At 40.5% G+C, this 72,089-nt stretch overlaps 1 protein-coding gene across 1 annotated transcript; it reads left to right on the top strand.

Annotated features, from left to right (window-relative positions):
- Nucleotides 1-16,163: 16,163 nt before the first annotated feature.
- Nucleotides 16,164-69,058, top strand: LOC124711944. Its single transcript, XM_047242211.1, has 4 exons — nucleotides 16,164-16,563; nucleotides 16,671-16,895; nucleotides 68,405-68,507; nucleotides 68,605-69,058. Exons 1-4 carry the CDS (start codon nucleotides 16,408-16,410, stop codon nucleotides 68,874-68,876), a joined length of 756 nt encoding a protein of 251 aa, XP_047098167.1. The 5' UTR covers nucleotides 16,164-16,407; the 3' UTR covers nucleotides 68,877-69,058.
- Nucleotides 69,059-72,089: the final 3,031 nt, after the last annotated feature.

Below are 72,089 nucleotides of genomic sequence, written 5' to 3'. Positions count from 1 at the left end.
TCGTTTTCCTACAGTTCTCCGAAATCCAAACTGATCTTCCGCGAGGTCGGCTTGTAACAGTTTTTACATAATTCTTTAAACGATTCGTGTTAGTATGTCGTAGACATGGCTTATTAAACTGATAGTTCGGTAATTTTCACATCTGTCAACACCTGATTTCTTTGGGATTGGAATTATTATATTTTCTTGAAATCTGAGGGTACTTCGCCCATATCATACATCTTGCTCACCAGATGGTACAGTTTTGTTAGGACTGGCTCTCCCAAGGCTGTCAGTAGTTCTAATGGAATGTTGTCTACTCCCAGGACCTTGTTTCGACCTAGGTCTTTCAGTGCTCTGTCAAACTCTTCACGCAGTATCATATCTCCCATTTCATCTTCATCTATATCCTCTTCCATTTCCATAATATTGTCCTCAAGAACATCGCCCTTGTATAGACACTCTATATACCCCTTCCACCTTTCTGCTTTCCCTTGTTTGCTTAGAACTGGGTTTCCATCTGAGCCCTTGATATTCATACAAGTGGTTCTCTTTTCTCCGAAGGTCTCTTTAATTTTCCTGTGGGCAGTATCTATCTTATCCCTCATGAGAAGCCTCTACATCCTTACATAACTTTAACCAACGAAATTACGCGGTAACACCCGTCGCTGGTGACAAATTTCTTACATTCATCAGTCAGACACTATTCAAAAAGCTATTCATGAAGTAAATATAACTGCCGAGAGCTACAACTTGATAATCTGTATCTAAAAAATAAGCCATAGCTGCTAAAGGTCATATCCAGTACCAAGAAAAACTGCAATAAATGACCAGAAAGTAGAGAGAATTAATTCGGCTGCTTAGGAAATGCCAGCGTCACAAAGGAAACAGGCTTAGCGATAAACTGAAAGATTCAATTACGTTGATGGGACAGTAAAATAGATGAAAAATCTCTCATAAAGCTCTACAAAACAACGGCAACAACATCTATAAGTTATGGCAGTGAGTCTTTGACAATAACAGGTGGATGTGAACGATGGATTAAACAAAATGTTTCGAACGCTAGGCAACTTTATGATTTAACTACCTGTATGGCGTTTCGTTGTGTTGATCACAAAATATTACTCTAGAAATAGGACCATCATGGAATTCGGTGAATAGCTCACAGCTGGTTCACCTCTTACTTTAACAACAGACAGCAAAAGATCATTAGACGCAGTGTTCAGAATGGGAATGACGTGGAGTGTGAGATGGGCACAGTCAAAGAGGCAAAAGGGGGGGGGGGTGTACTCCAGGAATCAGTGCTGGAGCTACAAGTTTTCCTTAATTGTATAAATGATATACCCTCTAGTATTACAAGTGATTCTAAAATATTTTTGTTTGTTGATGACACCAACTTGGTGGTAAAGGTTGTTGTGTGCAACATTGGCACTGTTTCAAATACTGCAGTTCATGATACAAGTTCATGGCTTGTAGAAAATAAACTAACGCCAACAGTTTTTACAGTTTCTATCACACAGTTCAACAAAACCCGACATTATAATTTCAGAGAATGGGCATATGATTGGTGAAACTGAACAGTTCAAATTTAGAGGTGTTCTGATAAATAGTAAACTGTCGTGGATAGTTCAAAGACTTAATGCTGCCATTTTTACTATTTGAACGGTATCTCAAGTGATTGATAGTCCGCCACGAGAAATAGTCTACTTTGCTCATTTCCATTAGCTTATGACGTATGGTATTATATTTTGGTGTAACTCTCCCAATTCTCAAAGCGTGTTTTCGGGTCAGATATGGGCAGTTCAGGCAATAAGTGGTGTAAGTTCGCGAACCTCTAGTCGACCCCTGTTCATTAGTGTGGATATTGTGACACTGGCCTCTCGATATACGTCGTTTTTTGTTAACAGTATCAGCTTATTCCCAAGAATTACCACCTTTGACTCAGTTAATACTAGGCAGAAATCCAACCTGCATTTGGATCGCAATTCCTCGACTCTTGTGCAAAAAGGTGTGCAGTGTAATGCTGCACCCATTTTCAGTAAGCTACCACAAGAATTTGATATTAGTAGTAATCCACGAGCTTTCAAATCGAAGCTGAGGAGTTTGCTCATGGGTCACTCCTATTCTGTCGAGAAGTTCCTTAAAAAATTGCATTCTTGACTGCGTTTATATAAACTTACGGCTTAGCTTTTTTGGGTTCATAAACATTTTATCCGTTATTACTTTTATGTTGTAATGTCATGTACTAACACGTCCCATGACCTTGGAGATTTGCTCATCAATTTGGTCCTACGTAACTAGGCGTGTAAAATAAAAAATAACACAGGCCATGGAAATGAGGTTTTTAAGAAGAACAACTGGCTGTAGACTATCTGATGTGATAAGGAATACAGCAATCAGACAAGAACTAGGACTTAAAAGCACAAATGAACAGATCAAGGAGTACAGAAATAACTGGAGAGCTCATGTGACAAGAATGAATGAAAATAGAATGCCTAAAATGGTGATGAATTATCGATATGTAGGGAAAAGACCAGTAGATAGACGAAAAAAAGAGATGCAGGCACCAAACCAAAATCAACAACTGGCAACAGAAGCACTGAACAAGAAGATGTAGCTGGCAAATGCCTGATACTTGAACTGAATTCCGGAGACATGGTCCTTAACCTCGTTGCTGACACACGTTGTTCATGGCAGGATCGTAACTGATTCTCTGTCAGCGCTCCCCACATTGTATTCCTGCAAGTCTGCACTTCACAAATAAGTTGACAGGTACTCATTGATTTATTTTCTCCTACATCACTCTCCAAATTCTTTTTCGAGTAGTTCTCTATGGCTTGAACATCGTTTGAAAAGCAAACGTTTCTGACCACAGCGCAAATTTCTTTCAATAAGGATGACACCTATTGGAAAATCTGTCTCCATTTCTTTCGATCTCCATTACTACATTTCGCTGCGCAGAGCATTAAATCCATGCCTGGAAGTTCCTTTAAAGCGCACTGCTCCTGCTTCTACATACAGCCAGAACTGTTATCTGTATTAAACTCTTCATTTCAAGCTAGAGCCACGAACGTTGATGCGGCTGGCAGACAGTATTTTTTTTGTTTTGTTTTGTTTTATTTTCTGTTTTTGCCCTCAACACTCCGTTAAATGCGTCTTCTGCCTAACCACAACGGTCGTGGAGCCCTCTCTCAGATTCACTCTTGCTTTCTGCTTAGATAACACCAAATAATAAATGAAGGTAGTCTTGGTCGGAACGAATCGTATTGGTGTTGCGGTCTTCATTCCAAAGACTAGTTTGATGCAGCTCTCCACGCTGCACATCTCTCCATCTATGCATAACTATTGCAACCTAAATCCGTTTGAACGTGGTTGCTGGGATCAAACATTTGTGTCCCTCTACAATTTTTACCCTCAGACTTCCTACCTTTACCAAATTGGCTATTCATTGATGCCTCACGATTTGTCTCGTCTGTGGGTTCCTTCTGTTTCCCCTTTTGCCAAATTCGATTCAGTACCTCCTCATTAGTTACTCGATCTACCCGTCTAATCTTCAGAATTCTTGGGGAGCCCCGCATTTCAAAAGCTTCCATTCTGTTCTTGTCTGAACTGCTTATCGTCCACGTTTATTTTGTTTACAAGGCTACACTCAGATAAATAACTTCAGTAGAGACTTCCCAATAGTTAAATTTATTTTGGAGAAAAATGGCATTGGCTTGGAGATAAAATGATGACTAAAGGGGCCTGAAAACGTTCGGTATGTACTGACAGTAATAGTTTGTCAAACCTTCAATATATTGGACTGACCTCAGACCATCAACAATACTGACTAAACCCGTTAGTTAACAATGCGGTTTTACGAGGTTAAAATGTCGAATTCCCAACATAAAGTGAGTGCTGCAGCTGTATGAGCTATGACTTTCAGGCAACAACGGTGAAAAAGACAAAGTGGTTGCAAAAAAAAAGTAGCGACTGGTCACAAGTTAATTTACTAACAAGTCTGAACGATGGATCCTAAGTATTTCGTAAATTGTTTTCCGACGAGTCTTGAACTGTACAGCAAGGTATTAATGTTGATACGAGATACCGTGTCGACGGGAGATTAGGAGTAACTTTAAGATTTCTTTGGACACACAGGTCCTTCGAATATTCGAAGTTCGATTCTGTGATATCAGCAAATCAAAATTCTATGGAAACTTGTGAAACAATTACATCTGTCTGGCAAGAACATGTTCAAGCACTTAACGTAAAACATTCTTTTTATGTTTCGTATGGTAATTTGGTGAAACTGACATACATTTCGAAGATTTATTACTAGTAATTACAGATTTATATCGTGTTTTTCGAAGTGGAAGCAGTTTTTCCCGAACTACTACGTAATGCTTCAACCTATACTATATTTTCAAATTAATAAACTGTTGACCATCCTAAAATGCTACATACGATGATTACCATCGCATTGGTGTTTTAAGATTGTTTTGTGTCGAAAAAAATCTGAGTTATGATATGCACAAACGCGAACTGAAAACATAAAACAGTGCACTATATCGCCATGTAGCTGCTTCATGAAGTTCTGTCAACATGCGAATGTAGAATATTGTCAGACCATCAATACTTATCACGTGTCAGTATGTATTGACAATATTTTTAGGGCCATAAACAGTGCTCATCGATAATTTTAGTATTGCCAATACAACACGTGCCCTCAGACGGTCATATATGGACGGTTTGACAACATTATTGAACTTGTGAAGGCCCCTTTGCGTTCTTTTATTTGCATACTTTGTACGCAATCACATAACCATTTTACCAACCAGTGGTCATCTTCAGACAGAGAGAGTACAAACAATTACTGTGTTGCCTATAAAATCCACCAAGTAAATATCTGTATATGATTTCATTTTTATCATTACTTAGATTCACAGATATGACATATTACACAATGACTGTATATTTTGTAATCATTGCAGTATTAAGATTCACATTGGCTTGTAGACACGGCAACAGCACTGTTACATGCTCATATAATTGTACCGAAAAAGATATAAAAACAGAAGACCTCAAATTTATATTTGATTTTAACTAATTTTTCAGAAATCTTTTTTTTTTTTTTTTTTTGCTGTTGCCAGTCTGTATTTTTATATCCTCTTTTCTTCTGCTATAATAATAACAAATAATAATAATAATAATGGTTGGTGTTTTGTTACTAAAATAACAACTCATCTGTTACTTTGTGTGTCATTTCCTTATCTAATTTCCTCAGCATATCCTGATTTGATTCGACTACACCCCACTGTCTTAATTTTGTTGATGTTCATCTTACAGCCTGTTTTCAAGACATCGTTTTAGTTCACCTGCTCTTCCAAAAGTCCTTGGACGTCTGTGATAGAATAATAATATTGTTGGAAAACCTCTTTTTAATTTCTCCTCCCTGAACTTTTCTTCTCTTTTTCGAATTTCTCTATAGTTTCCGTTATGCTTGTCTAAAATACTAATTGAATAATACTGAGGATATGCTAATATTTCTCACTCCTTTCTCAACTATTGCTTCCCTTTCATGTCCTTCGATTCTTATAATTGCTGTTGAGTTTGTGTACAAGTTGATTGAATTTTCTTATTTTGAGAGTGTTGAAGGAGCGATCTATTTTACTTGTTAAAAAACATTCAACAGCGTGGATCGCATAAAATATTTCTTTACGTGAGACAACCGGTTTCGAAAAACTTTGCTGTCATCTTCAGACCTTAAAAATCTTTTTGTTGTGAAATGTGTTGTTCGCACGCCAAGTTTTTATCCACTTGACAACTTGGCGTGAGGTTCAACGTAAAATGAACAGGTTTCACAACAAAGAGATTTTTAAGACCTGAAGATGACAGAAAAGTCTGTCGAAACTGGTTGTCCTAAATAAATAAATATTTTACGCGATCTAGGCTGCAAATATTTTTAGTATGTACAATTTGTTGGTAACCCTTCGCTCCAGTATCAAATGGTTTATTCCAGTCAAAACTGTGTAAAACTTTATCTGGATTTAGAAATGCAATAAATGTAGGTATGGCTTTCTCCAGTCTTCTAAAATAAGTCGTAGGGTCAGTAGCACCTAGCGTGTTCTGCATTTTTTGGAACCCATCTGATCTTACCCGAAATCGGCGTCCATCCCAGATCATGCAACAATTACTTGATATGAGTGAGCTTCCACTAGTCTTTCCATCCAATCTCCTGCCATGTCAGTTTGACATTGATTTACTAGTTCGATAACATTCACACCTGTCAATACCTGCTTTCTTTGGAACTGGAATTACTGTATCATTCTTGAAATATGAAGGAATTAGCCACGCGGTTAACTGCATCAAACTGCATTAATTCTTCTTTCTTTACAAAAGATATAGTAAAGTATACAGAAAATGCGACTGAAAAAAAGCAGTTATGGTGTGGTTTTTGAGTACACAAGAAGTTTTGATTGTTCATAGTGGGCAAAACAGCTGATATTCGTTATTTAATGGATTGTGCATTTTCTCTGAATCAGTCATTGATCGTCACCTTCGGTTTTCCATATTAAAGTACCATACTGGAGGCAGAGATAAGCACCACATGAATGACACTTTCATCTTTTCAGTCGAGTGTTATTTTTTCATCTAACGCTGTCTACATCTCTTCCGCACTTTGTTATCGCTTGTGTCGATTTTCCTCTTTTCCTCATCAGTCTGCAGAAATTCATCAAATCTAGATGACAGTAATAAAGAAAAACCTGGACTGGAATTTCTCTGCAAGTGGTTTTGAACCATTTCTTTTCTTAGGGCTCGACGAAAATCTAGTCGTCTCATTATATCGTTTCCGTTTCGTAGTTATTGTTGTGCCGTTCAATGCTGAAGAAAATCTAACCATTGGCCACATTTTTCCATTTTAGAGCCCGCTGAAGTCTTAACATCTCACACTACAACGTCAACACCGCATTTTCTTTTATTATAGAATTTGGTTAATTCAAGTTTAATTTTAATACTTATCATTTCGCCAGTCGCGCCATTAAATAGTAAGTTGGAAATCAAGACGAAATTCTTCTTCGCCTTCGACACTTTGGAGACCACGGCTCCTTGTTTTGCGGTATGCGAAAACGAATGTGGAGCACCGTTTCTTGGCATTCTGCAGTTGGTCTGGGACGTGGCTCTTACTGTTCTTAAGCATGTCAACGGAAAATAATCTATGACTTTGTTTGGTGAATATGTGACGTGAATTTGATCGACAAGAACTACAGAAGTGTAATAAATAGAACGGCGGACACATGAATGGTTTCAGCGAGACGTGATTTATTATTTAAATAATGCCATAAGCTGAAATCCGCGTGAAATAAAATTCTAATGAACAGTCAGAAGAAAATTTAATTTACTTTAATTTATTTAACAGTAATAAAACAAAGATGATCGTGCTAGCTCAATTTCTAGTTGATGCAATTCGGCTTTCACACTCGCAATAATGCTCCGTTCACAACAGCGATAATATTGTAAAACATATCGCTAACAGAGAAAGACAGACGGGAGCTTTCCTAGGCGCTTGTTGCTTTCCAGTCCTTTCTCTCTCTCTCTCTGTCATAGTAGCGCTAGGCCTTCAGTTTCGAAATCAGAATCTATTCCTGAACCATAAAGACATATTACTGCAGTGAATGATTCACACTAAGCGCGATTTATGGCCTCCGAACGGATGACTTCATGGGGGATGTACGATATGGGATGTGCGAATAAATGAAAAAAGAATGTGGGCACCGCCAGCAGCGAAGTTAGATACAGGTCGTTAATTTTTCTTTAGCGCAGTATTTTTAGTAATTTTTTTATTGTTAATACAGATGTGTGTAAGGGAAATATGTTGGGACTCTTGTTAATGTTATTGTTCATAATGTGTATTGATTAACTTAAAAGACAATATTACTACTAGTGTCAGACTTTTCGCATAGAGTATAGCTATTTGTAATTACACTACTAGCCATTAAAATTGCTACACCAAGAAGAAATGCAGATGATAAACAGGTATTCATTGGACCAATATATTATAGTAGAACTGACATGTGATTACATTTTCACGCAATTTGGGTGCATAGATCCTGCGAAATCAGTGCCCAGAACGACTATGTCTGGCCGTAATAACGGCCTTGATACCCCTGGGCATTGAGTCAAACAGAGCTTGGATGGCGTGTACAAGTACAGCTGCCCATGCAGCTTCAACACGATACCACAGTTCATCAAGAGTAGTGACTCGCGTATTGTGACGAGCCAGTTGCTCGGCCACCATTGACCAGACGTTTTCAATTGGTGAGAGATCTGGAGAATGTACTGGCCAGGGCAGCAGTCGAACATTTTCTGTATCCAGAAAGGCCCGTACAGGATCTAAAATATGCGGTTGTGCATTATTCTGCTGAAATGTAGGGTTTTGCAGGGATCGAATGAAGGGTAGAGCCACAGGTCGTAACACATCTGAAATGTAACGTCCACTGTTCAAAGTGCCGCCAATGCGTACAAAGGGGTGACCGGTACGTGTAACCAATGGCATCCCATACCATCACCCCGGGTGATACGCCAGTATGGCGATGACGAATACACGCTTCCAATGTGCGTTCACCGCGATGTCGCCAAACACGGATGCGACCATCATGATGCTGTAAACAGAGCCTGGATTCATCCGAAAAAATGACGTTTTGCCATTCGTGCACCTAGGTTCGTCGTTGAGTACAACATCGCAGGCGCTCCTGTCTGTGATGTAGCGTCAAGGGTAACCGCAGCCATGGTCTCCGAGCTGATAGTCCATTCTGCTGCAAACGTCGTCGAACTGCGAACTGTTCGTGTAGATGGTTGTTGTCTTGCAAACGCCCCCATCAGTTGACTCAGGGATTGAGACGTGGCTGCACGATCCTTTACAGCCATGCGGATAAGATGCCTGTCATCTCGACTGCTAGTGATACGAGGCCGTTTGGATCCAGCACGGAGTTCCGTATTACCCTCCTGAACCCACCGATTCCATATTCTGCTAACAGTAATTGGATCTCGACCAACGAGAGCAGCAATGTCGCGATACGATAAACCGCAATCGCGATAGGCTACAATCCGACCTTTATCAAAGTCGGAAACGTGATGGTACGCATTTCTCCTCCTTACACGAGGCATCACAATATTTCACCAGGCAACGCCGGTCAATTGCTGTTTGTGTATGAGAAATCGGTTGGAAACTTTCCTCATTTCAGCACGTTGTAGGTATCGCCACCGGCGCCAACCTTGTGTGAATGCTCTGAAAAGCTAATCATTTGTATACACAGCATCCTCTTCCCGTCGGTTAAATTTCACGTCTGTAGCACGTCATCTTCGTGGTGTAGCAATTTTAATGGCCAGTAGTGTATTTGTTGTTGTTGTTGTGGTCTTCAGTCCTGAGACTGGTTTGATGCAGCTCTTACTGCCTGAAAAAAGCTGCACAGATATTCAGTTAGATCTTGGTAAGTGACAGATTCCTAACTCGCATTAAATATTCAATAATGTATAATTGTACTTTTCATAGACGAAAAAACGTAGCATGCTATTGACCACAATGTCAATGAGACAGTTGAAATCAGTCAACTCATGCAAATGCCAGGGTGTAATACTTTGTAGGGATATGAAATGAAACGATCACATATATTTTCTGTCGTAGGTGAAACACGTGGCAGAATGCTCTTCACTGGTAAGTGACTAGAGAAATGCAAACAGTCTACAACGGATATTGCTTACAAAATGCTTGTGACCTATCGTTGAATAGTGTCCATGAGTGCGGGGTGTGTAACAAACAGCACTAAGAACGGCTATCGAATAGATAAAAAAAGCACAGCACAAACCGCCATAAGTTTCTTTGTCCCATGGGAGAGCGTAGCGAAGATGAACTGAGCTAGTGGACCCTTGAAAATAGAAGCAAACTATCCCGTGAAAGCCTACTTACGAAGTTTCTCGAACCATCTTTTGAGTGATAAATCTAGGAATGTACTACAAGCCCTTATGTATCGCTTCCGCAGTAATCCCGAAAACAAGGTCAAGCTAAGTACAGCGCACACACAGGCGTTTAAGGATATTTTTAGAGAGCAAGCCAATGACCTATAGGCTGAAGCGAAAGGTGATATTTGCTGAGCAGATGCTAAGAATACGTGTGGAAATTCACTGCAGTATTTTATATGACCCCAATATTGATAATTTCCACACTGGTGAAGTAAGAAGGAATGTTTGGACTCTTGCCTTGAAAAGAATGAGTTTTTAAGCAAAAAAGCCTCACAGCTATCATATTTCGCCCGACAATTTTGTATTTGAGACATTTGATGTCTGAAGGATAATGAAGCCGTATGTTATACCACAAATTTTCCTTTAATATTTTCTCCGTAGCTATCAACCGAGGAATAACAAAACCTGAGAACTATTAGTCCAGAGCAAAACCCTCGAAGCATATTCTGCATCGCGAAATGAAGTATAAGCTGCGTTTATTCGCACTTTTATCCGTTTGAGGTGATGGAGAAAATCGTGTGCCATTTCTTTTAACCTGTAAGTACACGCAGGGAGTCCGTGAGGCCACAGGGAATATTTTCATATTAATACAATGTCTGACAATAGCTTCCAAGCAGCTATCTTCTCAGCACCTTTTAAGTGTCAATAATACGCGTCGTTTAATATCGCGGAACCTGCTACGTTAACCCTAACACTTTCGGTTAGCTTACAACTAGTTCTGGGTTACCATGGACCAGCCGCGTGCATTGACAGTTTTTCGTTAGTCTGCTTTCTTTATTCCCGCGCGCACATGTATGCGGTGTTGGATTTGTTTAGTGTTACAACAGACGTTGCTTGGTACCTTGTTGTAGTATCTTGTAAGTATCGTAACAGCATCATGGAATGTTCTTACGAGGCAGAAGAGGAGAAAATTAGATGCCACTATTATTTTCAAAACAAAAAGAGCAATTGAGAAGCATTCTTGAGGCTGCTTTCTATTGCGCTTCTGCAAGACCATCTTCAGCAAAGGGCAATGCCAAAAACTTTGACAAAGAAAGGTAACTGAGGTAATTGGAGAGCTTTGTAGTCTGAAAAGCTCTGAAGTGGAATCAACTGCATGAGGACATGTGTGAACTGCAAAAGCAAAACGAGAAAAACTAGATATGTTTGTAAAAACTGCGAGACGTAAATTTGCCTTGAGCATTCTGTTACAGTGTACCAAGACCGTACCGACAAAAATATTCCGTACAGTATGTGTATATTTTGATAGCAGCTCAATTTTTTTGTTTCTTAACTTCGTGTAAATGCTTTTGACAAAAATATATATTTTTTAATTTTAAGTAGATATACCGAACTATCAGTTTAATAAGTCACGGCTGCAAAATACTAACACGAATTCTTTACAGACGAATGGAAAATGGTAGAAGCCGACCTCGGGGAAGATCAGTTTGGATTCCGTAGAAATATGGGAACACGTGAGGCAATACTGACCCTACGACTTATCTTAGAAGCTGGATTAAGAAAAGGCAAACCTACGTTTCTAGCATTTGTAGACTTGGAGAAAGCTTTTGACAATGTTGACTGGAATACACTTTTTCAAATTCTGAAGGTGGCAGGGGCGAAATACAGCGAGCGAAAAGCTATTTACAATTTGTATAGAAACCACATGGCAGTTATAAGAGTCGATGGGCATGAAAGGAAAGCAGTGGTTGGGAAGGGAGTGCGACAGGGTTGTAGCCTCTCCCCGATGTTATTCAATCTGTATATTGAGCAAGCAGTAAAGGAAACAAAAGAAAAATTCGGAGTAGGTATTAAAATCCATGGAGAAGGAATAAAAACTTGAGGTTCGCCGATGACATTGTAATTCTGTCAGAGACAGCAAAGGACTTGGAAGAGCAGTTGAACGGAATGGACAGTGTCTTGAAGGGAGGATATAAGATGAACATCAACAAAAGCAAAACGAGGATAATGGAATGTAGTCGAATTAAATCAGGTGATGCTGAGGGAATTAGATTAGGAAATGAGACACCGAAAGTAGTAAAGGAGTTTTGCTATTTGGGGAGCAAAACAACTGATGATGGTCGAAGTTGAGAGTATGCAAAATGTAGACTGGCAATGGCAAGGAAAGCGTTTCTGAAGAAGAGAAATTTGTTAACATCGAGTATAGATTTAAGTGTCAGGATGTCGTTTCTGAAAGTATTTGTATGGAGTGTAGCCATGTATGGAAGTGAAACATGGACGATAAATAGTTTGGACAAGAGGAGAATAGAAGCATTCGAAATGTGGTGCTGCAGAAGAATGCTGAGGATTAGATGGGTACATCACATAACTAATGAGGAGGTATTGAATAGGATTTGGGAGAAGAGTAGTTTGTGGCACAACTTGATTAGAAGAAGGGATCGGTTGGTAGGACATGTTCTGAGGCATCAATGGATCACCAATTTAGTATTGGAGGGCAGCGTGGAGGTTAAAAAATAGAGGGAGACCAAGAGATGAATACACTAAGCAGATTCAGAAGGATGTAGGCTGCAGTACGTACTGGAAGATGAAGCTTGCACAGGATAGAGTAGCATGGAGAGCTGTATCAAACCAGTCTCAGGACTGAAGACCACAACAACATTAAAGTGATTAGTAATGATACTACTTAATTTACTAACACTTCCCTCCATAACTTATGTAACAATGTAAATTAAAGGCAATGGAAATTTTAAGGGTCTGTGAGACCAGCCGCGTCCAAATTTCAGGCGCATGCACTGCCATGTTAACAGCATAAAAAACATTTCACATGCATATTTGTGGAATCGTTTTCCTGCGAGGCTCACGTTTTGTCTCCCTGTTCTGCGTTAGAGGTAAACCAAATGACACACATTGTAGCGCAAAGGGGAGTTCACTGAGCAACTTTTAATCCCGAGGCTTGTAAAAATTGTGCAAAGGAAAAACTATTAGAACTGTAAATACTGGAAAATGCAGATGGAATGTATTATACTGTTATAAATGTAAATAGAATGTTTCAAACTTTATTTGTTACTATATCACCAGTCGGAAACATCACAATGAAATTGGAAATTCCGCAGAAATTACGTTAATTGTAGTGCTTCGCATACAGTACTATACAGTTGGTCATTCAGGTGTTAAAAATCAATGTTCGGGTTCAGTTAACAATGAGAAAAATTGTAACTGTTAGCTGCCACGAAGCGCGTAGTGACGCAATGCTAGGGTGGCCAGACGCTCCGGTTTTCCTGGACAGTCTGGTTTCGGATTTAAAAAATGAGCGTCACGTTTTTTTCGGGATACCAGTTTTGTGATGCCACAGAAATACTCTCGTACCGTCTATTTTTTCCCAAATGCTGGCGTGGATTTGTGTTTTAACTATTAAGCACAATAATGATTTGTTTCATTGTTGCGCCTGCCGGCGTCTATCGAGGGCTTTTATTGAGCGTAACGCTTCTGTTATTAACTCTTGCGTTGGGATTCAATTCAGTCAAGACGTTGCAGCTACTCGTTTCTCTGTCCGAGGCTTATTGTGCTTAGCTCATGTTCGCGTGTGTGGGAAGTGAACTCCAAATGCAAAAGCGAAAGTATTGCTTTCAAGACAATTGTACAGAAGAATCGTTTTTCATCAAACGAGGATGACATGTTTTGTTGACGTGAAATATGTAATTCATATGTTTCCATTTACGTGGAGAAAGGGCAGATATTACGGATCATTTAGGCAGCCAAAACCATAAATCAAACATGTGCTCTGCTAGCACTTAAAAAAAATTGACAGCTTTTTTATTTCAAAGTCATGAAAACAGAGCCAGTCAGTAGCAGCAGCGGCATTAACGATGTGTTACCATACAGTTGAACATCAAATGTCTTTGAAATCTGTAGATGTACTTTTAGACTAAGCTTCAATCGAAGAGTGCCACGTTGGGCAGAACCAAAACAGCAGTAGTTTGAAAGCAGATTTTTACCACACTGTCAAACATATGCGACGACTTTTCACTGCTCCGCTATTATTCAACAGCTACAGATGCGAGTAATCACAAGGCTAAAAAAATATTTCCATTAATTGTTCAATATTTTACACCTCAGAATGGCATTAAAGTGAAATTGCTGAAATTAATTTCGTTGCCAAATGAAACCGCCTACTGCATTAGAAGAAAATAAAATTGATAAGAGTAAGAGTATTGCAGTGTCAGTGCTAATACTAATTTTGGAGGAGTGCGACGAGCAGATAGAATGTATTTGCTAGAATGAAAAGTGAAGTAAACGAAAATCTTTTAGGAGTTGGCTACCCTGCTCACATGCTACACACTGCTGCCAAGACAGCCGCTCACGTGGTGAGTTTTGACGGAGAAATCTTTATAATTAAACTTTTCAATTACTTCTCCATATACACAGTACGAAAGGAGCGTCTAAAAGAGTTTTTTGAGTTTCCGGACATAGAGTATCATGCATTGTTGTCACATACAAAAACAAGGTGGTTATCTTTGTTACTGTAGAGAGAGTACTGAAGTTGTATGATGCTCTTAAATCATTCTTCGTCGTAGAAGAAAAGGGACCTAAATTTCTGACATCCCTTTTCCAGAATCGAAACGGAAGCGTATCTGCGTGGTTCCTGCGTAGCCAGTTGAGCGTGTTTCAGAGACAAATACTTAAACTTGAGAAAGCAGACAGCAGTGTTATAGAAGTAGCTGCGATTTTGGAAATTGCTAGCAGAATCACAGAACGTCTTAGAGAAGAAAGTTTTGTTCCACTCAAAATGGAACAGCGAGGTTGCATTAACTATTGAGAATCAAAAATTTCATGTTGATGTAGAACAGTTTTATGAAAAGTGCACAGCTTATTTAGAAAAATGGTTAACAAATCTCAATGAGTTCTTTGTTTTCAAATAGATGTTGCTGGGCGCAGCACCTGAGTGGAGCAATGTGAGAAGTTTGGTTGGTTTGTGGGGGTTGAAGGGATCCGATTGCAAAGGCCATCGGTCCGTTTTTCCACGATCATGAAACACCCACAACGTGACAAGGACATTAACATTTGTACAAGGTAGAGGGTTGTCAGTAGGTTGTAGTTTATTGTTTGACCAGTTTTCTTTACTCAAGCAGTTCACTGAGTCAGAAATCAATAAAGAACTGGGCTAGCAAATCATGTCAGGAGAAATGGACCTATTTCTTTCGACAGATTGGATGCGAAGAACAGTATTCTCAGTTTCTGAATCTGTGTGAATTCGTCTTCAGTATTCCACGGCATAATGCAAACGTGGAACGAATATTTTCTCTCATGAATGCGCAGTGGACTGAAGAACGAAACAAATAGCAACTACCAACAGTCGAAGCAATAATTAAATGTTTTTAATTATCAAGTGAATTGCTCTAAGGTTTATGAATACGTCAAGCAGCGGAAAGATCTTTCCTCCAAAGCTCAATATTCAGATAAATATGAGGCGTAAGACAACAAATTATGTGAACTTTTCACTTCAACATACAGTGTTTCAGTAGATAGTTTTGTATCTGGTATTAATGTTTCCAAATAAAAAAGGCTTTTGTAACCAGTACTAATATTGTTAAATGTTATTACCATCTGAATGCCCTCTCTTGGGTTTTATTAAATTAATTACAGTATAAAGTGTTCATTGATTTATTTATTTTACCAAATCAATTGAATACAACAGTATTTTGCACAAATATCTCACTTTTTTAACGTTAAGAAAAGTGACCCGATATGTCCCGGTTTATGATACACAAATAATGGCCGGTGTTAGTTAATTTTAGAGAAATGTCCCTGTTTGCTAGCAACAAATTCTAGCTACCCTACGCAACGCGACTTAGGTACTGGCTTCAAACCTCAATAGTCCGGTGCGTTAAAGTTTGTTTAATAAGCCGCCTGCAGACGATTTCCAGCCATGAGCTGACATGAATGTTGGTTTCATAGAAAAGCATCACGCGCGGTCTATATTATGCATGGCCTTATCCACGGGCCGAGTCTCCTACAAAGAATAAGACTATCTGCTTCTACTGCCTGTGTCCGTGTGTACAGCCCTAGCTTGCACACTGCTGCGTTGGCTCGGACTGTAATACAGCCTCCTCGGATTCCCGCACGTGGATGCCTGCGGCAGCTTCCTCTGCCCTCGTGTACACCCCTGCCCACGCTTATGCTGCGTTGCCTCGCGGGCCAACTTGCCTGCGCAGCAGCCTACCGCGCTTCAGTGTGCGCCGAGACACGCGTACTGCGCCGCGTGATAGCCTGTGCAAACCGGTTTGTAACGGAAAAGCTGCGCGCGCACGGACGAGAATAGCCCAGCTGGCGCAGGTCGATAAGTGTCGCTTGTGGAACCGTCGGCCTGGTGAAGGCCTTAACTGCACAAACTCATTTTGCACGGTGAAGCTCTCGAGTGTGAAGGTGATAACGTTAGCGAAGTTGTTCCATTACTATTGTAGTGACAGAAGACTTTTTTGCGTATGTTTAAAAATGACGGACGTGCGTTGTTATCCTAAGGCATTTATAACAGAATTTATTGAACTGTACAAATCTCTACCTTGCCTTTGGAAGGTAAAATCGAAAGAATACAACGACCGAAATAAGAAAAACTTGGCATATCGTAAAATGGTTGCCAAATTGAAGGAGGTTAGTAAGTGTTGGAAATTTTGTTTCATTGTTGGTGTTTATTGTACTTAAGAATTATTATGCATCTTGTGTACTGATAACAAGGTTTCCCGCATAAACGATTGCAGATGGATCCTAGCGCAGACAGGGATTCAGTAATAAAGAAAATCAACTCACTCCGGAGTTCTTATCGCAAGGAAAAGAGGAAAACAAACGAGTCGATGATGTCTGGCGCAAGCGAGGATGACGTGCACATTCCCAGGCTTTGGTACTACCATCTGCTTCAATTCCTAGATGGCGAAGAAACGCAGCATGGAATGACAGTATCAAATTATGAGGAATCAGTGTCACAGGTATGTAACGTAAAGGGTTTTAAGTTATAGTATTTATTCACAGGACAATGTAACTTGGCAGTTTTGTTTCTGTTTCTGGGAGCAGAGGAATCGGTGGGAGTCGGTTGATTTCGGGCCGGTACTTATTAAAGTATATCCGCCCTTACCAACCTAAGGTAACAACACAGCGAGCGCAGCGCCCTGTAGTAGGCAATGTCAATGGAATGTAATATACGGGTACACTAAGTTGAGGCAGCGCTACGGCTGATGGGAAAGACCATAAAGGCACTTTCCATTTACGGTCGCTCCCATCAGCCGCCGCGCCAAGTGTCAATTTTGTTGGCGCGAATAATAGAATCCACTGTGGTGCATGCCGGGCGATGGTGGGGTGAGAGGGGTAGGGTTGCTCTCCCCCTCCCTGTTGTGCCCCTCACGTGGCGACACGCCCCTCCCCCCAACCCTCCCTCGTGCCCACTGCAGTGCACGTGCTAGGCGGCGATTCCGTGCTTACCCTCCCAGCAACCCCTGCGAAAAGTGTCAAGTTAAATCGTGGGTATAATACGCAGTTGTGGACATCACACAACTAATTATTTGCAAGTCGCGAACTAAATTATAGAAACGGAACTATATATAAACTACTGAGAAAGCTTTTGATTCGATTTCAACAACTCGTCAGTCAGCCCGCGAGGAAAGAAGCATTAATTATTATAATGAATATATCTTTGTCATTGTTAGTTGCCTTTAGATTTCATCTGGATAGCGAGTGATATAAAATTGAAATATTTCAAACAAGGAAAACCCATTACCGCCAAAACTATTTTGAGCAGGCCTAGCCCGAGTTTCCAGGTAGCTAAACTTCAAAGCTGCAGAAGGAATACATGTGAATGGAACATAGCGAACAACCATCGTTTTGCAATGACTTTGTGCTGTTTGTCTAGCTTAGATAAATGAAAAGCTGCTTGTTGAGAATCGCTAGGACAGACAGGAAATTAACACAAAAATCTTCAGCAGACTTTTTCTTCACGTGATTTAGAAAGTAAAACAATGTTGATCTTTTTCAATATCACTTAAATCAAAACACCTTGCTAGTAAACTTGGTGATTGTGACGATTATAACCATCTCCGTCACAGATACTTCTGCGTATTCCAGTTGATTTTTTTTAAATATCTTGGTATTTCCGTGGCCGAGCGGTTCTAGGCGCTTCAGCCTCGAACCGCACGACCGCTACGGTCGCAGGTTCGAATCCTGCCTCGGGCATGGATGTGTGTGTTCTTAGGTTAGTTAGGTTTAAGTAGTTCTAAGTTCTAGGGGACTGATGGCCTCAGATGTTAAGTCCCATAGAGCTCAAAACCATTTGAACCAGTTTGGTATTTTCGTTCTGCTGCTTATTTCTAGTTGGTGCACGAGACCCAGTTTTAGCAAGGGCTTGTATTCCATTCATTTAATGACCACATGCTTTGTAGTCACCAATTTTATTATTCGCTGCAAATACTTTCTCGGACTGAGTCGTTTATTGTGCAGTCCAGTCCGGTACATCCGTGAACTGCTCTGAGAAATTTCATTTCAGTCGTGTGGACGCTACATTTGCTCTTGGCTTATTTTATTCTCTTCTTATCTGTTTTGTTGCATAAAAAATTCGAATACGTCATAACTTTACGAAATTTAAATTTTGTATCTTGTCACTAGTGTTGGCCACAGAGCTCGTGTAATTGTTCCGCACATTCTTGAAACGTTGGCTGGTTTTATTTTCAAGATCTCTACAACCATGTGAAACATTGTGAGATACGTAAAATGAGATATGGTGTAACGTTATTTAAAGATATTGTTGAGCGTATAATACGTTTGCAATAGATTACCATCGCTTTAGTTTTCGTTTCGGAAATCTCAGAATTGTTGCTTGCGGTGAGCTTACTACCCGAGCAGATAGAACCTCGTATCTAATGTTGAAAACTGCTGTGCTTAGCAAGGATCAGATCTTCAAGTAGCTGGTCTTACATTCTTCGAACAGATCAGATGACAGGGATATATATACGTCGAACAAAATGAGTTTTTAACAAAAAGCTGGGGGTGTGCACTGTACCATATTATTGTAAAGTGAGCATCTCCCTCTTTCGTTGTATTCAGTATTGATAGTATGCCCTCTGAAGTTTCTTCGATATACAAATATCCATTTGACGTGTAGACAGATGAAAACTTTATTTTAAAAATTATGATACAAACATTTAATAGCAATAAAACATTCACCTTTAAGGTTCAGAAGATGTATGCTAAAATGGCAAATGTATTTTCTACAACGTGAAACCGATAATTTCAAAGTAGTTTTTTTGGAAAATGGTGGGTTTCCAGTGGGCATTATGCGCGGGTGAACGCGTAAAGGAAGTGAATCACATTGTTTTACTGTCACTCCTCTGATACACGCTGCAGAAATTGAAATCTGGCTGTTTTGCATAAAAGTATATCAACATACGTACTCTGCAAACCACTGTGAAGTGTATGGCAGAGGGTATTTCCCATCGAACCAGGGCCTCTTCCCGTTCCATTCATGTGTGCAACAAGGAAAGAAGAATTGCTTAAAAGCATCTGTGCCTGTTGTAGCTGATCTAATCTTTCCCTCACGACCCAAGCGGGGAAAATACGTGTAGGGTTATAGTATACTCGTAGTTTCTTCCCTTACGCTTGTTCTTGACACTTTGTGAGCTTTCTCTACGTCTTAAATGCACGTGTCATCTTTTTTTTCTCACATGGACCAGACAAAACTGTGACCATTCGTGCTACCCTTCTTCGTATACGTTCAATATCACTTGTTCATTGTAAGTCCTGTTTGGTGCAGGTCCCACACACTTGAGCAATATTCCGAAATGGGCTGCACTATTGTTATGTATGCAGTCACCTTCGTAGATTGGACTGCAGTTCCCTAGCATTCTACCAACGAAAAGATGTCTGCCGCCTGCTTTACCTACGACTGAGGCCATGTGATAGTTCCAGTTCATATCCTTACAAATTTACACCCATGTATTTGTACGAGTTTGTCGATTGGATTGTGAGTCATTGGTATTGTAGATATAAGATACTACGTGATCTCGCTTTGTGAAATGAAAACTTTTTTCATTTCTGAACATTGCAAACAAGTTGCCAATCTCCGCACCACTTTGAAATCTTAACAAGACCACATTATTTATGTAGTTTATTATAACTGCATCATCTGCGAAAAATCTGCTAAAACTATTAATATTATCTTGCAAGATCATTAATATACGCCATGAACGGGAAGGGCCCCAACAGATATCACTGGCGGATACCTGAAGCCGGCCGAAGTGGCCGAGCGGTTCTAGGCGCTTCAGTCTGGAACTGCGCGACCGCTACGGTCGCAGGTTCGAATCCTGGCTCGGGCATGGATGTGTGTGATGTCCTTAGGTTAGTTAGGTTTAAGTAGTTCTGAGTTCTAGGGGACTAATGACCTCAGCTGTGAAGTCCCATAGTGCTCAGAGCCATTTTAACCATACCTGAAACTGCATCTTTGGATGCCCTTCTCTCCAAGATAACATGCTGCTTACTCTCTTCCGAGATAACTGTTAAGCTTTCTGGATCTCGGTTCCTCAGCTACCTCAGTATCAGTTCCAGGGGGGAACTGTTTACCCCAGCATTAAAAAAGTAAAGAATGTATTGTGTGCTGCATACAGGCAACGACGAATACCTCCGTAGGAACTAATGTTGCCATATGTCCCTGTTTTCTTCGCATGTCCCGATTTTTGGATGTCTCAGCTAGGTTAACGCAGGAAGTCAAGTATCCCGACTTCAAGGCGCTTTAACAACTCAAGGTTATTTAATTGAAAAATGATAGTTCAGTAACCAAGAAAGCCACACTACAGTGCGCTGTTAGGTAGCAATCAGTAGATGAACTATTTCTGTACTCCGTTGTCACCCATTACCGAAATTTATACACAGTCTATATTCATTCTTGCGCAAATTCTCACTTTCAACAGAATTTTGGGCTCTACTTCAGCAAGTAACGATAATTTTTTCTAATTATTTATTTTATTGATTACACTGCAATCTTTTGCTTCTAAAGTCGACGAACTAAACGGACTTCCCAGTGTATTCTCGAACTGTACTGCTTGAAAACAGTCGCATGACTTCCATTGTTGCTTTATTACGGCTACGCCACGGTGGCATTAAAGTGTGAACAAAACTCCTATCAACGGTCTCAATTCATTCAGTCAGTGGAAATACGACTGATAAATAATTTGTTGTTGTTGTGGTCTTCAGTCTAAAGACTGGTTTGATGCAGCTCTCCATGCTACTCAATCCTGTGCAAACCTCTTCATCTCCGAGTAACTACTGCAACCTACATCCTTCTGAATCTGCTTACTTGATTCATCTCTTGGTCTCCCTCAACGATTTTTACCCTCCACGCTTCCTTCCAATACTAAATTGGTGATCTGTTGATGCATCAGTATGTGTCCTACCAACCGATCCCTTCTCCTAGTTGGTTGTATCACAAATTTCTCTTCTCGCCGATTCTATTCAGTAGCTAGTCGTTCCTCACATGATCTACCCACCTAATCTTCAGTATCCTTCCGTAGCACCACATCTCAGAAACTTCTATTCTCTTTTCGTCTAACTGTTCAAGCCCACATTTCACTTCCATACATGGCTACACTCCATGCAAATACTTTCAGAAAGGGCTTCCTGACACTTAAATCTATACTTGATGTTAACAAAATTCTCTTCTTCAGAAACACTTTTCTTGCCATTGCCAGTCTACATTTTGTATCCTCCGTGCTTCGACTAGCACTAGTTATTTTGGTGCCCAAATAGCAAAACTCGTCTACTACTTTAAGTGTCTCATTTCCTAATCACGTTCCTTCAGTATCATCTGAGTTAATTCAGCTATATTCTGTTATTCTCGTTTTGCTTTTATTGATGTACATCTTATATCCTCGTTTCAAGATACCGTCCATTCCGTTCAACTGCTCTTCCCAGTCCTTTACTGTCTCTGACAGAATTACTATGTCATCGGCAAACTTCAAAGTTTTTATTTCTTTTCCCTGGAATTCTATTCCGTCTTTAAATTTTTCTTTTGTTTCCTTTACTGCTTGCTCAATATACAGATTGAATAACATGGGGGACAGGCTACAACCCTGTCTCACTCCTTTACCAACCGCTGCTTCCCTTTCGTGTCCCTTGACTCTTATAACTGCCATCTGGTTTCTGTACAAATTGTAAATAGCTTTTCGCTCCCTGTATTTTACCCCTGCCAACTTCAGAATTTGAAAGAGAGTATTCCAGTCAACATTGTCAAAAGTTTTCTCCAAGTCTACAAATGCTAGAAACGTAGGTCTGCCTTTCCTTAATCTATTTTCTAAGATAAGTCGGAGGGTCAGTATCGCCTCACGTGTTCCAACATTTCTGCGGAATCCGAACTGATCTTCCCCGAGGTCGGCTTCTACCGGTTTTTCCATTCGTCTGTAAAGAATTCGCGTTAGTGTTTTGCAGCTGTGACTTATTAAACTGAGAGTTCGCTAATTTTCACATCTGTCAACACCTGCTTTCTTTGGGATTGCAATTATTATATTCTTCTTGAATTCTGAGGTTATTTCGCCTGTCTCATATATCTTGCTCACCAGATGGTAGAGTTTTGTCAGGACTGGCTCTCCCAAGGCTGTCAGTAGTTCTAATGGAATGTTGCCTACTCCCGGGGCCTTGTTTCGACTCAGGTCTTTCAGTGCTCTGTCAAACTATTCACGCAGTATCGTATCTCCCATTTCAACTTCATCTACATCCTCTTCCATTTCCATAATATTGTCCTCAAGTACATCGCCCTGGTATAAACCCTCTATATACTCCTTCCACCTTTCTGCTTTCCCTTCTTTGCTTAGAACTGTACGGCTGTAGTTTCCCCTTGCTTTCAGCAAGCGATATCTTCAGCATATTGCCGTCATGGAGGAGAGATAAGTGTGGAAGTGGACTCCTGCTATTTTGGCAGACTCCTGCAGAACGGTTGCTGGGGATGCTCCAGATGCAACTTGGACGCGACAGGGCAGGCGAAAACGCGCAGCCGTTTTACAGTTTGATCAGAAATTCTCCAAAATGTCAGTTCAGAACATTGAGAAGACTAAAAGTGTTACTAGTAGGAAAAAAAAGCGCCAAGTGTGAACAGGACTCGCGCACTAAGGGTTCTGTACAATCTTTATTGAAACTTCCTGGCAGATTAAAACTGTGTGCCGGACCGAGACTCGAACTCGGGACCTTTGCCTTTCGCGGGTAAGTGCTTTACCACTTGCCCGCGAAAGGCAAAGGTCCCGAGTTCGAGTCTCGGCCCGGCACACAGTTTTAATCTGCCAGGAAGTTTCATATCAGCGCACACTTCGCTGCAGAGTGAAAATCTCATTCTGGAAACATCCCCCAGGCTGTGGCTAAGCCATGTCTCCGCAATATCCTTTCTTTCAGGAGTTCTAGTTCTACAAGGTTCGCAGAATAGCTTCTGTTAAGTTTGGAAGGTAGGAGACGGGGTACTGGCAGAAATAAAGCTGTGAGGACGGGGCGTGAGTCGTGCTTGGGTAGCTCGGTTGTTAGAGCTCTTGCCCGCGAAAGGCAAAGGTCCCGAGTTCGAGTCTCGGCCCGGCACACAGTTTTAATCTGCCAGGAAGTTTCATATCAGCGCACATTCCGCTGCAGAGTGAAAATCTCATTCTGGAAACATCCCCCAGGCTGTGGCTAAGCCATGTCTCCGCAATATCCTTTCTTTCAGGTGTTCAAGTTCTGCAATGTTCGCAAAATAGCTTCTGTTAAGTTTGGAAGGTAGGAGACGAGGTACTGGCAGAAATAAAGCTGTGAGGACGGGGCGTGAGTCGTGCTTGGGTAGATCAGTTGGTAGAGCTCTTGCCCGCGAAAGGCAAAGGTCCCGAGTTCGAGTCTCGGCCCGGCACACAGCTTTAATCTGCCAGGAAGATTCATATCAGCGCACACTCCGCTGCAGAGTGAAAATCTCATTCTAGTAGATTCTTCATACATCTCCGCGAACCTCGACGATTTTTGTCTGTTATCGATGTCGATGCTGACTCGGCATCAGTCCCGGGAATTCCAAGACAGTACCAAAATGTCTCTAAAATAGTTCCTGAGACTAGCCCTAATATTCTATACAAAAAAGAAGCGAGCAGGGGATTTCAATTCATGTATGTAGAGAGAGAAGATGTAATAAAATATTTGTTACTTACGTATTAAATCTTGACTATAACTTATATTTCCGTGCAGCAATATTTTTCGATTAGTCTTTTGACGGATGATGTCAAGTTCTAACGGGAAAAAAGGGCGCTGTATGTGATATAATTGCAAATTAACAATTTTGGATTTTTTCTTTTGCTTGTACTGTGAAACCTTGAGTCTTGACCCTTTAGACTGTTGAACGAATTTAATAATTCTAGATCAACGGAACGTAATCTTGCAGGTTTTGATGAGTGAGTTTGCGAGGGTCAAAATGTGTGATATAAATTGCCTTATCTTTTGACTGCATGGTCTTCCAGGAGCTAACGTTCATTATAACGGCGAGGGACCATTGACCTTAGTATGTGCCATAGATTTCAGCTTGATACGTCAAGCTGTTACTGAAAAAAAAAAAGGAGTCTTAACAGACGAACAGACATGCAGTCGGCTAACGGTTGTCAAAAATATATTTTTTTTTCTTGTGGTATTGCTTATTTCGAGGATTTGCCGACCTAATCTCAATAGCGGCTCTTTGACTACGCGATCACCTCGGTCATCTCTTTCGTCTCCCCTCGAATTCTGGTTCTCATTATTGCTGCTTTGCCAGTTCGACCTGTTGCCTTCGTTCCTCTGCCAAATCGATTTGTTGTCTTCGTTCCCCTGGCAGTTCGATCGGTTCCCATCGTTCCTCCTATCGCTTCTCTCCTCGTTCCAAGGACCTGCATTCCCCCAGTTATGCTGACAGGGTGGCCCTCTCATCGTGCGGTTGCGTTGACTGGTTCTGCTCCTAAAGCGACTGGAATCTCGTGGTTGTGCTCCGTTGGTATTCTGTGGTGCCTGTACTTCGGCTTTTCCACATTCGCCTGAATCATTTTGTAATAATGATTTAAGTGAATCTATGTCGTCCTTACAGCGACCAGCAAGAATGATGTGACGAAGATGTGTGGACAGGTTTGCCAACCAAATTCGCATCATTTCCGCGGGGCTGAACGGGTCGTAAAGACACTGATTTATAATTGGTTCAGATTAGGCAGGCTGATTATCCTATGTTTTACCGAGTCTTTCGCCGCTTCCGTGAGGAACACGCCATGAAATTCCCGCACTGTGGCGCACGTTCCGCGGACCTCATTGGATTAATGTTTTGCGTACCAGAAATCCACATATGAATTCGATTTTGTAGGTATTTGACCAAGTACATGGAAGTGGACATTGGAACTGTTCTGTACAGCCACGAAGATGAAGCACATTTACGGAATTTTTGATAACCTCGACCTTCCGCACTGAAAGTGTAATCGAAACTACCCACTTCCTGGCGGGGCGCATGCTCGTAGGGTTCCGTGATTCACTCCCATCTACTGTCGGTATTTCTTCGAACACCCCTAATACCTCTCTCGTCCGCCACAGCCGACACTCTCATTATTTTCTCTACTTGCACATTTTCGTGTGCGCCCAGTATTTCTTTTAGCTGGAGCCATTAATTACCCCATGCGCTCTGTGAGCGTTCCTATCGCGTCTTTACGCTTTTTATTTTCGTTCTTGTTTTCGATTTGCAAGACTTGACATGCTTCCTGTTATTAGAGGATGGCCGCAATATTCTTGTCTATCTTGTCCTTTACGGACTCTGTGCACTCAGATTGAGCCACAGAGACCTCACACTTCGTCCTCAGAGCGTAAAATTCCGCTTCCAAATTGTCAGTTTTCAATTTAATGGCCTCACTCATCCTTGTCTGCTCTCTTTCGAGCGCATCGGGTCTTCAGTCTAGCCCTGCTCCCTCCTGTTCAACAGCTGCATCTACCTCAGTTTTACACTGAAGAGCCAAAGAAACTAGTACTCCTGCCTAATATCGTGCATGGTCCCCGCGAACACGAAAATTGCCGCAACACGACCTGGCGTGCACTCGAATAATGTCTAAAGTAGTGCTGTAGGGAATTGACACCATGAATCCTGCAGGGCTGCCCATAAATCCGTAAGAGTACGAGGGGGTGGAGATCTCTTCTGAACAGCACGTTGCAAGGCATCCCAGATGTGCTCAATAATGTTCATGTCTGCGGAGTTTGATGGCCTGAGGAAGTGTTTAAACTCTGAAGACTGTTTCTGGAGACACTCTCTAGCCCTGCTGGAATTGCTCCTTTGGAATGCACAATGGACACGAATGGATGCAGGTGATCAGACAGGATGCTTACGTACGTGTCACGTGTCAGAGTCGTATCTAGACTAGGGTGACCAAACGTCCCGGAAAACCGGGATTCTCCCGGTTTTCATCCCTGTGTTCCGGTGTCCCGAAAATTTGTTTCGAGACGCTCAAAAGTCTCGGAATTCAGTTTTTAAATACATTTCGTGAAACTTTCTCAAATTTTTGGTATTTTGCTATATTAAAGGAAATACAACACAAGAAATCAATATATTTTAGCTATTTGTCTAAAACCTCCACTGTCCCATACTAGTAACCACAGTATCAGTATTGATACACTCAGGCAATAATTTACTTTGAGCGGTACTTTGGCCAACAAGTAGTAAGTGGTATTATTGTAACAGAGCTATGAAACCGTCCGATTGTCGCGCCACTTACTCACACACTCATTGTCAGAACAGTGTAGTGGTTGATGTTTTGTCAGACAAACTGCACTAGTTTTTTCTCATATTAATAGTATTATTGCTGCAGTACTGCGAAACGCAATGCCGAAACTTGTCTGCAAGTTCAGTGACTGTTATTCCAAGGAATGGAATTTCACTAAGAAAGGTCGTTTTGATTACGAAGCAGAGTGTTCCGTATGTAACTGTTTCATTAGTATAAGTCATGGTGGACGTTCCGACATAGTTGATCACATCAGGTCAAAGAAACACATTAACAGATACAATGCACTGAGCTGCAGTAAAACTCTACAAAATTATTTTGTGAAACATCAGTCAAGTGAAGAGACAAAAGTTCGAGCAGCCTAGCTTACACTAGCCTACCACACGGTAAAACATCACAAAACTTATAGATCTAGTGATTGTACTAATAAGCTTAACAGCATTATGTTTGATGATTCTTCCATTGCAAAAAAGTTTAGTTCAATAAGAACTAAAGTGTCAGCCTTAGTGAAAGGAGTTATTGCTCCCCAGAGTGTAAAGGAAAGCCTTTAATACATCAAAAAATCTTCTTTCTACGGGATATCCACTGATGCCAGCAATCATAAGGCCACTAAAATATTTCCGTTTGTTGTTCAGTTTTTCGATATTAATCAGGGAATTCAGACCAAACTTTTGAAGGTGAGTTCCCTACCTAATGAAACATCTGATGAAATTTCAAGATTTTGTGTGAATACTATCGAAATGTTTGATCTTGTGAAAAATAAATGTGTGGCATTTTGTGGAGACAACACCAACACAAACTTTGGTGGTTTAAAAAGACAAGACAAATGCAACGTATTTACGAAATTAAAGGCAACATTGCATGAAAACATTGAAGGCATAGGGTGCCCTGCACATGTTTTACACAATAGCGTGCAGACATCTGCTGATAGTTTAAGCTGTGATGTTGAAACTATCGTCATGAAGGTATACTCACACTTTTACATATATACTGTTAAGGAGTTCTGTGATTATGTGGGAACTGAATATATGAATGTAATGTGTCACTCGGAAACTCGCTGGTTATCACTGTTTGCAGCAGCTGAAAGAGTAATCCGCCTGTTTAAACGGTTAAAAGATTTTTTCCTAAATGAAGACAAAGCACCCAAAATATTGGTTCAGTTTTTCAGTAACCCTTTAAGTGAAGCCTACTTATGGTTCATTCACAGTCAGCTTAGCGCTTTGCAGCATGGGATGGAGGAACTTGAGGGAAGCACTAAAAGTGTAATACAGGTAAATGATGTTTTGAAAAATACTCTGGAAACTGTTACTAAGAGGAGAGAACAGCAGTTCATTTCCTTTAATGTTAAATCTGTCCTTAAAAGAGCAGAAGTATCAGAAGCAGCGGAAAAGAGTTTTAGAGAAGAAGTTAACAAGTTTTATGACACTTGTGTAGAATATCTCAGCAAGTGGAGCGCCTCATATTTACCCTCATCGCCGGTGTTTGATTGGATGTTACTGAAGAGAGTGCCAAAATGGGAAAGTGTTGAAGAGACAGTTTCTTATTTGAAGAGTAAAGAGATTGAAATCGATGATTCCATTCTTTTTGGTCAGTTCGGCATACGGACAAATTTTGTTGAAGAAAGTCTTCACAAGTGGAATGATGAAAAAAAAACAAACACCGTTGGAATGTCATGAGAAGTGGGTGAGTTTTTTTAAAAGCTATGACTGTCTTCAGCAGTACTCTGAGTTGGTAATAATTGCAAGGTATTTATTTGCAATCCCAGCCCATAATGCCAATGTGGAAAGAATATTTGCGTTCATGAATATCCAGTGGACTGATGAAAGAAATAGAATAGAGGTGGACTCTCTTGAAGCAATCCTGCAGATCCTGTATAACTAAAAAATGGATTGTGCCGAGTTTTATCAGTGTCTCAAAGAACAAAGACATGATTAAGAAGGCTGGAGGCAGTGAAAAATACCCTTTTCTCCAAGGACAGTCAATTCCATCTACAAGTGCTCAGTAATATTAAAGTTCATGTTAATATTAATTGATTAAAAGTTGAATGGCTGTAAAATTTTGTAAAATCGTAATACATTTCTTTATTACTGTATACGTTTATTAATGTCATTAATTATACAGATAAACTAGATTATAACAACCTTTTGTATCCTCTTATTAGTTATAATAATCGGATTAACAAAATGTATTAACAAAACATTAATACACTCCTGGAAATGGAAAAAAGAACACATTGACACCGGTGTGTCAGACCCACCATACTTGCTCCGGACACTGCGAGAGGGCTGTACAAGCAATGATCACACGCACGGCACAGCGGACACACCAGGAACCGCGGTGTTGGCCGTCGAATGGCGCTAGCTGCGCAGCATTTGTGCACCGCCGCCGTCAGTGTCAGCCAGTTTGCCGTGGCATACGGAGCTCCATCGCAGTCTTTAACACTGGTAGCATGCCGCGACAGCGTGGACGTGAACCGTATGTGCAGTTGACGGACTTTGAGCGAGGGCGTATAGTGGGCATGCGGGAGGCCGGGTGGACGTACCGCCGAATTGCTCAACACGTGGGGCGTGAGGTCTCCACAGTACATCGATGTTGTCGCCAGTGGTCGGCGGAAGGTGCACGTGCCCGTCGACCTGGGACCGGACCGCAGCGACGCACGGATGCACGCCAAGACCGTAGGATCCTACGCAGTGCCGTAGGGGACCTTACCGCCACTTCCCAGCAAATTAGGGACACTGTTGCTCCTGGGGTATCGGCGAGGACCATTCGCAACCGTCTCCATGAAGCTGGGCTACGGTCCCGCACACCGTTAGGCCGTCTTCCGCTCACGCCCCAACATCGTGCAGCCCGCCTCCAGTGGTGTCGCGACAGGCGTGAATGGAGGGACGAATGGAGACGTGTCGTCTTCAGCGATGAGAGTCGCTTCTGCCTTGGTGCCAATGATGGTCGTATGCGTGTTTGGCGCCGTGCAGGTGAGCGCCACAATCAGGACTGCATACGACCGAGGCACACAGGGCCAACACCCGGCATCATGGTGTGGGGAGCGATCTCCTACACTGGCCGTACACCACTGGTGATCGTCGAGGGGACACTGAATAGTGCACGGTACATCCAAACCGTCATCGAACCCATCGTTCTACCATTCCTAGACCGGCAAGGGAACTTGCTGTTCCAACAGGACAATGCACGTCCGCACGTATCCCGTGCCACCCAACGTGCTCTAGAAGGTGTAAGTCAACTATCCTGGCCAGCAAGATCTCCGGATCTGTCCCCCATTGAGCATGTTTGGGACTGGATGAAGCGTCGTCTCACGCAGTCTGCACGTCCAGCACGAACGCTGGTCCAACTGAGGCGCCAGGTGGAAATGGCATGGCAAGCCGTTCCACAGGACTACATCCAGCATCTCTACGATCGTCTCCATGGGAGAATAGCAGCCTGCATTGCTGCGAAAGGTGGATATACACTGTACTAGTGCCGACATTGTGCATGCTCTGTTGCCTGTGTCTATGTGCCTGTGGTTCTGTCAGTGTGATCATGTGATGTATCTGACCCCAGGAATGTGTCAATAAAGTTTCCCCTTCCTGAGACAATGAATTCACGGTGTTCTTATTTCAATTTCCAGGAGTGTATTTAAAATTACGAAACCTGGGTACATGTGGAATGAGGTGTCCATTGGCACCCGGGTGAATGTGTCCCGGTTTTCACCGAAAATAATTTGGTCACCCTAATCTAGACGCACCAGGGGTCCCATATCACTCCAATTGTACACGCCCCACACCATTACAGAGCCTCCACGAGCTTGATCAATCCACTGCTGGCATGCAGGGTCCATGGATTCATAAGATTATTTCCGTACCCGTACACGTCAATCCACTCGATACAGTTTGAAACCAGACTCGCCCGACCAGGCAACATATTTCCAGTCAACAGTCCAATGTCGGCGTTGACTGGCCCAGGCGAGGCGTAAAGCTTTGTGTCGTGCAGTCATCAAGGATACACGGGGGAGGGTCTTCGGCTCCGAAAGCACATATCGATGATATTTCGTTGAATGTTTCGCACACTGACACTTGTTGATTGCCCAGCATTGAAATCTGCAGCAATTTGCGGAAGGGTTGCACTTCTGCCACGTTGAACGATTCTCTTCAGTAGTCGTTGGTCTCGTGAGCTGACTCTAACACCACGTTCAAACTCACTAAAATACTGATAACCTGCCGTTGCAGCCGTCGCCGAGAGCAACGCCGTATTCTGCCTCTTTACATGTCTCTGTATTGAATACGCATGCCTATACCAGTTTCGTTGGCGCTTCAACGTAATTACGTTGGTTAAATTTTGAAGTCTTGCTTCATTTCCTTCGAGTATCGAAACTAATTGTGCGTTACCGGTTTTTATTACTTTTTGCCTTTGCTGTTCTCCTCTCTTCTAATTCTGCTTGTCTTGCCTTTGAGTCGTATTTTGTCATCATACGGACAGCCTGTAACAAATAAAGGTTCAGATTCACAGTTACTGTCGAGCTTTGTTCATTTCTTACTGGTGTGCACCCATCGACACTCGCCCGTGGAGCGGGTGTAATTCGGCTCGAATTATACCCTCCCGTGGATAGTGTATGCAGAGCATATTTAAAATTTAGCGAGCTTCTCGTCTCACTAGGGACATTTGTCCCCGTTTGCGCCCAAGTTTCGTTATCATTTATCGGGTATTTTATTCCGCTATCTACGCTTCCGATACTGAAGATGTTGAAATCTCTTTCATCATCGTACTCTCTGAAATAGCTACCTCACTAGGGACTGTTGTTGCTGTTTGCGCCTCAGTTTCGTTATCTTATATCGGATATTGTGTTCCACTAAGCGCTTCCGTCATTGTTGGTCTCTTTCGTCATACTTTCTGAAATAGCTTCCTCCGTACACGCCATGTCCATTATTGTTCCACTGTTCTCATTGTTGTTCCTTCTTGCACCGCTTTTGGATCGACTACGGGTATCCATATCTCAGGCTTTTAGACGAACGAGAGAAAAAGGTACACGACTTCTAACGTATTTCAGACAAAAACAAATCTTCTTTCCCTGTCCAATTATAAGCACACAAAAACTTAACTCTTCACGCGCAACGATACGGAAATCATGCGCAGCCAGAAACGATTTGGATTAGTACAAAAATTTTCTCTCGATCTAACGTACGATCTAACTACTCCACTAGAAAATTCCAACGATAATAGAGGTACTAGGCTATCGGGTAACGAATGGGAATCTTACTTCTCTGAACCCAGGCTCGCTGAGTGTAACGTACTTGGTTAATTATGTAATTAGCTTTCTGATGGAAAATTATTCTTTTAAGTAGAATGGTACATTTTTATGTGAATTTCAATTGGGAATTTGTAGCAGAACATATCTCGGGTCGCCACCTGAATTAGTCAACTACTTATTAACCCTGAACACATGCTTCAACAAAAAAACAGTTCGTGACTAGGCCTCAATTCAGGACAAATTAATGTAATCTTGATGAACCTTGATAATTCTTGATTAATTCTGTACGAGAATCAGCTTGGGAAATGCTCTTAGATACACAAATATTCATACATGTATGGCCTGGAAGATTCTCGATAGGAAATTGGATAAATAGCGGGTGAGTTATAAAACATCAGGACTGCGTTTTACTATACATTTATTTCAAGGTTAAATTTAAAAATAGAAGCGCACGAACAAACTTATATTTAACAGAAAAACCTTAACCTACCATGGAGTGTTGGTACTGAATATTGCTGGCATCATGAACTGAAATCGATACGTGAATACCACTATCGTTTGAAATCAGGAGTGCCTTGGGCGAGATGGATTACCCATGCTCACATTGACTAACCATTCATCACAGGGAAAGAAGTTGTTCTATGTTTTAGTAAAGAGAATAAGATCTAAATTCTGTTAGAGAGAGACTAGCTTCTGTGGTCGGATACTTTAACAGAAAATCATTCCCAAATTTATAAAGAAATCACACAGGATTGGAATGAAGAACAATGAATGGAAACTATGTTCTGTAAACAGTTCTTCCAAAAGATAGGAGACACCGAATATCACTAGTAACCACGTGGCTACCCACTGCAGAGAAAAAGCGATAAAATATATAAAAATCAATAATCAAGCAATAAAGCTCGAGAATTTATTTAAGCAGGGAAACTGGTTCATTTACATGCATAGATTAGTAAAGCACAATCTCACAAACGAAGGCTACCAACCACGCACAAAGACAACTTATTCAAATCTGCACAAAACACACTGGCCTTTTATTAATATAACTACGGATTGTTAAAGCCATATGCACTGCTGATAATCTGGTACACGATTTATTCAGGAATCTAGTCGCAGCAATAGAGCCACGTGGGCTCATGCCCCAGAATCCCAAAGTTATAGAGCACATGAAAACACTGCTATACATTCCAAAAATCACGAAATTATTCTCAATCTCTTTCTACGCAAGGTATCCCGAGTTATTCAGTAATAGCTGAACCTACTAAGAATTGAATTAGCCCACGAGGTGTTGGACAAGCATAGAATGATGAGAAGTATTTGAGAGACGCCTGGCTCAAAACAAGTTCTAGAGGTAGGTATTAAAGAAATATTGTATAGGTTTGAGCGGTTTTTGAGGCAGAAAGAGTAAGAAAGTATTTATTATGATGTTGTGAATATATCTCAGTATAATATGAAATATGATATTATAAATTATGTTAGAATTTTCCAGAGTTAAATAACTAACTGTCAATTTTACTGATTCACACCAGAATATTTGCTCATTAAATGAATACTCTTCCTAAATAGTGTCACTATCTTCTTCGCATGTATAGTATTTGGAAAAGGGTTGACCGCTCTTCTGTCTTATAAATGTGGGTAAAAGAAGCATCTTCCTATTGGTGATCTTACAGTTGCCGCAGTCGTCGTTCGTTGGCTCATAATTTCACAAAGTGCCGTGTCTTGGAGAACTTCATATAGGGCCATGGCTTGTTGATTCTCCTCTCCATATGAGAAAAGTTTTCTTTTTATCAGATCTGCCTCCCATGAGGCTGGGACGTTACTGTGAAAATAATCACAAAATATTTATAGCTATTAGATCCGATAGAGGTTGTACTTTTAGTAGATCAAGTTTTACGTAGGAACCCATGTCCGGAAACGTCATACAACGACGCTACAGAGCGTCAAAGTTACAGGCGCTGGCACCTGTAAATGTATGTATATGCAGGCGATTCCGTGATGATGTTACAAACTTTCTGGGATGATGGAGACGGATAAATGAATTAATTTGAGGTAGGGGCCTCTCGTTTTGAAAGGAATGTATCAAAAGTTATACACGAAACGCATTCTGATACCTCTGACAGTGGAATACATGTACGGGTACTGTTGTTGCTAAGAACGCAGGGTAAGCAACTTTCAGACATGGTAGCATGGATCAAATTAAGAAAGAAACGCCCAAAAACAGGTGCTCTAAAATGCATACCTGAGGAGCTATGAGCATTTTTTCATCTTCGCTATTGCAAAACACATCTCCTCATAGCTCTTTTAGAGCCCATGTTTACTAGACTTTTTTTCTAGTTTTGGTTCGTACTAGCACCTCTGAAAGTTGCCTACCCTACATTCTTAGCAACAACAGTACCGACGCACGTATTCCGATGTCGGAGGCATCACAACTGTTTCTGCTTGTAACATTTCGATTCGCTCGTTTCTGGTACAAGGATTTCTACCTCAAATTGATACATTCATGCTTCTCCATCATCCTTAAAAGTTTGTTACATCATCACGAAATTACCCCGTATTCACACACATTTACAGATGCCGGTGCTTATAGCTCTGAAGCTCTGTAGCGTCACTGGATAACGTTTCCAGAGATGGGTTCCTATGTACACTCTTTGACATAAAACTCGACCGGCGACCGGCCGCTTCAGAGGCTAAGTCCGCGCCGATCGCGACATGGGACAATAAAACTGGCCAACTCGCTAATTCTCCGGTTATCTGCACAATCTGGCAACACTGTAGACTGCGGCACTTCCTGGAGGAAAACTTGTCCCATGATAGAGAAACACTAGGCTGGTTACGCCTGTGGTCTAGCGGTAGCGTGCGTTGTTTCTGTTTGTAATGTCAGTGGATGGAGAGCAGCTGGCATAAAATATTTTTATAGCCTCTTCTGTCTGAATGCTGAAGACGTGAATGTAATGGTAGCGCAGATTCAATCTATTTCGCTTTCTGACACACCGATATCAAAATTTTATCCAGTAATGGTTTTGCGGCAGATTTCCTGCAGACTGTCCTCCTCTGGACGCCGTATGCGGCAAAGCTCCGGGATCCATTTGCTGGCTACCGGCAGCGGCCGTGGCGACAGCAGCGGCGCTGCACTCCCCCGTTCTTTATCGAAAGCGCCTGCTCCCGCTCATCGCTTTTGATGATTTAAAACGCTTTATTATTAAATGATGCTCCACAGAAAATTTCTACGATTTCCATTCACGCTCAAAAGCAACGGAGACAGACGCCCTGATTAGTAGGCGGGTATTATATTACATTAATCGGCAAGAGCTGAGTATGGCCCGAAATTAATTTTATAGACTGGGACGAAATTAAACCACCTCGCTACATTCGATGAATTTATAAATGCTTCATACCTCGTTTCTTTTCCTTTCAAACTCAATTATTTGTGCAACTTCTGGTCAATGTTCGGATGTTTTCGTCAAGCCGGGATGAGCGTCTGTGGTGTAAAGTGTATTACAGTTCTTGTTTCGTTCCTTATGGTAACTCTATGCGATAAACTGTGTGAATACCTTGCAATGCATGCTCTGTAGCAGTGCAGGAACACTGCACATTTGGAGTTCCATGTATGGGTTCATGAAGTATGTAATGTTGATCGGAAGTGATAGTTAAGGTCATCAGATTTAGACCAGAAAAATTTGTCGTTTTGGAGGTTTCAGAGAACGGAAAGGAATTGCTAACGCCGGTGTTAGAAAACGTCTACAGTTAAATGCTATTGCAAAAATTTAGAAGAGGGGAACTATATTAATCAACATGTGGACTTCATATACAACCTTATGACATGTTAGACCTATATGACGAACAATACTCAAATTTTTCAGGATCTATTTTACAGTGAAGCACCTTGGCATTTGCAAAGCAGACATCCATGATATTAACTTAATTTACTAAGTCGAATCGGACGAAGATTGATGTTGAAAGGCATTCTTCAGATTTCGTATAAAGAATTTTTACGAGCCGTTTGCAACTCCATTAATTAAAATGGAAAGTAAAAGGTTGTAGTCAGCGGCTTCCACTGAGATTGGAACCGCTATGTCATACAGTACGACCACCGCAACGCACAAGGGAACCTCTTTTTTTTTAATTTTGCTTTTTTTCTTTTACTTTTCTTTACGATTACCCCTTTTTTTCTCTCTTATTTTAAAGCCCCTTAGGAAAACGGCAATAAAAAAAGAAACTAAGTGCCACCGCCACTTTTCATCCTATAACAAAAAAAAAAAAATCTGGTCCACTTCAGGCGTTGGCTCCTGACTAAACCTACCCCAAGAGCTGCCTATATACCAGGGGAAATATGGGAATTCAAGGTTAGGGCTATCATTAAAAAAAAAAAAAAAAAAAAAATCTTCCTTTTTCTGATTTTATTTTTATTTTTATTTTTGTTTTGTTTATTTTTGTTGTGTAATTGATCAGACGCCTTCTGCGCCCCGCTGGTAATATGTTGAGTCACGTCTTCTCGAAATTGGTGTGTTCCGTTCAGTAGTTCAGAAATGTTCATTGGTTCAAACTGGAAACCTTCTTCACTCTTGGCTTAACACATTCCAGCTGCGAGGCGGGTCGTGGAAAGCACTCCCAAGGAAGTTCGAGAAAAATTGTCTGTATTTTGGGTGGCGGACAACGACATAATGACGGTCGTTGAAGTATGTCCAAAAATCGAGTACAGAGTCTACAGTTTGTCCAACTAGGTAGTGAATGGCATGTCCGCGAATCCAATTCACAGCATTGGTCTTTGTCCGAGGAAAATAGTCACATCCCGGAACTAATAATGAAAGGGGAGTATTCCGATTCAGAATGTCCCGCGTTAGAAAAGCCACAATATGACGAATAACCTCTGAGCTAACGACACACTGGCGACCACAGACGGACTATAGTCACTGCGATGTTACCTGAGCCTCAAAACGCAACCTTAAAACACACAAACAGGTGTTACTTATGTGAAGAACGCCGTTCTTGGAGTCCAGAAATTAATTATACTTTCTAAGTGTCTCATCTTACAGTGGATTCTATCGTACGAGTCTTCGATGTGGAAAACGAATGTCATGTGAATTTAGCGAGGTAACGCCGGCCTACACCCGGAAGTAAATGCACTGTCAGAGTGTTGACAAATACTTGCTACGACGCTGCCATTTCTCGGTTCTCTTACGAGGCAGCTCTTCAGCGAAATGCTTGCCGTGATTCTCCGATACGGTCCTTCAGAGTGGAGACGCGCGCGCACGTTTGGTTTTTATGCGGCGTTCTCCCCTGATGGTTTCTGACGTCGCCTTGTGGGCTATGTCTACATTTGAGACATTCAATTGTCATTAATCCAGAATGATACAAGTTTCAGCTTCCGGCGTGGAAGAAGGCTGTTGACGCCGACATTATTTCATTTCAACGTAGGGAAAGCAAAACGGGTCATTCAATGTTTCTCATTCAACATAAAGCATGTGAGATAATTTTCTGTAACGTTCATAATCATCTAAAAATACAAACGAAGTAAAAATACATCTGAAGCTTATTCGAATTGAATATAATGTAAGATACCAAACGCTTCGCACCTCGATGTCGAATTTGTCCACGTGCAATCTTTTGCAGCATACAAAAAGAATGTCATGATTACCACGAGAATGAAGAAATACGTTGGTACGGATGGAAGCAAGAAGGGACGCAGTCAACAAACATTCGATTCCTCATGGCATTCATTTCATTTGAGACGTAAGAAGAGTTAAAGTGGGATATTACTTTCGTTAACACGACAGATATGCCGCACATATTGATAACGAGGAAGTCTGCGTCTTCATACGTTTCCTCCTTGAAATCTGTATGCTCTCTTATATACTAAGTAGCCTGATCATTGTTTCAGTAATGTTACCCTCTTGTTTGACCCCGTAACGATGAACGGATTCCAAATGCAAGTCTCTGCATGAAAGTAGCTGTTCGAACCCTTCTTGGGTTGCTTTCTGTGTTTTATTGCTTGGAATTCCTGAAGCAGACCACTGTGCCTTCTCCCCTTGTGGGTTAGGTCTCAAAACTAAACCGCTTTTTATCCAGTGGCATAATTTATTCAGACAGCATCAGCACAAGACTGTCAAACAAAGCCTTCCATTTACAGTTGCAACACTCTAACCAGCACTGACCGAAGTGTAATCCACGGTCATGGTCCGAAATTAGCAGCTCTCTGCTACTGTGGCAAAGTCCGTACTACACTTTCGATTCCGCAGCACCATTTTATCTGGTAACACAGTGTAGTTGCAGAGTTGTGCCAGCATGTCTGTCCTCACACTGTCAACTTTATGTATCTCACTTCTCCTGTAGCGTTGATCACAAGGAGCAGAAGTAAATGAGTGTATTCTGCATGACGTAACATTCGGTATTCCCTTCTTTCATAGCCACTCTTCATGTGCATCGATATCAAATAGGAATGTGAAAACTCTTGCGAGTGAGAGAATGACAATAACAATCGTAACAAGAACAATCAAATAATGAATAATGTTTATTCCAATGCAGAACGAGAATGGCTTTAAATATAAAAATCTATATCTATATCCATATCTGTTGATCTTTGAGTTGGCACAATGCAAATATATTCTTAGCATTTAGTTACTGAATTTAGTTCGGGATGTTTACAGAGAAAAGGAAAAGTCGGTACTTCTCGCTAGTGTAATATAATGTGAACCAGCAACTACCCTTTCCTTAGAAGACGACTCAAGCAGGTCCCCAAGTAGGTACCAAGGCACTGCTGCATTCTGTTCCCTGACATTGCTCTGATGACGGTTAATGCAGATAGTTCCGATTATGAAATACAAAACGTATTGCAGGTTAGTTCCTAGGATAGTAACATTAAATTTGCGTTGTAGACGGCACATGAACGTGACGACTATCCATATTACTCATCAATATAAAAAGACAATATTATGGGAATTTAGCAGGATTACTCAACATGAATTCTGAAATTGGTTGACTGACCGGACAGGTGCTAAACGTCGTCAAGAGTATACGATGGCCTAATCGCATTAGGAATATGAAGATCGTCTTCGACAGCTCGCAACTTTCACATTGCTATCTCCACCCTACTCCAGACAGCCCTCGGTGGAGTTGCACTAAGTTGCCGTTGCAATGTAAGGCCTTCAAACCGACAACAGACCACATATTGAAAAATACAAGCTAGTTCTCTTGCAGCGTAAGCTTATTGTAACTAATCTGCAGTTTTGAACAAACAACAAATTGTAGCCGAGCTGTATTGTCACGAAGGGATCAAATTCCGCGTTAAGGGCGGTCTGAGTTGCATTCCCAGTTCAGAACCAATCTTATCGACATACAGAAGCTCAGATAAAAGATGGAATAAGTGTCTTGTGACCATACATAGCGTTTGTTTCGTCACTTGAAATGAATAACTAGTATAAGAAAGGTTACTGGTGATAGAGTTTCTACATGTCGCCACTCCAGACTTTATTGTGGTTCAACCTACCGTCTACTTGATAGAGAAGGAAAATCATCTTTAATGTGAATGTTCAGACCACACTGCCATTACATCTTCTTCACTTGGTGTAGCCAGGAGAGAATGGACTCTGTCTCTCCCTATCTAAAATCATTGACAAAAGTGGGAATCCAACCCAGACCATAGGTATAACAACCTACCATCCGTCCAACAGGCCACGAAATCCTCTTCTCTCATTTTTCTATCGTAATGCCGTTGCGCCACACTGGATGAGAATTCTGACACACAGGCGTCCTGTAGTAATTTGCACCATGTTCAGTAAATTCATTTACTTGGTTGACCGAATCACCATGAACTAGCTGCCTCGGCTACCCAGTGCATACATTCCACTCTATATTTTGTAATCACCGAAATAAAATCACGTAACTGCCATCTACACAGAACTGCCGACAGTGTAGGATGCAGAATTTTAAATAGGAAGTGCTCCTTTCCACTTGAGCTATTCTATTGCGCTATCTGTTTGTAGAAAACGTCGTTCAGTAAAAAAAAAAAAAAAAAGGAAAAGCTGTAAGTGTTTGTCTCTCAGAAGTCAAGATCTGGCCATATGCATAATCTCACAGTGCTGTGGAATCAAAAAGTTCTGGAGCAATAGTTGTCGAGCTCTGGAGCTGTTGTAGCTACGTGTCAGCTAGTAGCGTAGATAAGATGTCGCGAGTTCGAATACATTCAGTGCTACATTTTTTAAAACGCAATTCTGCTGTCTGCTGAAGTTGTCAATCTAATGGAACTTTGAACATACTTCCCTTCACTTCTCAACCCAAAGTAGTCGCATGTGGGAAAAAGGGCTAACTACTATGACATTTTGTTCTGTTCAGGTTTAATAGACAGCAGGCAGCAGATGCATCTCGAAGATGTGTAGGAAGAGCGCATCGTGCAATAATATGTCAGAAAAGTATTTTCTACATTAGCTGTCGTGTGGTAGTGAGATTTTATTCTTCTTCAAACTTTGTTTGACAGCTTTAACTCAGAACAAGTTTTCTACATGCATGTAATCAATAAACTGCACGTGCATTGTCATACTGTCATAGATAACATCAGCGAAATCGCATATATCGTTGATGATTAATTTCTCTCTCATGTTTACTATTGTTTTAACAACACTAAAGGAAACCTTACGAAAATTGTGCACTGTATTATAAGAAATGAAATAAAACTAACCACGATAACCTTACGACGAAAGAATGTTTTAATAAAACCGAGTATCTGTACACAAATGTTCCTCATCGACACGAATTAGTAAAATACTACTCACTTAGATTTAGAATGGGTCTGTGTTTCATTGGTATGCTGTGTCGTACTCAAGAGGTATGCAAATGTGGCATTTCATAAATATAGTTACGTATTCCTAGAAACCCAAAATTCGCTTGTCAGCAGCGGAAAGAGGCGTTGCCTGTTGTGCAGCATTGTAAGATTTTCAACATTGCACAATGAGCCGAAAGTATTTTCTTGCGATTTCCTTATCGATGTTTGATCCGACTGCTTGTAGCTCTTTCACAGAAGGGATAAAAACGTTGCAGTCAGTGAGACTGAAACTGCAAACCATAACAGACGCTTTTCCACAGGTCAGCACGTTACCACAGAGCTGGTGAAGAGGTATGGGTCTGAGCGTCCTGTTACGACGGCAATAGTGCCTAGAACTCGTAAACCGCTATTTAAAGGTCGAGATTAGTTGCGATTTCCACCTGCAACGACTTTCCTGGGCTGAAAACCGTAAATTTACAATCTTTTGTTACCCTTCAAGCGATAATAACTCAGATTATTCAATGGAAATGACAGGTAAAATCAAGTGAACTTTGAGGCTTAATTCCGTGCACACCAGGAAGTAACTCGTCGATCACAGAGTTGCCAAACATACGTTGCCTTGTTGCCAAATCTCAGTTACAATACCAGCAGGAAGAAGACGAACCGATGTGATCCTACAGCGGGCTGGGAAGTGACCATAGCTGGTGTCTCCAAGTCGCGGCTGCTACGGCCTGGAATACGTAATGCGTCTGACTCGCTTACTGTAACTAGGTTTAGGGACTGGAGCGTAGTTACTAATAATACTCAGAACTGACTGAAAACTAAGCATCATAAATCAGTAACTCTCATTGTTGTTTTTACATTTCTTTAGTAAGTGTACTCAAAACTAAGAAACTCATTCACAGGCGTTTTCGTGCCTCGCCGATAGTCGAGCACAACAAGCAAATAAAAATAAAAAAGAATGTTTATATATATATATATATATATATATATATATATATATATGTGTGTGTGTGTGTGTGTGTGTGTGTGTGTGTGAGAGAGAGAGAGAGAGAGAGAGAGAGAGAGAGAGAGAGATAAAAAAGAATGAGAGTGTAAAAAATTGTTGTAAAGAAATTGAATCATGGTATTTAAAGAAATCTTTCATTGTAATGACGCGTTCCACATCATTACGAACTGTCGTATTCATGATCTATGGAACAAGAAGTAATCTAATGTAATCTAATCTAATCACATCATATTGATGGCTAGCCATAAAGAGTCATGAATTACCGAAATTTTTGCCAATACCAGTAACCAAATCTAAACTTGAAAATAAAAGACGACAAGTTTTGTAATAAACCGTAACTCCTGTCAAGACTCTTTCGTCCCTGTTATCTAACCACGAAAGATGTCTGATATACCTCCATTCTGAAGTAACAAAGTGTGCATGCATTTAAAGATGAAGTGCATGATGTGAAGTTCTGTGACGGAGATACAAACCCAACACGTAATCGGGTTGTTAACTAAGAAAAATCAAATGTTACGTATCGGTTTTTCTTACGAGCCGCTAGGTGTCTGAATCTAAAATAAGGATACAAACTTTTGTGCCTAAGGGACAATCGAACTGCACACCTACCGTGCATCCACGAACGTAGCTTAAGTATCAGTTTCTTACTCACGAACAGTAAGATGTGTGCGTGTTTGACCAGAAATAACGACACCTGTTGCGATTGTTGACAACACATGAACAGACATTAAAAATGCTAAACACCTTTTTCCAAAGCTGTTTCACAGAGGAAGACCGCACTGCAGTTCCTTCTCTAAATCCTCGCACAAACGAAAAAATGGCTGACATCGAAATAAGTGTCCAAGGAATAGAAAAGCAACTGGAATCACTCAATAGAGGAAAGTCCACTGGACCTGACGGGATACCAATTCGATTCTACACAGAGTACGCGAAAGAACTTGCCCCCCTTCTAACAGCCGTGTACCGCAAGTCTCTAGAGGAACGGAGGGTTCCATATGATTGGAAAAGAGCACAGATAGTCCCTGTCTTCAAGAAGGGTCGTCGAGCAGATGCGCAAAACTATAGACCTATATCTCTTACGTCGATCTCTTGTAGAATTTTAGAACATGTTTTTTGCTCGCGTATCATGTCATTTCTGGAAACCCAGAATCTACTATGTAGGAATCAACATGGATTCCGGAAACAGCGATCGTGTGAGACCCAACTCGCCTTATTTGTTCATGAGACCCAGAAAATATTAGATACAGGCTCCCAGGTAGATGCTATTTTTCTTGACTTCCGGAAGGCGTTCGATACAGTTCCGCACTGTCGCCTGATAAACAAAGTAAGAGCCTACGGAATATCAGATCAGCTGTGTGGCTGGATTGAAGAGTTTTTAGCAAACAGAACACAGCATGTTGTTATCAATGGAGAGACGTCTACAGACGTTAAAGTAACCTCTGGCGTGCCACAGGGGAGTGTTATGGGACCATTGCTTTTCACAATATATATAAATGACTTAGTAGATAGTGTCGGAAGTTCCATGCGGCTTTTCGCGGATGATGCTGTAGTATACAGAGAAGTTGCAGCATTAGAAAATTGTAGCGAAATGCAGGAAGATCTGCAGCGGATAGGCACTTGGTGCAGGGAGTGGCAACTGACCCTTAACATAGACAAATGTAATGTATTGCGAATACATAGAAAGAAGGATCCTTTATTGTATGATTATATGATAGCGGAACAAACACTGGTAGCAGTTACTTCTGTAAAATATCTGGGACTATGCGTGCGGAACGATTTGAAGTGGAATGATCATATAAAATTAATTGTTGGTAAGGCGGGTACCAGGTTGAGATTCATTGGGAGAGTGCTTAGAAAATGTAGTCCATCAACAAAGGAGGTGGCTTACAAAACACTCGTTCGACCTATACTTGAGTATTGCTCATCAGTGTGGGATCCGTACCAGATCGGTCTGACGGAGGAGATAGAGAAGATCCAAAGAAGAGCGGCGCGTTTCGTCACAGGGGTATTTGGTAACCGTGATAGCGTTACGGAGATGTTTAATAAACTCAAGTGGCAGACTCTGCAAGAGAGGCGCTCTGCATCGCGGTGTAGCTTGCTCGCCAGGTTTCGAGAGGGTGCGTTTCTGGATGAGGTATCGAATATATTGCTTCCCCCTACTTATACCTCCCGAGGAGATCACGAATGTAAAATTAGAGAGATTAGAGCGCGCACGGAGGCTTTCAGACAGTCGTTCTTCCCGCGAACCGTACGCGACTGGAACAGGAAAGGGAGGTAATGACAGTGGCATGTAAAGTGCCCTCCGCCACACACCGTTGGGTGGCTTGCGGAGTATCGATGTAGATGTAGAATTTTCACTAGCAGGTGGGTGTGCACTTGATAGAGCTGGAAATGAAATTATGAATATTTTTGTACTGGATCAGGATTCGGACCCACATATTTGATCTTTGGAGGAGACCTAGAGAAGACTGCAGTCTTGGGAAAAGGAACGAAATGATTGAACTATACTGTTCCGAGAGATTCAGATCCTCGAAAGAGGAGATACGAATGCGAATCACAGTCCAGCACCAAATTTTTCAACGTCTCTAGTTCAATCAAGTACAAGTAAACTAAGAGCCCTGTCCCTTTAAATGGCTATCGGTTCATCAAATAAAATAAAATTTGCTACTGTAAGTAAGTTTACTGGCGACTGTATTTCTGTTTACAATGACTTCCGCTATGTCATTTCCCAACGTAAAGCGGCTCTGCCCAGTTGGTAATGAAGGAACGTGATGCTTAATGCTGATTCTGGATTATAACGTCTTTCTCTTGAGGTTACCAGAGGTAAAATAAATCTGTTTGTGCCTCTTAAAAGCAGATGCCTGAACCCACGCATTTCACCTGTGATAGTTCGTTCCACCAGACCATTGTGGCCACATTTCCCAGGCCCTGGAGTGCGCTGTAACGGATGATGTGCTTAGCTTACAAAATTAATCACGGTGGAAAAAATGCGAGTCTATTAAATGGTTAAGTAGAAGCAAGCTTCTGACGCAGAGATTATGCTATTCTCATGTCAGCAGGATGTAAAGATTCTTCTAGGCATCATAGGCTGGATGCGAAGCCATTTTGATTTTTCACAAATTCAGCAAATTTCGTAGTTCGAGAAAATCCACTGTGATGTGTGAAGTTGCCGGGTAATTCGATTATTACTGTTATTATTACTATCATTTAATTCATACCGCTGCTGGAACACGACCGTAGTCTTGAGGTATCACGCGAGACCAGCTAATATGACGTCTGGCGATCGAAAGCACATATCGACAAAATTTTTATCGCCCCTTTCCTCTCGGTGCTGAAGCTATGAGTGTAATTCAAGCGAATCTACTATATAATATTATCTGGTCTCGCGTTTTACCTCAAGACTACGGTCGTAGTGAAGAGTAATGTACTAAGACTGGAGTCAAGACTTCCTCTGGGAAGTGCCGCAGTCTACATGTTGCCAGATCGAGCATGTTGCCAGACATAGAATTCTGAGAGGAGCACGACTGTATTGTCCACCTTTCGTGAACGACTCGGCGGTCAATTTTTTGGTCTAGGACTGTATCTACAACACATATTGCACGCTGAAGACCCAGAAGAATTAAAAAAACAAATGTAGTTTATGAGAGCAACGTTAACCATAGCGTTCGAAGTATTCATAGTATTGTATACGTGTGTAAACGCCTTCCAATGACCACTCAAGGAAGACAAGGATACACAGTATAGCTTCAATATTATAAATACGCCTCAGTTTGTGGATGAACTCAGACTTAGGTTGATAATAATTTTGAATATTTAGCAGCCCTGTACCCATTGGTGTTAAACTCGTTTTCAACCAATGATTCCCATAGCTACAGAATCACTACTCGTGATACCTCTTAGACAAAATACTTAAGCAGTGTTATTAGACGAAAAGATCAACCTGACACAAACTGTGGGAAGTTTGTTTCACAACCTTCGTACCTGGATAATGACCTTTTTCCTATTTGAGATATCTGTGAACGTTGCTGCTTAAGACGACTTAAGCAGAAACTAAATTCCCTCAGCTTCGATAATGTTTAAAGAAATCTTCTTATCGGCACTATCTCGTGATTTGTGAATTGTTTACCGGCCGCACTCTGCCGTATTTCGCCGGTTGGAAGGCAAATGCTTACTGACAAATTTCAGACAGAAATTACTGTTACAGTGTACTTATGGAGCCAAATGAGTGGATTGCGTATTTTCCGGTGAGAAAGTGCACTGGCAAACAGTCTTCGCTACATGAGGTTATTTAAACTGGTGTCACTCTGAGCTAGAGTTTATGGTCAGGTCAATGTTTCGGATGCGAGTTTTGCAACTGTGAAATACTTTCCTAAATTATAGAAGCGAATATTAAATTTGAACTAATATTGCGAAAATTTTGTACTTGGACAGCTTAGAACGAAAATACTTCTGTTTATTTCAAAGGGAAACAATATATTTTCTAAAACATCGTCTGTCATCCACAACTTGAAACAGGTCATGTCGACCAAATCATGTGGAAGAACTGACAGCGACGTATATCGGAAGGCAGTAAGATCTCTTGCCTTTTGGTTTGTCTGTACTCGATAGCCATTTCTAGGTGTAAGTAAATGACGAAAGGCAGCGCGTTTTTGTCACCAAGTAACGTCTTCGTCAATTACTTTAGTTTTAATGTAATCTCAGAGTAATTGCTGATGTTTGATATTAACATGAAAAGGATTCCGTAGACAGGGAAAGAACCTGTTCTTGGGAAACTACTTCTATAGTAACCAAAAGGCATTAAATGATCTTCAAGCACTTGTGTTCCAGCAGCGGTATGAATAAAATGATAGTAATAATAACAGTAATAATCGAATTATCCGGCAACTTCACACTTCACGGTGGATTTTCTCGAACTAAGAAATTTTCTGAATTTGTGAAAAATCAAAAAGGGCTTCACATCCAGCCTATGATGCCTAGAAGAGTCTTTACATCCTGCTGACATGAGAATAGCATAATCTCTGCGTCAGAAGTTTGCTTCTACTTAACCATTTAATAGACTCGCATTTTTTACACCGTGATTAATTTTGTAAGCTAAGCACATCATCCGTTACAGCACACTCCAGGGGCTGGGAAATGTGGCCACAATGGTCTGGTGGAACGAACTATCACAGGAGCAATGCGTAACATCTGCTTTTAAGAGGCACAAACAGATTTATTTTACCTCTGGTAACCTCAAGAGAAAGACGTTATAATCCAGAATCAGCATTAAGCATCACGTTCCTTCATTACCAACTGGGCAGAGCCGCTTTACGTTGGGAAATGACATAGCGGAAGTCATTGTAAACAGAAATACAGTCGCCAGTAAACTTACTTACATTAGCAAATTTTATTTTATTTGATGAACCGATAGCCATTTAAAGGGACAGGGCTCTTAGTTTACTTGTACTTGATTGAACTAGAGACGTTGAAAAATTTGGTGCTGGACTGTGATTCGCACTCGTATCTCCCCTTTCGAGGATCTGAATCTCTCGGAACAGTATAGTTCAATCATTTCGTTCCTTTTCCCAAGACTGCAGTCTTCTCTAGGTCTCCTCCAAAGGTAAATATGTGGGTCCGAATCCTGATCCAGTACAAAAATATTCATAATTTCATTTCCAGCTCTATCAAGTGCACACCCACCTGCTAGTGAAAATTAACGCGCATTTTTAATGTCTGTTCATGTGTTGTCAACAATCGCAACAGGTGTCGTTATTTCTGGTCAAACACGCACACATCTTACTGTTCGTGAGTAAGAAACTGATACTTAAGCTACGTTCGTGGATGCACGGTAGGTGTGCAGTTCGATTGTCCCTTAGGTACAAAAGTTTGTATCCTTATTTTAGATTCAGACACCTAGCGGCTCGTAAGAAAAACCGATACGTAACATTTGATTTTTCTTAGTTAACAACCCGATTACGTGTTGGGTTTGTATCTCCGTCACAGAACTTCACATCATGCACTTCATCTTTAAATGCATGCACACTTTGTTACTTCAGAATGGAGGTATATCAGACATCTTTCGTGGTTAGATAACAGGGACGAAAGAGTCTTGATAGGAGTTACGGTTTATTACAAAACTTGTCGTCTTTTATTTTCAAGTTTAGATTTGGTTACTGGTATTGGCAAAAATTTCGGTAATTCATGACTCTTTATGGCTAGCCATCAATATGATGTGATTAGATTAGATTACATTAGATTACTTCTTGTTCCATAGATCATGAATACGACAGTTCGTAATGATGTGGAACGCGTCATTACAATGAAAGATTTCTTTAAATACCATGATTCAATTTCTTTACAACAATTTTTTACACTCTCATTCTTTTTTATCTCTCTCTCTCTCTCTCTCTCTCTCTCTCTCTCTCTCTCTCTCACACACACACACACACACACACACACACACACACACACACATATATATAAACATTCTTTTTTATTTTAATTTGCTTGTTGTGCTCGACTATCGGCGAGGCACGAAAACGCCTGTGAATGAGTTTCTTAGTTTTGAGTACACTTACTAAAGAAATGTAAAAACAACAATGAGAGTTACTGATTTATGATGCTTAGTTTTCAGTCAGTTCTGAGTATTATTAGTAACTACGCTCCAGTCCCTAAACCTAGTTACAGTAAGCGAGTCAGACGCATTACGTATTCCAGGCCGTAGCAGCCGCGACTTGGAGACACCAGCTATGGTCACTTCCCAGCCCGCTGTAGGATCACATCGGTTCGTCTTCTTCCTGCTGGTACTGTAACTGAGATTTGGCAACAAGGCAACGTATGTTTGGCAACTCTGTGATCGACGAGTTACTTCCTGGTGTGCACGGAATTAAGCCTCAAAGTTCACTTGATTTTACCTGTCATTTCCATTGAATAATCTGAGTTATTATCGCTTGAAGGGTAACAAAAGATTGTAAATTTACGGTTTTCAGCCCAGGAAAGTCGTTGCAGGTGGAAATCGCAACTAATCTCGACCTTTAAATAGCGGTTTACGAGTTCTAGGCACTATTGCCGTCGTAACAGGAAGCTCAAACCCATATCTCTTCGGCAGCTCTGTGGTAACGTGCTGACCTGTGGAAAAGCGTCTGTTATGGTTTGCAGTTCCAGTCTCACTGACTGCAACGTTTTTATCCCTTCTGTGAAAGAGCTACAAGCAGTCGGATCAAACATCGATAAGGAAATCGCAAGAAAATACTTTCGGCTCATTGTGCAATGTTGAAAAACTTACAATGCTGCACAACAGGCAAAGCCTCTTTCCGCTGCTGACAAGCGAATTTTGGGTTTCTAGGAATACGTAACTATATTTATGAAATGCCACATTTGCATACCTCTTGAGTACGACACAGCATACCAATGAAACACAGACCCAATCAAAATCTAAGTGAGTAGTATTTTACTAATTCGTGTCGATAGAGGCACGTTTGTGTACAGATACTCGGTTTTATTAAAACATACTTTCGTCGTAAGGTTATCGTGGTTACTTTTATTTCATTTCTTATAATGCAGTGCACAATTTTCGTAAGGTTTCCTTTAGTGTTGTTAAAACAATAGTAAACATGAGAGAGAAATTAATCATCAACGATATATGCGATTTCGCTGATGTTATCTATGACAATATGACAATGCACGTGCAGTTTATTGATTACATGCATGTAGAAAACTTGTTCTGAGTTAAAGCTGTCAAACAAAGTTTGAAGAAGAATAAAATCTCACTACCACACGACAGCTAATGTAGAAAATACTTTTCTGACATATTATTGCACGATGCGCTCTTCCTACACATCTTCGAGATGCATCTGCTGCCTGCTGTCTATTAAACCTGAACAGAACAAAATGTCACAGTAGTTAGCCCTTTTTTCTACATGCGACTACTTTGGGTTGAGAAGTGAAGGGAAGTATGTTCAAAGTTCCATTAGATTGACAACTTCAGCAGACAGCAGAATTGCGTTTTAAAAAATGTAGCACTGAATGTATTCGAACTCGCGACATCTTATCTACGCTACTAGCTGACACGTAGCTACAACAGCTCCAGAGCTCGACAACTATTGCTCCAGAACTTTTTGATTCCACAGCACTGTGAGATTATGCATATGGCCAGGTCTTGACTTCTGAGAGACAAACACTTACAGCTTTTCCTTTTTTTTTTTTTTTTTTACTGAACGACGTTTTCTACAAACAGATAGCGCAATAGAATAGCTCAAGTGGAAAGGAGCACTTCCTATTTAAACTTCTGCATCCTACACTGTTGGCAGTTCTGTGTAGGTGGCAGTTACGTGATTTTATTTCGGTGTTTACAAAATATAGAGTGGAATGTATGCACTGGGTAGCCGAGGCAGCTAGTTCATGGTGATTCGGTCAACCAAGTAAATGAATTTACTGAACATGGTGCAAATTACTACAGGACGCCTGTGTGTCAGAATTCTCATCCAGTGTGGCGCAACGGCGTTACGATAGAAAAATGAGAGAAGAGGATTTCGTGGCCTGTTGGACGGATGGTAGGTTGTTATACCTATGGTCTGGGTTGGATTCCCACTTTTGTCAATGATTTTAGATAGGGAGAGACAGAGTCCATTCTCTCCTGGCTACACCAAGTGAAGAAGATGTAATGGCAGTGTGGTCTGAAAATTCACATTATAGATGATTTTCCTTCTCTACCAAGTAGACGGTAGGTTGAACCACAATAAAGTCTGGAGTGGCGACATGTAGAAACTCTATCACCAGTAACCTTTCTTATACTAGTTATTCATTTCAAGTGACCAAACAAACGCTATGTATGGTCACAAGACACTTATTCCATCTTTTATCTGAGCTTCTGTATGTCGATAAGATTGGTTCTGAACTGGGAATGCAACTCAGACCGCCCTTAACGCGGAATTTGATCCCTTCGTGACAATACAGCTCGGCTACAATTTGTTGTTTGTTCAAAACTGCAGATTCCTTAACATCTCCACATATTACGCGTGAATGGGATCGAATCCTGGCCCGGCACTAAAGATTTAATTATGTATTATCAAGCTCTAGCATGAGAACACCTATCTGCTGGTGGATAAGAATCTTGATTTTTAATGTATTTTCATTCGTTGTCAACACTAACGATAGCTGACGTTTTTAACTCCCAGTGAGACACAGAACTATTTGCGAGATGACTGTAAGTTCAAGATGTTATTCTGAGCAGCTGGTGGAGAAACTTTCGGTAGCTGACGTCTCTTTGTGTGTAGTCAACAACGATATGTGTGGGGCTCTATTCCCAGTGAGCGCTGAACTCTTCGCCATATTATTTCTAGTTCAAACATGCTCACATATCACTGCTGGCGCAACAAACCCATATTTAACGTTCGTTTTCTCTAGACTATAACAGCGATAGGTGCCGGGTAGGAGTCCTGGGAAGGAAAAAATTAATGTTTCGTCTCGTCATTTCAGTTAAAACATCTAGCCACTGCCGCGAAAATCCGATGTGTCACATTTGACTGTGCTTCGATAGCAATCCGATTAGGTTCTGGGTTCGAATTCGTGTCCAACACAAAGCTTTACCTCACGGCATTTCAAGTAAATTAATTGTAAAGAAGCAATATTTAACATCTCTCGTAGTTCGTTAACAGGGACAATAGATGATGGGTAGGAATTCGCGTCTGCTAAACATGTTTGCGTTATGCAATTTAAAGTTGATATTTGCTAACCGATACTGTCTAAAATCGAGGTATATCACTCTCTGTATGCTTAATCAGGAATGACTGTTAGTTTCCGTCAGTATCGAAATCTTTGCTTAGTCTGCATGAACTGGGTTTGAATCCATATGCGGAACAAGACGGTTCGTCGTGTCATTTGAAGTTCATACATATTCTCAACTAGCTGCTCGTGAATAACTTAAATTTTTAATATCATTTTGTGTTAAATAATAAGTACGGTATGTTACTTTGAGGAGGAAATCATGAATACGACGAACTTACTACGTGCATTACCAATCTGACGTAATAATGAGAGTGGTAACATTTCAGGTACGTCATTTATTGTAATAAATGTGAGCTTACAACCTTAAGGACAGTCTTATCTGTGATAAGGTGTTCCCTGATATTTGTAGTACCATGGTATTACTTTACATCTTGAGTTATTACGGTACAGAGCAGTGTTTTCTAGTGGTGACTTGTTGGAACCATTTTCAATAGTCAAAGGAGCGATTAGAGGACCTGCTAGACAGCTTTTTTTGAATAGGACAATGTTCCTGTCCAATAATTTTTAGATTAGTTACAATAAGCTTACGCTGCAAGAGAACTAGCTTGTATTTTTCAATATGTGGTCTGTTGTCGGTTTGAAGGCCTTACATTGCAACGGCAACTTAGTGCAACTCCACCGAGGGCTGTCTGGAGTAGGGTGGAGATAGCAATGTGAAAGATGCGAGCTGTCGAAGACGATCTTCATATTCCTAATGCGATTAGGCCATCGTATACTCTTGACGACGTTTAGCACCTGTCCGGTCAGTCAACTAATTTCAGAATTCATGTTGAGTAATCCTGCTAAATTCCCATAATATTGTCTTTTTATATTGATGAGTAATATGGATAGTCGTCACGTTCATGTGCCGTCTACAACGCAAATTTAATGTTACTATCCTAGGAACTAACCTGCAATACGTTTTGTATTTCATAATCGGAACTATCTGCATTAACCGTCATCAGAGCAATGTCAGGGAACAGAATGCAGCAGTGCCTTGGTACCTACTTGGGGACCTGCTTGAGTCGTCTTCTAAGGAAAGGGTAGTTGCTGGTTCACATTATATTACACTAGCGAGAAGTACCGACTTTTCCTTTTCTCTGCAAACATCCCGAACTAAATTCAGTAACTAAATGCTAAGAATATATTTGCAGTGTGCCAACTCAAAGATCAACAGATATGGATATAGATATAGATTTTTATATTTAAAGCCATTCTCGTTCTGCATTGGAATAAACATTATTCATTATTTGATTGTTCTTGTTACGATTGTTATTGTCATTCTCTCACTCGCAAGAGTTTTCACATTCCTATTTGATATCGATGCACATGAAGAGTGGCTATGAAAGAAGGGAATACCGAATGTTACGTCATGCAGAATACACTCATTTATTTCTGCTCCTTGTGATCAACGCTACAGGAGAAGTGAGATACATAAAGTTGACAGTGTGAGGACAGACATGCTGGCACAACTCTGCAACTACACTGTGTTACCAGATAAAATGGTGCTGCGGAATCGAAAGTGTAGTACGGACTTTGCCACAGTAGCAGAGAGCTGCTAATTTCGGACCATGACCGTGGATTACACTTCGGTCAGTGCTGGTTAGAGTGTTGCAACTGTAAATGGAAGGCTTTGTTTGACAGTCTTGTGCTGATGCTGTCTGGATAAATTATGCCACTGGATAAAAAGCGGTTTAGTTTTGAGACCTAACCCACAAGGGGAGAAGGCACAGTGGTCTGCTCCAGGAATTCCAAGCAATAAAACACAGAAAGCAACCCAAGAAGGGTTCGAACAGCTACTTTCATGCAGAGACTTGCATTTGGAATCTGTTCATCGTTACAGGGTCAAACAAGAGGGTAACATTACTGAAACAATGATCAGGCTACTTAGTATATAAGAGAGCATACAGATTTCAAGGAGGAAACGTGTGAAGACGCAGACTTCCTCGTTATCAATATGTGCGGCATATCTTTCGTGTTAACGAAAGTAATATCCCACTTTAACTCTTCTTACGTCTCAAATGAAATGAATGCCATGAGGAATCGAATGTTTGTTGACTGCGTCCCTTCTTGCTTCCATCCGTACCAACGTATTTCTTCATTCTCGTGGTAATCATGACATTCTTTTTGTATGCTGCAAAAGATTGCACGTGGACAAATTCGACATCGAGGTGCGAAGCGTTTGGTATCTTACATTATATTCAATTCGAATAAGCTTCAGATGTATTTTTACTTCGTTTGTATTTTTAGATGATTATGAACGTTACAGAAAATTATCTCACATGCTTTATGTTGAATGAGAAACATTGAATGACCCGTTTTGCTTTCCCTACGTTGAAATGAAATAATGTCGGCGTCAACAGCCTTCTTCCACGCCGGAAGCTGAAACTTGTATCATTCTGGATTAATGACAATTGAATGTCTCAAATGTAGACATAGCCCACAAGGCGACGTCAGAAACCATCAGGGGAGAACGCCGCATAAAAACCAAACGTGCGCGCGCGTCTCCACTCTGAAGGACCGTATCGGAGAATCACGGCAAGCATTTCGCTGAAGAGCTGCCTCGTAAGAGAACCGAGAAATGGCAGCGTCGTAGCAAGTATTTGTCAACACTCTGACAGTGCATTTACTTCCGGGTGTAGGCCGGCGTTACCTCGCTAAATTCACATGACATTCGTTTTCCACATCGAAGACTCGTACGATAGAATCCACTGTAAGATGAGACACTTAGAAAGTATAATTAATTTCTGGACTCCAAGAACGGCGTTCTTCACATAAGTAACACCTGTTTGTGTGTTTTAAGGTTGCGTTTTGAGGCTCAGGTAACATCGCAGTGACTATAGTCCGTCTGTGGTCGCCAGTGTGTCGTTAGCTCAGAGGTTATTCGTCATATTGTGGCTTTTCTAACGCGGGACATTCTGAATCGGAATACTCCCCTTTCATTATTAGTTCCGGGATGTGACTATTTTCCTCGGACAAAGACCAATGCTGTGAATTGGATTCGCGGACATGCCATTCACTACCTAGTTGGACAAACTGTAGACTCTGTACTCGATTTTTGGACATACTTCAACGACCGTCATTATGTCGTTGTCCGCCACCCAAAATACAGACAATTTTTCTCGAACTTCCTTGGGAGTGCTTTCCACGACCCGCCTCGCAGCTGGAATGTGTTAAGCCAAGAGTGAAGAAGGTTTCCAGTTTGAACCAATGAACATTTCTGAACTACTGAACGGAACACACCAATTTCGAGAAGACGTGACTCAACATATTACCAGCGGGGCGCAGAAGGCGTCTGATCAATTACACAACAAAAATAAACAAAACAAAAATAAAAATAAAAATAAAATCAGAAAAAGGAAGATTTTTTTTTTTTTTTTTTTTTTAATGATAGCCCTAACCTTGAATTCCCATATTTCCCCTGGTATATAGGCAGCTCTTGGGGTAGGTTTAGTCAGGAGCCAACGCCTGAAGTGGACCAGATTTTTTTTTTTTTGTTATAGGATGAAAAGTGGCGGTGGCACTTAGTTTCTTTTTTTATTGCCGTTTTCCTAAGGGGCTTTAAAATAAGAGAGAAAAAAAGGGGTAATCGTAAAGAAAAGTAAAAGAAAAAAAGCAAAATTAAAAAAAAAGAGGTTCCCTTGTGCGTTGCGGTGGTCGTACTGTATGACATAGCGGTTCCAATCTCAGTGGAAGCCGCTGACTACAACCTTTTACTTTCCATTTTAATTAATGGAGTTGCAAACGGCTCGTAAAAATTCTTTATACGAAATCTGAAGAATGCCTTTCAACATCAATCTTCGTCCGATTCGACTTAGTAAATTAAGTTAATATCATGGATGTCTGCTTTGCAAATGCCAAGGTGCTTCACTGTAAAATAGATCCTGAAAAATTTGAGTATTGTTCGTCATATAGGTCTAACATGTCATAAGGTTGTATATGAAGTCCACATGTTGATTAATATAGTTCCCCTCTTCTAAATTTTTGCAATAGCATTTAACTGTAGACGTTTTCTAACACCGGCGTTAGCAATTCCTTTCCGTTCTCTGAAACCTCCAAAACGACAAATTTTTCTGGTCTAAATCTGATGACCTTAACTATCACTTCCGATCAACATTACATACTTCATGAACCCATACATGGAACTCCAAATGTGCAGTGTTCCTGCACTGCTACAGAGCATGCATTGCAAGGTATTCACACAGTTTATCGCATAGAGTTACCATAAGGAACGAAACAAGAACTGTAATACACTTTACACCACAGACGCTCATCCCGGCTTGACGAAAACATCCGAACATTGACCAGAAGTTGCACAAATAATTGAGTTTGAAAGGAAAAGAAACGAGGTATGAAGCATTTATAAATTCATCGAATGTAGCGAGGTGGTTTAATTTCGTCCCAGTCTATAAAATTAATTTCGGGCCATACTCAGCTCTTGCCGATTAATGTAATATAATACCCGCCTACTAATCAGGGCGTCTGTCTCCGTTGCTTTTGAGCGTGAATGGAAATCGTAGAAATTTTCTGTGGAGCATCATTTAATAATAAAGCGTTTTAAATCATCAAAAGCGATGAGCGGGAGCAGGCGCTTTCGATAAAGAACGGGGGAGTGCAGCGCCGCTGCTGTCGCCACGGCCGCTGCCGGTAGCCAGCAAATGGATCCCGGAGCTTTGCCGCATACGGCGTCCAGAGGAGGACAGTCTGCAGGAAATCTGCCGCAAAACCATTACTGGATAAAATTTTGATATCGGTGTGTCAGAAAGCGAAATAGATTGAATCTGCGCTACCATTACATTCACGTCTTCAGCATTCAGACAGAAGAGGCTATAAAAATATTTTATGCCAGCTGCTCTCCATCCACTGACATTACAAACAGAAACAACGCACGCTACCGCTAGACCACAGGCGTAACCAGCCTAGTGTTTCTCCATCATGGGACAAGTTTTCCTCCAGGAAGTGCCGCAGTCTACAGTGTTGCCAGATTGTGCAGATAACCGGACTTAGAGAATTAGCGAGTTGGCCAGTTTTATTGTCCCATGTCGCGATCGGCGCGGACTTAGCCTCTGAAGCGGCCGGCCGCCGGTCGAGTTTTATGTCAAAGAGTGTACAACTTGATCTACTAAGTCGACATGTAATGTGAAACACGCTATTTAGGCTATGACGCTTGCTTTTCTGTAGCAAATTAAACTCTTAATAAGTATCTAGCTAATGTTAAAATGATGTAGATATGACATAGAACTCAGATATAGTAATTTAATATTGAAATACCACTATGGCTGCATGCCTGCCAGGTGTAGCTCTCATGCTCTCGGTTTTAATTTACAGTTGCACCGACAGCTAATTGATGCTGTTCAGAATTGTAAAAGTGGACATCAACTCTGATAGTTAATGAAACGACTATAGAGATGCTTCATATAAATGGCCGTATGTTTTAACTGCGTTGGCTTAGAAGCCAAGGAAACATAGACCTTAATATGCGACACAAATTTCAACTTCATACGTCTACCCGTTCCTGAGTTAAAAAGAGTTCTTGAAAGTCGGACGGACAACGAAGCAACCCTGATAAGGCAGTGGTCGCCACACTGCGGCTCTGTGACCCGCATCAAGTATTCCGGAAGCCCGCGCTTCTCATTCTTTTCTTCTAATAAAGTTCACCTAACAACTAACAGCCGAATCCAAAGATGTCAACTAACGTGAAGAATTTCTTAAGACTGAAGTTTTCCTGTTCAGTAACAAACAAAAATATAGAGCTACTAATACTTTAAGATGTTCCTAATTTTAATTGATGTTAGTGAATTCGGCTGTTAGCCATGTAAAGTTGGCCGCTTACCTCAGGGGTGGAGGGATATGTTGCGTGGCGAATGTGAGGTTAGAGAATGTGAGTAGGGGAATGAATTATTGTTTGTTTTTCAGTGCTGACAACTCACAGGCATGCCCGACTCATCTGATCAGCTATTATACGTTTTTCGTATTAGGTGCATTGTGCCGCCACCTACTGCCAGGTACTCCATATCAGCGATCTCAGTAATCATTGGACATCGCGAAAGAGCAGAATGGGGCGCTCCGCGGAACTCACGGACTTTGAATGTGGTCAGGTGATTGGGTGTCACTTGTGTCATACGTCTGTACGCGAAATTTCCACACTCCTAAACATCCCTAGGTCCGCTGTTTCCGATGTGATACTGAAGTGGAAACGTGAAGGGACGCGTACAGATACAAAAGCGTACAGGCCGAGCTCGTGTGTTGACTGACAGAGACCACCGACAGTTGAAGAGTGTCGCAATGTGTAATAGGTAGACATCAATCCAGACCATCACACAGGAATTCCAAACTGCATCACAATCCAATGCACGAACTATGACAGTTAGACAGGACGTGAGAAAACTTGGATTTAATGGTCGAGCGACTGCTCGTAAGCCACACTTCACGCCGGTAAATGCCAAATAACGCCTCGATTGGCTATCCGATGGCGGTATGTGGGTGTGGCAAATGCCCGGTGAACGTCATCTGCCATCGTGTCTAGTGCCAAAAATAAAATTCGGAAGCGGTGGTGTTACGGTGTGGTCGTGTTTTTTTTTTTTTTTTTTTTTTTTTTTTTTTTTTTTTTTTTTTTTTAAATTGCTCTAAGCACTATGGGACTTAACATCTGAGGTGATCAGTCCCCTAGACTTAGAAGTACTTAAACCTAACTACCCCAAGGACATCACATACATACATGCCCGAGGCAGCATTCGAACCTGCGATCGTAGCAGCAGCGGCGTTCCGGACTGAAGCGCCTAGAACCGTGTTTTTCATGGAGGAGTCTTGCACTCCTTTTTGTTTTGCGTGGCACTATCACAGCGCAGGCCTACATTGATGTTTTAAGCACCTACTTGCTTCCCACTGTTGAAGAGAAATTCAGGGATGGCGACTGCATCTTTCAACACGATCGAGCACCCGTTCATAATGTACGGCCTGTGGTCGAGTGGTTACACAACAATAGCATTCCTGTAATGGACTGGCCTGCATGGAGTCCTGACCTGAATTCTACAGAACACCTTTGGGATGTTTCGGAACGCCGATTTCGTGCCAAGCCTCACCGACCGACATCGATACCTCTCCTCAGTGCAGCACTCCGTGAAGAAAGGGCTGCCATTCCCCAAGAAACTTTCCAACACCTGATTGAAAGTATGCCTGCGAGAGTGGAAGCTGTTATCAAGGCTAAGGGTGGGCCAACACTATATTGAATTCCAGCATTACCGGTGGAGGGCGCCACGAACTTGTCTTTTTCAGCCGGGTGTCCGGATACTTCTGATCACATAGTGTATTTGTAACAAGGAATGTTGTTGTTGTTGTGGTCTTCAGTCCTGAGACTGGTTTGGTGCAGCTCTCCATGCTACTCTATCCTGTGCAAGTTTTTTCATCTCCCAGTACCTACTGCAACCTACATCCTTCTGAATCTGCTTAGTGTATTCATCTCTTGGTCTCCCTCTACGATTTTTACCCTCCACGCTGCCCTCCAATACTAAATTGGTGATCCCTTGATGCCTCAGAACATGTCCTACCAACCGATCCCTTCTTCTGGTCAAGTTGTGCCACAAACTTCTCTTCTCCCCAATCCTATTCAATACTTCCTCATTAGTTATGTGATCTACCCATCTAATCTTCAGCATTCTTCTATAGCACCACATTTCGAAAGCTTCTATTCTCTTCTTGTCCAAACTATTTATCGTCCATGTTTCACTTCCATACATGGCTACACTCCATACAAATACTTTCAGAAATGACTTCCTGACACTTAAATCAATATTAGATGTTAACAAATTTCTCTTCTTCAGAAACGCTTTCCTTGCCATTGCCAGCCTACATTTTATATCCTCTCTACTTCGACCATCATCAGTTATTTTGCTTCCCAAATAGCAAAACTCCTTTACTACTTTAAGTGCCTCATTTCCTAATCTAATTCCCTCAGCATCACCCGACTTAATTAGACTACATTCCATTATCCTTGTTTTGCTTTTGTTGATGTTCATCTTATATCCTCCTTTCAAGACACTGTCCATTCCATTCAACTGCTCTTCCAAGTCCTTTGCTGTCTCTGACAGAATTACAAGGAATATGAAATTAAATTAAGGCTGTCGTAGTACGAAGCAATAAGTAGGAGAAAAACGACATTCAAAATATTTAGTGAACATCTGTCATCATGTCTCATATTGTGTAACTCATTCAAATATAAGTACATTACTGTTATAGATCAGTTAATCATCTGCTCCCATAGACAGGAGCACTTCGTCAAGGAATTAGGCGTTGTGGAGGATGGCAGCAACATGAAACGGAGAGTAGGCGACACGAAGTGTTTCGAATCGTGCCGACTTTTAACTATCAGTACTTGGCCAATGGCCAACTTTTCGCGCCTTTGCTATAGCTCGGCTGATGGGGGCTCATTAACGTACTAATTTACGTAGGTTACCAAATAAAAGTAAGATCGATGTATATGCCGCTTAGGTGCTGCCCCACCACGTCAGTACTGGCTGTTGAGCAAAAGACACGGACCATCACTGGCGTGGACGATACACGTATTAGCAATAAGTGTCATATTATTATTAAAAAGGTTCCTTAAACACATTTTAAGTTCCGTCTATAACACGCTACAGTTTGTAGTGCGGTTACTGCACATGACTAGACTGTCTTTGACAGATGGGGATCCGCTGCAAACTATTATCTGACTGTCTACAGTTTTAATTCTTATCTGACGTGGAAGTCGATTACACAAACTTATGTTGTTAATGTACTCACATAAAATAATGTATTCTGAGACATTAACTGCTACAGAGATTGTATAAGCATATGGAAGGCGCAAGTCTAGATTGTCCATATTATTTTGTCAATATACACGTCTTAGTTCTACCTAAGATGATATCAGTGTCATCAGTTCAGTATGACAACCGCTCATGTTAGGGTAACGTTATCACATTTTTCCATACAGGTCAGAGCTGGACTGTTATGTTTGCTTGGGATTGACATCTCAGATGTCTTGTGGGCATGGGGCTTGGTACACTGATAAATACATATCGCTGGCGTGGTACATTAATAAACACATACCGCTAGCTTGATACATTAATAAATACATACCACTGGCTTGGTACATTAATAAACACATAGCGCTGAATATGCATTTTTGTTGCCCAGAGTAACACATTGCACACAAAAAAAAAAGAAAGAAATTTTGTTCCTTGTGGTTGCTGGATCAACTCCCACACTCTACCCCATGGTTGTGGGGTATCCACGTCACAGCATATCAAATAGTGTTCAGATTTACAAAGTAGTTATTCTGATCATATTGCTATGCTAAAACGCATTCCACTCTTTGTCCTACACTTTCAACATTGCAGCAGTCAGCAATCGCGATAATCTAGTACATAAGAAACTATCAGCCTCGATTGCGGTAATGAAACCAACTTTTACCTAGGTTTCAGCCCAGATAATTAGCCTCCTCCAGAAGATATACCTGAATCCATAATTTGTCTAACAAGGCATGGTCTAGTACTCATGTACCGCATTTTTAAAATGTGACTACGCCTACTCAGGCTGTTTTAGTTTTATTTCTAGACCATGCCCTCGTAGACATATTATAGATTCAGGTATATCTTCTGTAGGAGGCTCAATTATTTGGGCTGAAACCTGGGTAAAGGTTGGTTTCATTACCGCAGTCGATGCTGATAGTTTCTTATGTATTAGTTTGTCCTACACATATACAAAGACAGACTGACGTGGAACCTAACCCAGCATCTTCCGGAGAATTAAAGTGAGAATGGCTGACATGTGGGAAGTACACACATTCCAGCTGATCAGGGCCGATAGTGGGTTATAAAACTATACTCTGTATGTCTATAGTTTTAATTATTTTGTGTCGAGATCGATTACACAAACTACCAAACAGCACTACTGATAGTTGTATTGTAGACTATATCTTGGCAGAATTCTATGGTGTTCATCTGAATGACTGGATCATTTTGCATAGTAGATGGTAATGTTGTGGAATGAATCATTTTACATTCAAATCGCAAGATAATTTGTCATACGGCTACATTCTGAAGACTTACGTTTTTTTACGAAAAGAAAAAAAATACAGATGTGAGTTAGTAATCCCTATCCACCACCTTTTACACGTTACGCTAATAGAATAGAAGGAGTTGTCAAGGACAAACTTTCTCAGTTTCTTACCAAATTTTACTTTGCCGTCTGTCAAACATCTTATATCACTGGCTAAGTGATCAAAAAGGGCTCGTAAAATTACTCTTTAAAAATCATTTTGTTTGGAATGGGAAACAACCGTCGCTCTTCATCGACACTGGGCATCGCGCGAAAGACACGATGAACAGTGTTTGTTTTGGATGACTCCAGTTACTCATTACAAGAACGAAATTCAAAATATCTGCCGAATCACCAGAGAAAATGCACCAGATGACTCATAGGAGAGACACGTTGTGTATGTAGTTCTGCAGATTGTCCTCTGGCGAGTAACAGTAGCTTATAAGTTGATCATGTGATCATGATGTGTCATTTCCGGTCATGACTCCAAAAACTGAGAATACATATTGACTCTAAGGGTAAAAAAAAAAATCACTTAACATGATTAGTTGGTTTATGTTGTTTTCGATTTGTGTTTGACGCTGCTCTAACTTAACAACTGACAACATTATACCTGTAAGTACGTCAAAGCCCCATCGCGATTAATCTTATGTACAATTATTTATCGCTCACACACCATGTCTCAGGAAATGATTAGGATTTTGGTGTTGTGTTATATAAAAAAATTGGGTAACGATTTTTGCTAGTCTGCCTGAGACCATTACCAGGTTGGATTAGTAGACGCAGTATATAATTAGCATGAAAGCTACCTTAAACATATGTTCCGTAAAAAATTAGCCAGCAGAGTTTCACAAGAACTTTGAAGCCAGTCCATGGTTAAAATTGTGTATGCCCGAACAACTATCAGACAGAAACGCTCGCTAATTCTGCTGACGTCACAAATTTTTTGATACTGTTTTAATCACTCTTCGCTGCTGCGCACGTGCGTACACACACCGCTTGGGTTTCCCTACGGCACTGTGGACGTCTGTTTGAGTCCTTTGCCGCCAACTTCTCATTGCTGCGGATGAGTTACTTCCATATCTTGAAGAATAAAAAAGTTTCGAATATTTATTATACAACATATGTGGCTCGTTGCTTGTTATCATTTGTACAAAACCTTGTTTCAGTATCCTGAATCGCTGATAAGAAATGGCGATTGTTATGACCACATGCCTCGCAATACAACAAGGATGTGAATGGGTGTATTAGACACGACAGTCTGTCTGGTGTAAAACCCAGTAGCTCGAGAACGACATGAGGTATCATTCTGCTCTTAATTTTAAATGAAGTTTCCATATCTTCTCTACATTTCATTCACCGCAATGTATGAGCTAAAATCAACCATACAAATAATAATTCATGCAGTGCATTTCTACCTTCGCAAACTGTTTAAAATTACATGCAATGTTTTACTTAATTTGATGGTGTGCGGTAAGTATGACAGATAACGAAAAGAAATTCAGTTTTTTATCGAGTCAAGATATCAAACTGTAAGATGTGCAAAAATAAAAATTTTTCACGCAATAGTTTTCGAAAAATCGGATGATAAGTGTTTCGTATTAGCCGGACGCCGTCTTCCAGGAGAGGCACCAGAATTTCACGAGCAGTACAGTCATAACAAAGGCCGCCCTCAGCACTGAATGCAGAGAGCACATTTGCACCAGCGAAAAGGTTAATGCCGGCTCGAACTCTAGGTTGCTGTATGCTTATAAGTTGATCGCGTGATCATGACATCTCTCCCTAAATTCTTAGAACACACACACTCTGCGAAACACCATATACTTCCTGGTTGAGGACATTTAGTGTCGCTCGCAAAAATACATCAGAATGTTTTTGCTGAAGAAATTTGGAGCCGCACCAAGGTTTACATACGAATATCTTCAAACGACTATCGGACTGAGTCGTGGAACAGACAGATATACATATATTGCAGATTCTTCTTGTTTTTAATCTCTCTGTTAATACAGGGTGGACGGGAAGTAATTAGGCATAGAAATTGACATATAACTTTTATCCTCGCAGAGCTATGTATTTGAAATTAATACAGTATGTACACTGTTATATGAAGGGCTTATTTCAATAGTGGTACAAGTCCATTACCTCCACTTTTCTGCCTATAATACTTCTGAAATTAATGATCCAAACAAACAGAAAGAAAGGTTCATCTCTAGCAAGAAGCCATATGCTTGAATATTTCTGGTATCTCAACTGCAGATTTTTCAGCGCTCATTTAACTTTAGGACTCTGTATCTCAAAATGAACATAAATGGACTTGTACCACTATTGAAATAAGCCCTTCATATGGGAATATGACTGCAGACGTTAAAAGTCCATTAAATTTCGATGTAAGAACCTGTTCGTCGACCAGTCTCGAAAAACGATCTGGAATGAAATGCAGGTTTCTGGAGGAAGTTGTGTTGGATGTTGATAAGAACTTCCCGAATCCGTGCTTCCAATTCGTTCACTGTGCGAGCTTTCGTCTGGTACATCTCCTCTTTTGCTCAGCCCCATAAAAAAGGTCATAGCGTTTCCGATCTGGGCATCTTTCAGGCCATTCATGAGGTCCATGTCTCTGTAGCCAATGTCCTGGAATCTTCACAATCAACCGGTTCCACACGACGTTTGGATTATGAAGCGGTGCACCGTCTTGCATGAAGATAATTTCGTCGACATTTTCGCCAAACTTAATCCTGAAGCATTTGAAGGTAGCGATCACTGTTTATTGAGTCACGGAGAAGATGTGCGCCGATGATATTTGTAGCCGTTATTTCACACCACATGGTCACGTTTGGATGAGAATGCATCTTCTTCACCGTAACTCCGGGCTCTTGTGCCGCCCAGTAATTGCAGTTGTGCCGATTAACGAAACCTTCCACATGGAATACGGCCTCATGATTTGAGGATGTTGTAAAACATTTGAGGGCGACCTTCGTGCCAGCCATCTGGTGTCAGGTGCTGCATGTAATGGGATTTCCATGCTCGGAAGTTTAAAGAATCATTTCTCAAAATTTGAAAATGATATCCTTTTAGAGTTGGTCGGCTGTAAAGCGAAAATTTTATATTGCCAAAAGAAGATAGGTGTAGTGTTCAGAAGATTCTGGACTTGTCGATGGCTGGAACAGAGGCTAAAGCTGTACAAAGATCTGACGTCTATACTAGCGCAAGCTACTCGTTCACTCAGTTGAATCTTCATCCCATTTCCGGTATTAAATTAGTTGAATCTTCATCCCATTTTCGGGTTTAAATTTAATATAGTTAAAGTATAGTGACCAATAAAATTTTGCACATGAATAATACTCGTATATGTGATATTGACTACCACAACTCTGAAGAAACGTGCTTCATCATATAATTTCTGGATCGAGATTAGTTTCGTAATTTATTTAGAATGGAAGACTTTTTTTCGAAGCTCCTTATCATCACTGAAAAAGATATTTACTAACAAGATAAAAACGTGAGGTGGTTCTTAAACTTAAGAGATTCGGATATACATTTTAAACAAAGTGTCATAACAAAAACTTCTAATCTGTAAATTGTTTATTTGCTAACATAGATTCACAGCTACGTTAAGATTTCTGTGCACTGGCGTAACATTCCTGAGAATGGCCTTTGCAACAAGAATTGTAGCAAATACATTACTTATTATAAATAATATCGACTATTGCGTGTAATGCTTCTATTAAATAAAGAAGAAAGACTCAAAATCTTTTAGAAAGCAGAAGGTGAAACAAAAATGAAAGAAGATGGATGCAAACCTGCTGGTTCTCTCTTCCCAGCACTCGACGCTTTCAGTTACAGTATGGTTTCAACAAACCAGTTACATCTGCATTTTGTTACACATTGTGTAAAGACCGTATCTTCAAATGTCGCTGTTCGAAATTAACTATGACAAACTGTATCAAAACTATATTAGATGCACCATTTGCATATGCCCGTAATGTCATTGGTGAGATGGGGTTATTACGATAAGCAGGAAATTCTAAGCTCTTGTTGATTTGGTCTAATAATCACCACATTGTTTCTCCTGAACAACAAAATCTTTATTTCCTATTAAAAACAGTCTTGATCACGATTTGTTTCTCAAGGTGACTGGTTTCCACCACTACTGTGGTCATCTTCAGACCATTGAGTAAGAACCTCTTTCTGTTGGAGAATCACTATTCTCAAACAGAAAGAGGTTCCTACTCAATGGTCTGAAGATGACCACACTAGTGATTCTCCAACAGAAAGAGGTTCCTACTCAATGGTCTGAAGATGACCACAGTAGTGGTCGAAACTGGTCACCTTGAGAAATAAATCGTGATCAAGATTGTTTTTAATAGTAAATATTTATAAGACATTGATCACTGCTGTTCCCATAATGCATTCAAAAGTAACAAAATCTTTATTCAAATGTCCTGTCCCCATTATCTTCAAAATGATTTCCCCTTTTCACAAGTCCACCAATATAGTTTCTGCGACAACTTATATGATCAAGAATAAATTTTTCAACTTCAGTGCCATCTAAAACATCAAAACGCATCGCCAGCTTGGTGCAGTATGGGTTTTCTTTATTCTGACCATGATCAGTTGAAGATAAACGATCCTCCGACCTCAGTCACTTATAATTGTGATCAGCTCCCTCGTGTAATTTTAACTGTGGCAGGTGCAGTCGAATTTTGCGTTGACCAGGATTAAATGTTGACTTAACCATGATTAACTTTTGATCGACATTGGTGCAGTCAGGTCTAAGAGTGTTTAATGGCTTCTGCTAGCTATCGAAGTTTAAAGAGAAAATTTTTTATACTTCAAGTACTGTCTTCCTCTATCGAATTACTTAATACATACATATAAAAATAAACATAAAAATGTGCCATTGTCGAAAAGAGCATTTGTGAAATAACAGAAATCAACTAATTTAAAAACTATGCAAATTGTAAATGTTTGTTTCTTTCTCGTTCTTCTTTATATGAAGACAAGCTTCTTAAGATTACAGAGTAATAATAAATTCGGATGGGAAGAGCATACTACAGAACTACTGAATTCCCAAATCTGAATGTTGTTATGTTGTCAGACATTCAGAGTATAAAACTAGAACATATATCATAGTTCAAAGATTTTTATCTTGTGATATTGCGCTGTATCCTATTTTGGGACAACATCTCAAGTTAAACTACCACTGTGTGGATTCAAAAGCGTGTAATATAGATAACATATGGAGTGAATTAAGAAGTCCGACAGAAGACTATCCAATGGCTTGTAGTAATTGATAAGTTTTAGTTATTTCGCTCATTTATCCTATGGATTATGTTGAATATGATAATTATTTGATCTCGTAATTTGTAATACATTGCACTAGAAAATAAAAATTAGTTACTGAAGGTGCCTGTGGGCAAATTATTTGTTATATACCGACAATAAGTCAGTCATGATGGATGCAAAGCATGCGTCTTGATGCTGAATAAAATATAGACTTTCTACATATGGACTTGAAGTAATTTACTGTTGTTCAGAATGGCATCTCGTATTCAGCAACACACATTTTCTGTAACTTACTAGAAGTTGTAAAAGTTTATCCACTAATAAAGTACAGATTACAAGGAGTGTGGAATATTTGTGGGTGACAAACTGATAAGGAAATAAATCAGTGGATTTTTAAAATAACTAAGTAACACATACATTATTAATATTAGGGATAATCTGAGTTCATTATATTTGATTTTTATACATCATAAGCACAGTAATCTGATACTGAAGTATTTTAATTCTTCTGTGAAATATGTATTCTATATTTCGTTATTCTTAATGTTCCTCATTCAGGAGGTCTCATCATTTTGGATTTATGTGATTAAAAAAGTATCTACTCTTCATTACTGTTCTTGCAATTACAGATTTTTTGAAAATACAAGCATCATATAAATTAATCAAAGAAGAGATAATGAACATTTAGAACCTGAGGGTTCTCAATTTAGAGAACAAAACAACACCAAAAATTTTTCCAGTATTAATTTTGATTTCTTATATTAAAGCAGCTTCCTATTTATCAATTGCAATCCATTAACTGTTCAGCCGTATCAGTTCCCCACAGGCTGACTTCGGAATTTTTTCATGCAAAATATATATAATGTAATGTCTTGCATTAAGCCTCATAAAACCCAAGAACCTTCAAATTCATTGTGCTGTTATGTTTGCCACTATTATGGATCAGTTCCTCAATATAAACGAATTAAAAGTATTAATAATGATCCTTGAAGTTTTTCTGGTGTAAGAAGTATTTCAAGCTTTGAGGATCAACTCGATGATGCCTACATCTAGCCATATATTTCAGTTGACCATCTGAAGATGGGTGAATGGTTGTCAAACCATAATGGTGTGATGAATTATCTACATAATACACCTCCAATCCAAAAACTTCAAATAAAATTAGTACCATCTAATTGTGATAGTTCAATGCAAAACTTCATCAAAAGCTTTCATCGAAGATAGGCTTTGTGCTGTACTGCCTGTATATTACACCAGAGATGTGCCTAACTAGATGCAGAGATTGTGCTCAGGATGGCTAGAAGTCAAAATACGTAGGAATAACACATAGCAGTCTCCAAGAGCATTCTTATAAATATTTGGGAACAGTCATGTCTGTGCGAGTGCTACACTGTTAATTATTTGTTTATGAAGGGATTTCCTCTTTGTCACATAGAAAAATTGACTGCTGCTACATGCATGTGGTCCAAGTTCCCAACTGTATTTGTAGGAAGATGTCGATGTGTAGTAACATCTTTTCCATTGGTGGATGAGTAACTATTTTACACACTTCCAGAATTCTGAACTGCTTTTGTGATGTCCACTGTGTGGAACCTGCAACAGGCAGTGAATTTAATTTATGATGAACTGGTCTGTGCTTGTTTCAGGAATTTATAACTGAGCAAAGTGTTGAAAGTGTCCAAGAAACCGTTAGCGAAGAAGATGTCATTGAGGAAGGAAACACTGTGTTTATAGGAAATGAGAACAGAGGTAAGATGTTTTAATTGGGTTATGTTTTGAGTGAAAGAGACTACTACAGTAAGAAAACTGATAAGGCTGACAATATATTTCGTTTTTCTCTAAACAGATCATTGGTACACATCACGAGTTAGCACTTCTGACTATGTACCACAAGCGAAGAAAAGAAAATATGAAACAGAGGAATGCAAAGAGAGAAACGATGCTGCTTATACCACACAGTATGAAAGGTATGTTGGTGAGGCAGACGAATGCGACCTGTATGGCCAACTGATTGCAACAAAGTTAAAAAAGATGGACGAAAGGAGTAGAGATATTGCAATGAACAGAATCGACAATCTTCTCTTTGAAATGAAGATGAAGTTAAATGATCAATCTTAATAGTGACACAGAGCTGCATTCATCCAAAGATCAGATTTCCCACTACATCTGTCCACTCACGTCAGGGAAGTTCATCTCCACTATGTTATGCAGTATTATTTTCAACTTACGAAATAGAAGATTTACTACTATAGGTCATTAAATTATGCAACCGCCCCCGCCCCCCCTCTATCTGAACTTCTGATTCCTAGTGACCTTTAGGTGACTGGTGACTACTTTCTATCAGAAAATTTCAGAGGATGGATAAAGTGTGAAATCGATCATGCATAAAATATGAGTTTTTAATGAAACTAAGTGAAAAATTCGTTTAGTAATGCATTATGTTATCTTTTTTGAAAGTGTATTTTGAAAATGTAACAGCTACTAGAAATCTCAAATTGCATATCCTTTCGCCATATTGGCTAAAATGATGATTCTAATGCACTTACATTTTGCACACTGCTTTTAGTTCCTGAATTTCATAAATTATATGAAAAATAGTTGTTTTATAGATGAAAAAGACTGAAAATGTTGTTATATGTATGTTGGTTATTATCTGTACATTGATATAGACTGTAATGTATTAAAGTTGCAATAAAATGATCTCAAACTTTTTATCACATGTCATTTAAAGATATAGATTGTTATCATGTTAGGACATTTAGTTGTAGCTTTATATACATGCACCAGTGGCCTTACCACAGTGGTAACATCAGTTCCTATCAGATCACTGAAGTTTAATGCTGTCAGGCTTGGCTAGCACTTGGATGGGTCTGCTGAATGCTGCTGGGAAGTGGGGTCACCCAGCCCTTGTGAGGCCAATTGAGGAGCTACTTGATTGAGAAGTAACAACATTGGACACGAAAACTGACAATGTCTGTGAGAGAGCAGTGTGGTGAACACACATTCCTCTGTATCAACATCTGGTGATGCCTAAGATCTGAGGATGACACGGCGGCCGGTCGCACTGTTGGGCTTTCATAGCTCTACAGACGGTGCTTTTTTTGGTTTTCATATATGTGTGCTTAAGCAAATCCTGTATTGCAATGTAAATGTATGAAGCTAATTACACTAATAAAAACGATCAATGTTCAAACAGCGATTTCGCATTGATTCTAGACAGAATTAATTTTGTTCTGCAAGTAACAAGGGACTTAACCTGTTAAACCGTTTCAGAGTATGGCCAAAATTATCAGGAAATGGAACCAAAAGTGCCTAGAAAGTGAAGTTCATTGACAACAGAATTTTGCTATCACATATAATTCCTTAGCCTTCACGTTTGTTGTAATTTTGGGAGATAAGCTCCAAATGATAACTAACCCTTTAAAATTTAGAAGGAACTGTGTTTGTAGGGTATCACAGCCGGAGTCGGTTTCCACAAATCGTACTTCATGTTCCACAGTTACTTTAGTAGATGCCCTTTTCAAGTACATCTCCATCTTTCGCTTCTTGTCAGATCTTTCTTTACGTTGCCATTGGGAGCAACAGTTGCACAAAAATACGAAAATTTATGTCATCTTGGCGATGAAAACATTACATGAGCAGTACAGGTGGAATATACCTCTATAGCTTTTGAAGCATTATCTTACAGAAATTACATTTTTTTGTTACAAAATTGTAATAGCACTGTGACCAAACGTTTCAGGAACAAAAAAGTGTCTTCATCAGGGAATGTCGTTTTCATTAGTGGCTGAACAGCTGATTCACTGTATTGGAGATAAAAATACACGTAGAAGTATGAACTGTAGACAGAAATACCTTCACACAGTGGCACAAGCTAGAAACTTAGTTTAGGCATTTGGAAACATTAGTGAAATATTTGTATGTATTAACAACTGTACCTTGAAAATCACTATAGGGTGCATGCAAGAGCCGTAAAAAATGGTTTTCATAATGGATGTCAGTAACAAAAAAATTTTAATTTGTATTTCTAATCAGTGTGGAAATCCGAGATTTATGTTGGTCATCAGGTTCGCAACTCGAGGACGTTGAAGATTCTGAGGTGACAAAACGTTAATCATATCATGCAAAAACGAGAAGCAAGTACCAGTTCCAATAGCAGGTTTGTCAATAAGATGTAACACTTCACACAGGGAGTAGGTTTATTAACAAGAATTATGGCTGTGCTGCGCCCACTGGCGGCTTCGTCGCAGGCAGTGTGTTAAGCAGACATGAAAGTATATAAGCAGCTGAAGTGGCTGCTTCAGCAGAGAATGCTGCTATAATATACATACATAGAATTGTGTAGCAAATTACTTGGAGCACTATCTATCTGCGATCTTTAACAGCAGACCTCTCCAAGCCACAGTCGTCAGAGGACTTCCAACTCAAGTATGATGAAACATGTCCATCGATGGAAAACCTGATTCGGCACCCTCCTCTAGACAAACAAAGATATATGTGAAGTAGCCCATTTCTCTGCCACATCCTGGACGTAAATCGAGACTTCAGTTTCGTATAAGTACGAAACGACTGTTACTATACTTTTCATGTTCATTCTATCGTACATGCATGCAAGTGGATCATCGGGGAGAGGGCAAGTTCTTAGGATGTTTTAGTAGGTTGGTGCGTAAGAAGCGCAGATATTCTCGTAGAAAATCAAACAGCACATGGGTATGTCAGCAACATGACGGAAACCTGGTGTAACCACGAAAAATGATGACAGATACGTAAAAACTGACAGAAATAGCATGAAATATGTAAAATCACGAAAACCTAGTAAAATTACAAAAACTGACTGAGAATGCATAGAATTAGAGACAAATACCACGACGAGACAAATACCGTGAACAGAGTACCGAGCAAAATCAATGAAATTCTGTGTTCTGGAGGAGTGGAGTTGTCTGATGCTGCATATACACACCTTAATAGTGGAGAGAGGATACATGAGCAAAACAGCCTAACATAGGACCAGGAGTTCTGTGTGCAAGAGGAAAGTTACCAGCGGTGGTGGTAAACTGCGGTAAAATTGTTACATCTCTTCTGGCTACTGATCGTCGTTGTAAGATGGCACTGTTTCTTCATATGCAATTTTGGCTGTCGACGATCACTTTACAGGGCTGTTGTGAGCATAACATTATTTCCAAACGGTAATCGGGCACAAACTTCATTAACAGCAGGTGCCATGCACCTCTGGAACCCTATGCAGTGCGGTCGCAGGTTCGAATCCTGCCTCGGGCATGGATGTGTGTGATGTCCTTAGGTTAGTTAGGATTAAGTAGTTCTAAGTTCTAG

The sequence above is a fragment of the Schistocerca piceifrons genome, chromosome 8, assembly GCF_021461385.2.
Source record: "Schistocerca piceifrons isolate TAMUIC-IGC-003096 chromosome 8, iqSchPice1.1, whole genome shotgun sequence".
Taxonomy (NCBI): Eukaryota; Metazoa; Arthropoda; class Insecta; order Orthoptera; family Acrididae; genus Schistocerca; species Schistocerca piceifrons.
The sequence above is the reverse complement of the archived record's forward strand: the minus strand, read 5'-3'. Positions and strand labels throughout refer to the sequence as shown.

Coding starts and splice junctions, on each gene's coding strand:
- LOC124711944 (XM_047242211.1), top strand. CDS start 16,408: ATGACGGACGTGCGTTGTTATCCTAAGGCATTTATAACAGAATTTATT. Junction 16,564..16,670: donor TGGTTGCCAAATTGAAGGAG/GTTAGTAAGTGT, acceptor AAACGATTGCAG/ATGGATCCTAGCGCAGACAG. Junction 16,896..68,404: donor ATGAGGAATCAGTGTCACAG/GTATGTAACGTA, acceptor TGCTTGTTTCAG/GAATTTATAACTGAGCAAAG.